Source organism: Phascolarctos cinereus, unplaced genomic scaffold (genome assembly GCF_003287225.1).
Source record: "Phascolarctos cinereus isolate Bilbo 61053 unplaced genomic scaffold, phaCin_HiC Scaffold_7;HRSCAF=346, whole genome shotgun sequence".
Taxonomy (NCBI): Eukaryota; Metazoa; Chordata; class Mammalia; order Diprotodontia; family Phascolarctidae; genus Phascolarctos; species Phascolarctos cinereus.
In genome coordinates, this window is record NW_027556180.1 from 121,301,746 (window position 1) to 121,373,834 (window position 72,089).

Sequence of the window (72,089 nt, forward strand, 5' to 3'; positions counted from 1 at the left end):
TCTGGAGGTGTAAATAGAGATGGTGGTTAAAGTAGGGGTGGTGATTTGACTTGCCCGGCACATTCTGTTTCCTGATTCTCTCTCAGGTTATTTTGGTGATTTAATTGATCTGAACTCCACATAAACACATTTAGTGTTGTTTTCATTTACATTGTCATATACTTTTTTGTATATTGGGTTCCTGGTCCTATTTATTTCCTCTGCATCAGTTCATACAAGTCTTTCCATGTTTCTCTGATATATTTACTATATTCTATATGTAGTAATATTCTATTATGTTTGGATACCACAGTTACTCAGCTATTCCTTCATCAATGTGAACTCATTTTTTCTAGCTTTTTTGTTGCCACAAATAGTAGTTGTGAATATTATGGGGTATATATAGGATATTTCTTTTTTTTTTTAATCTCTTAGGTATGTGTCATACTTTAAAAGGTATTTCCAAAACTAGAAATTCATGGCTTATCTCTGAAAAGAAGCAAAAATTGTTGCCAGCAGAAAACTAAATTTGAATTTCTGCTGTAGGCTGAAATTGAGAAACATCTTTTTCAACAAGAAATCTTTTTTAAAAAGAAACAAAATAAAGTTTAGGAATTATGACATCCATTACCTGATAATTAAAACACTCTCTAGCACTTTAAGTTATTCAAATGTCAAAGTGAATGCACCAATTTTTCCCTACTTTCATCTTTTGGGTCTCTCTTATTTTACTTTTTCTCAATTACATGTTAAAAAATTTGAACAAAAATTTTGAGTTCCAAACACTCTTCTCTTTCTCACTCCCCTCTCCCTCATTGAGAAGGTAAGCAACTTGATATAGATTATATATGTTCAGTAATACAAAACATACTTCCATATTAGTTATGTTGCAAAAGAAAACACAGAACAAGAAATAAAACCAAGAAAAAGAAAGTTTAAAAAATTCTTTGATCTTCATTCAGACTCCATCATTTTTTTCCTCTGGAGCTAGATAGCATTTTTCATCATAAGTCCCTCAGAATTGTCTTCGAATATTTTATTTCTGAGGATACTTAAATTGTTCATAGTTCATCATAGTACAATAGTGCTGCCATTGTGTACAATGGTCTCCTGGTTATGCTCATTTCAGTTTGCATCAGTTCATATAAATCTTCCCAGGTTTTTCTGAAAGCATCCTGTTTGTCACTCCTTATATCACAATAGTATTCCATCACAGTCATATAACATAGTTTGTTGAGAAATTCCCCAATTAGCAGGTATCTGCTCAATTTCTAACTCTTTGCCACCACAAAAAGAGTAGCTTTAAATATTTTGGTACAAATAAGTCATTTCCCCTTTTCTTTGATCTCTTGAGGATACATACCTAGTATCAGTATTTCTAGGTGAAAGGGTATGCATGGCTTCATAGCCCTTTGGGCATAACTCCAAATTATTCTCCAGAATGGTTGGACAAGTTCATAACTCCACCAAAAGAATATTATTGTCCTAATTTTTCCACATCCACTCCAACATTTTCATTTTCCATCATGTTAGTTAATGTGACAAGTATGAATTGTTTTAATTTGCCTTTCTCTAATCAATAGTGATTTAGGGCATTTTTATATGACCATATATAGCTTTGTTTTCTTCTAAAAACTGTCTATTCATATCCTTTGACCATTTATTAATTGGAGAATGACTTGTCTTCTTATAAATCTGACTCAGTCTTTATATATTTGAGAAACGAGGCCTTTATCAGAGAAACTTGTTATAAAACAACAACAACAACAACAATGTTCCCCCAGTTTTTTGCTTTCCTTGACTGCATTGGTTTTATTTGTGCAAAACTTTTTAAATTTAATGTAGTCAGCATTATTTATTTTACTTCTGAAAATACTCTGTATCTTGCTTGGTCATAAATTTATCCCTTATGTTTTCTCTTTCCTGTTTACCTTTTTATGACTTGCTTGAGTTTTGTATTTGAAAGTCAATTTTACTATTCAGTTTTGATCTTTTCATAAGGAAAGCTTAAAAGTCCTCCATTTCATTAAATATCAATTTTTTCTCTGGAGGATGATACTAAGATTTCCTGAGTAGGTTATTCTTGGTTGTAATCCTATTTCCTTTGCCTTATAGAATATCATATTACAAGCCCTCCAATCCTTTAGGATGGAAACTGCTAAATCTTGTGTAATCCTGATTGTGGCTCCGCGATATTTTAATTGTTTCTTTCTGGCTTTGACCCAGGAGCTTTGGAATTTTGCTATAATATTTCTGGGAGTTTTCATTTTGGGATCTCTTTCAGGAGGTGATTGATGGTTTCTTTCACTTCTATTTTACCTGTTGGCTCTAGGATATCAGCATAGTTTTCCTTGATAATTTCCTGAAATAAAACATCTAGGTTTTTGATCACGGTTTTCAGGTATTCCAATAATTCTTAAATTATCTCTCCTCAATCTATTTCCTATGTCTGTTGTTTTCCAATGAGATATTTTGTATTTTCTTCTATTTTTCATCCTTTTGATTTTGTTTTACTATTTCTTGATAACTCATTGAATCATTAGCTTCCACTTGCCCAATTCTATTTTTAAGGAATTATTTTCTTCAGTGATCTTTTGTACCTCTTTTTCCATTTCAGCCAGTTCTACTTTTTAAGGAGTTATTCCCTTCAATAGATTTTTGTTCCTCTTTTATCATTTGGCTAATTCTGCTTTTTAAAGTATTGTTTCTTTAGTATTTTTGTGCCTCTTTTTCCAAGTTGTTGACTCTCTTTTCATATTTTTCTTCCATCACTCTCATTTCTTTTCCTGATTTTTAATCTGTATCTCTTATTTGATTTTTAAAATCTGTGTTAAGCTTTTTCAGGAATTTTTGTTGGGTTTGTATTCAATTCACATTTTTTTCCTTTGAGGTTTTGCTTGTAGCTATTTTGACAACATTGTTTTCTTCTGAGTTTGTATTTTGAATTGTCCTGTTACCATAATAAGTTTTTATAGTCAAATTCTTTTTTGTTGTTGTTATTGTTGTTTGCTCATTTTTCCAGGCTATTTCTTTACTTTTAATTTTATGTTAAAGTTGGGGTCTGCTCCTGAGGTGGAGGGAGCACTGTCTCAAGCTTCAGAATTGTTTTCTTAATGTTTTCTTTTAATTTTTAGGCAATTTGGGTTAAGTGACTTGCCCAGGGTCACACAGCTAGTAAGTATCAAGTGTTTGGTCTGAGGCTAGATTTGAACTCAGGTTCTCCTGACTTCAGGGCCGGTGCTCTATTCACTATGCTACCTAGCTGCACCAAGCTTCAGACTTTTTGTGATGCTGTTTTCTGAAATTGTTATTGGGGGGAGGGGGGGGACAGTGTTAGTGTTTCCAAGGTGGTATGATGTAAGAAGATGTGTGATCACTGCTCTCCTGGCCGGTGTTCTGATACCTCAAGGAAAATATCTTGCATCTTTGTAGCCACAAGTGCCAATGTTTCTCTTGATCCTGGAATCGTGACTAGGTTCTATGCTGTTCTGCAGCCATAAGTGCTAGCGTTAACTTTCTGCCTTGGAACTGTAACCAGGACCGTTATTCCCTTTTGAGCAACACAGACACTCTTCTCTACCCTGGAACTGTAACCAGTGTCCCTGCTCCCCTATAGCTGCAAGTATTAGTGCTCCTCTTCCCCCAGGAACTGTGATTCAGAACTGTGTATGGGCAATGCAACAGAGTCCTGAATCCAGCACCAGCAAAGGGTCCCCTGAAATCTCTTTCTGACCAGTTTTATAAACTCATTATTGTCTGTGGGCTGAGAGCTCCCGAAGCTGCTGACACTGCTGATGCAGCCACCTCTAAAGCCTGCTTGCCATTTGCTTTCCAAAGTGCAGCCTGCATTGCACCTCAGACTTTACCAGCACCTCATAGATCTTTGCTGCTAATCTCCTAAGTTGTCTTGGACTAGAAAATTGCTTCACTGCAATCTTTTGTTGTTTCTATCACTCCAGAACTTAATTGGGGGCATTATTTTAATGTTCTTTGTAGGGGAATTTGGGGAAATTCAGGTGAGTTCCTGCCTCTACTCTGCCATCTTGGCTCCTGAATACAAGGCATGTTCCTTCTCTCTTTCTCAAGGTATTATAGTTGGAATTTTAACAGTCATGAGCAAATCACTTGAACTTCATTTTTTAGTATTTCAACCATCCTAGGAGTTCTTTTGAATATAATTGCTTGTATATCCTTAAACATTATAATGAAAATAATAACCTTCTAATCATTCCCATGATGAGAATATTTGCTTAATTCTAATTTTGGTTGCATTATTACAAAGGATATGACCAGAAACAATTGCAATCCAAAATTATAGAGTCACAAAATTTCAGAGTTGGAAGACTTCAGCAGCCAATCTATAGCAGAAAAAAATCCCCACTTCATCATACCAGAACACTGGTCATGTAGCGTCTCCAATGCTTAAGACCTTAAGAACTCGCTTCCCCATAATGATTCAACCTCATGTTAGCTCTAGTTAGAAATGTTCTCTGATGTGAAGCTTAAATTTTCTCCTTTGCAACTTCTACTGCAAATTTCATTGCTAGATCTGAACTCTAAGTCTAAAAAGACTAAATTTAATTCCTCTTCCAAAGGACTGTTCTTCAAATACTTGAAGATACCTGTCACCACCAACCCCCACCCAGTTTTCAATGTAGTTAAAGAAGGATGAGCTATCAGAAAAGTGGGACTTTATTATCTCAAAGGATCAACAATTTAAGGATAACAAGTATAATTATGGTATATGCCCCAGTTTCAGCCAAGATGGCTGTCAGAATGGAAAGATTATCTAACTCCCACATACCTACTCAAGCAAAACCCTGGTTTGCACCAGACCAAAAAACAATTAAATAGTCTAGTGAAAAACTACAATAAGTGATATTTCCCACCCTGGAAACTGTGCAAAATAAACCAAAAATTAATCGTGGCCTTCTTTCCAATAGGAAAGAAGACTATCAGCAAATAAGCGATACTGTAAACAGAGATAGAACGTGTGTAGCCTAGAAGACTTTCTGTCCCAAGGCAGCAGGAGTACAGAGCTCCCTTAAGAAAACTCCAGGATAGTCAGAAAAGGTCAGTAATTTGGAAGTCTCAAAGATTGGATAGCAATATAATGATGAGCTTGGTGCTAACCACCACAATGCAAAGCTCATACTCCAGTGTACAGGGACTAGATAACCCAGCCCAGCTTCTCTGAGATCGCTGATATGCTGTTTTCAGATACCAGGAGAGGGCCTTGAAGATCTAGTGCAGGGGTAGGAGAAACTGTGGCCTCAAGGTTCTCAAGTATGGACCTTTGACTGGATCCAAACTTCACAGAATCTAGTGCCTTCAGCCTCAAAAATCCAGTATGGGGGGGGCTAATTATGTGAGGTAGAGATCAACAGAAGACCCAAGAGGACCCAGAGCAATGCAACACGGAGCTGAGCACCTCCTCAACAAGTACAGCAAAAGGTAGAGGCTGGAGCTAGGATTAAGAAGGAGGATGATTCCACAGAGGAAATAGTATCAACCAAAACAAACTTCCTTATGCTGAAGGAGGAATTTCAAAAGAGGGAGAATAAATGAAATATTTAGAATTGAAGGGAGGTACTTTAAGTGCCTTTTAGACAATCGGAGAATGACTGAACAAATAGTACATCAATACAATGGGATATTATTATGCCATAAGAATTGATGGAAGAGAAGGGTTTTTTGGTATCTCTATTACTAAACACCTCCTCCACAAATCCTCCTCCAATTAACCAGGAGAAAGGAGAAAAAATTCTTGTAGCAACAACAGCAAAAAAAAGAAAAAAAGATAGACAAAACAAATCCATACTGTAACTATGTCCGTATGTCTCTGTGCCTTGTGTCCCTCACCTTTCTATCAGGAGGTGAGAAACATGATCCTACCTTGCACCTACCTTGCAGGGTTGTTGTGAGGATCAAATTAGGTATTTGTAAAGCACTTAGCATAGTACTTGGCACATAGTAGGTGCCATATAAATATTTGTTCCCTTCTCTGCGTCATCAGATATGTATGATCAAAGAGGAAAATGTGCTTCTCAACGGAAAGAGTTAACTAGTAGGTGACTGGTCCAGGGGCTCCAATCGTATCCTTGAGATGTCAGGAAAAAAGAAGAATGTCCCCAGCACTGAGTAGACATCTTAGAGGAGGATGTGGGTAGGAGTCACACAAGATAGGCATGTGTGGTCATGATCTGCGCCATTGAAGGAAACACCCACATTGATGAGATAACAGATCTTTTTAAGTATTTGAATTCTATCAATCATCTTATTACATATTTTAAAATGCATACTATGTACTAGGCAGTTGTTAGAATAATTAGTGAGTTAGCGAGGTCACTATGATGGGGGGGGTTGTAATTTTCTGATGAATTGTGACTTACCATGGGAACACCTAAAGAGTGTGTGTGTGTAAAAGTAGAAGACAAGCCAGAGCTAGCACTACTAATGCAGTTCACCACCTCATAAAGCAGACACAAGGAAACGGTACAACATAAAATCACTTTATACATCTGTCAAAAGAGAATTCAAATGATTACATCCTGCTTCATGGTACTTTGCACACTGAGGTTATTATTTTTTCCAAGCATTTTTGGAAATATAATTATCTTGCTTTGATAGCATGAGACCGTGTTCTACTTTAATGTCATATGAGGGAAAAAGTTTGGCACACCCAAGAATGGCTTAAATGAGTAATCTGGAACAAGGACATTTCTTTCATATAATGAAATGAATTGGACAAGGGTGAAAAGAACAAGGTACTAAACAATGAAAACATTATGGATCACGCGTGAATGCTGGCAGTGAATACTGGCTGCCAACACACGTGAAATTTAATAGCATTCCATTCTGCATTAGAGGGACATTTTCCATGAGAAAATTGTCAAGCTTATTAACATCATGGTCACAGCACAATAGATTAGTATAAATCCCTAAAACCATAAACCATTAGAATAATAGAAACAATAGTCCTTCCTTTTGCAATTCCTTAGTCTCTTCAAATTTCAGGGTTTTAGGACATTTTGTAATGGTGCCAATGTATATATTATGTTAAGAAACTATAAATGACAACAATAAGATGTGACCTCTTCTCCCTTCCTTCACGCCTAAACATATTAACAAGATGTTTTGTAACTGTTGGGCTTGGTTATAACATGGTGCTGAGATCACAAGTTCAATTCCCAAAAGTCCAATAACTTTTACTTGTTCCAGTATAAGACTGGAACCTATTGCAGTCAAAACAATTCATGCCCTTGGTCACAAGGGTGTTTCTGGCTGAAAGAATGTTGCTGGATTAGAACAAACCATCACCAGTCTAGGAAAATATCTTATGGCCATCTGTCCTTATTATAACAGTCTTCAACTTTTGAATCCAAAGGATTGCTAGCACTTAAAAATGAAAAAGAAAACTAGAAGCTAAGCTCCCAACTAGATCTAAATTCCTCAAGCTAGAGATTGAGTGTTCTATCACTTTTGTATCCCTTTGAGTAGTAAGCACTTTGAGATCAGCTAGTAAATCTCTGAACAAACCCAAGCCTTTCTGACTCCAAGTCCAGTGTTCTCTCAATTCCACTACACTGTCTCTCATAAACTTAATGCATAGCTGTTGATTGACTTACTGATTAATACATGACAGACTATTCGCTATTAATTTGTCTCATGCATACACAATATGTACATGAAACAGAGTATGTACACAATATAATAAAATGTTAAAAATTGGATGGTGAGCAGATTGATGTTCAAAGGAGTGATAGCTGGATGGGAATTACTTGTACCAAACAGTCAACATTTATAAAATCCATTATTACCAATCATCTGATTTTCATCTCATTGATTAGCTGAGTAAAATTTTGTTATATAGCTATGTAATAGTATAGTGGGGCTTGCTTATGTAGTTGTAAGTACATAATCTCTCTTGTTCCTAGGTAGGGCTGAGGGCAGACCACTTTGTTATCTTCTTTCCCAGCTACAGCTGTTTCAGGAAACAGTCACAGGAAATTAGAATTAGCACAGATGCCCCAGGAGGTGAAGGAATCAAGGACAATTAAGGAGAAAGTGGGGTGGTCTCACCAATCATCAAGAAGTACTGACATAAGCACATGTTGCCTGGGTGCTGGAAGGGTGAAAGAGGCAAACAAAATTGAGCTACCATAAATCTAGATGGATTTGGAGAAAGAAACCAAACTTGTAAAATGCAAGGGGATATGATGTGTTAAGGACCCAGAAGCCAGTGTGAGCCCCAGTAAACAGAACCTGAAATCCACAACATCTTTGTCCTAGCCTGTTGGAACCAAAACCAGTGAAAGAGCCCACCTCTGATAAGTCAATGGAATAAGAAGTCAGTCAGACAATGTGCTCACACCTTGGGGCCATTTAAGATGTCAGAAGTCAACTCTCCTGTTGGAATCACAAAGCCAGGTCTACATAGGTTTCTGGCCAGGTAGGGAGACTGCACAGTGCCAAAGGAAGTCTGCCTGGTGGAGAGGTGGCTGATTCCTGGAGGCCTGAGACCAGCACAATCACCAACATTTGGTTAGAGCCTGTCATGGATGCAGTAGGTTATGCATCAATCTCATTAGTCATTGCAAAAGGAGAAGACAAGCTAGTACTAGGAAATGTAGCAGATGGTAGGGTGTGGTCCCAACTACCTCATTCAGAATTATGAAAAGGCAAGATGTCAGAGGAGAAGGAACACGTCGTGGTCCCCTCCCCCAGCCCATTTATAAGAGGGGCCAGAGCATAACTCTGGCACAAAGTTCCAATTCAAGGATTAAGACTGGAGATATTAGTAAACAGAAGAAAATTCTGAATACAGTGAAGAAATATTGTGGGTTAAGAAAAGTCCAGGAGAATAAACCCACATAAATCATCAGCATTTCTATATATTACTAACAAAGCCCAACAGCAAGAGATAGAAAGAGGAATTCCATTTAAACTTACTGTAGATGTTATAAAATATTTAGGAGTCTACCTCCCGAAACAAACCCAGGAACTCTATGAACACAATTACAAAACACTTTTCACACAAATAAAATCAGATCTAAATAATTGGAAAAACATCAGTTGCTCATGGGAAGGCAGAGCTAATATAATAAAAATGACAATTCTACCTAAGCTAATTTACTTATTCAGTGCCATACCAATCAAACTACCAAAAAATTATTTTATAGAGTTAGAAAAAATAATAACAATATTCATTTGGAAAAACAAAAGGTCCAGAATATCAAAGGAACTAATGAAAAGAAATACAGGGGAAGGTGGCCTAGCAATCATCAAAGCTGCTTGGTATAGGCTAAGAAATAGGGAGGTGGATCAGTGGAATAGGTTAAATATGCAAGACACAGTAGTCAATGACTATAGTAATCTATTATTTGATAAACCCAAAGACCTCTGCTTCTGGGATAAGAACCCACTCTTTGAAAAAAGCTGGTGGGAAAACTGGAAGAGTATGGCAGAAACTAGGCATAGACCCAAATCTCACATCATATACCATAATAAAGTCAAAATGGGTTCATGACTTCAGTATAAAGGCTGATACCATAAGTAAACTGGGAGAACAAGGAATAGTTTACCTATCAGATCTATGGAGAACAGAAGAATTCATGACCAAACAGGAGATAGAAAACATTATGAAAAGCAAAATGGATAATTTTCATTACATTAAATAGAAAAGGTTTTGCACAAACAAAGCCAATGCAACTGAGATTAGAAGGAAGGTAGAAAATTGGGAAAGAATTTTTACAACCAGTGTTTCTGATAAAGGCCTCATTTCTAAAATACATAGAGAATTAAGACAAATTTATAAGAACACAAGCCATTCCCCAATTGATAAATGGTCAAAGGATATGAACAGACAGTTCTCAGATGAAGAAATTAAAGGCATCTATAGTCACATGAAAAAATGTTCTAAATCATTATTGATTAGAGAAATGCAAACCAAAACAACTCTGAGGTACCACATCACACCTTTCAGATTGGCCAACATGACAAACCAGGAAATGATAAATGTTGGAGAAGATGTGGGAAAATTGGAACACTAATACTTTGTTGGTAGAGTTGTGAAATGATCCAACCATTTTGGAGAACAATTTGGAACTATGCCCAAAGGGCTACAAAAATGTGCATACCCTTTGATCCAGAAATAGCACTTCTAGGGCTATATCCCAAAGAGACCAAACAAATTGGAAAAGGACCCACATGTACAAAAATATTCATAGCAGCTCTTTTTGTGGTGGCAAAGAATTGGAAATTGAGAGGATGCCCATCAATTGGGAAATGGCTGAGCAAGTTGTGGTATATGAATGTAATGGAATTCTATTGTGCTATAAGAAATGATGAACAGGCTGACTTCAGAAAAACCTGGAAAGACTTAGATGCTCTGTTGCTGAGTGAAGTGAGCAGAACCAAGAGGACTTTGTATACAATAACATCCACATTATGCAATGACTGATATTGTTAAATTGAACCCTTCTCAGCATTACAAGGATCTAAGACATCTCCAGAGGCCTCGGGATGGAAAATGCTGTCCACATCCAAAGAAAGAACTATGGAAGTTGAATCACTATCACTTATTTTTACCTTCAGTTGAGTTTTGTTTCATCTTTCTGATGGTTCCTCGTATTGGTTTTAATTTTTACTTACAACTTCACTAATGTGAAAATATGTTTTAATAGGAATGTAAATCTATAGCCTATATCAGATTGTGTGCTGTCTTGGGGAGGATGGGGGGGAGGAAAGGGGGAACAATTTTCAACTCAAAAGCATATGGAAGTGATTGTTGATAAATCAAAATAAATTAATAAAATTAAAAAAGATTTTTTAAAAAGTCCAAGAGAGAAACCCAGAAGAAGAGAGCAACTCTGAAAATAAATACAAAGAGAACCTAGAGTGGAAAAAAGAATTGCTTTGGCCACAAGGCCTCTAATAATGAACGGAAGAAATAAAGTAAGAGATCTTAAAAAATGAACTCAAACTTCTTAAGGAAAAAAAAAGAAAGCAGGATAAATAGCTTAGAATGGAAGATAGAAAACATTAGGCAAGTAACAGACTCTCTGAAGAACAAAATGGAACAAACAGAGCTTGGTGAAACAATCAATCAATAAACATTCATTAGGCACCTACTATATGCCAGGTACTGTGCTAAGCACTAGGGATACAAAAGAGGCAAAAGACAATTATTGTCTAAAGAGTTTACAATCTAATGGGAGATACAACAAGCAAACAAATATACAAAGCAAGCTATCTACAGGATAAGTGGAAGAGAATAAGGGGAAGGCACTAGAATTGAACAGGTTTGAGGAAGCTTCTAATAAAAGATAGTGTTTTAGTTGGACTTAAATGAAGCTAGGAAGCAGTCAGTTTGGAGGAGGGACAATATTCCAGACATGGGGGATAGCCAGAGAAAATGCCCAGAACAGAGACATGAGTATCTTATTTGGGGAATGGTATCATTGCATTGAAGAGTATGTGTTGGACAGTAAGGTATAAGAAGATTGGAAAGGTAGAAGTGGGCTAAGTTATGTATGGCTTTTTGCATTTGATCCTGGAGGCAATAGGAAGCCACTGGGGTTTACTGAATGGGGGCAAGGAGGCTGCTGACACCATCAACCTTGTGTTTCCAGAAAATCATTTTAGTGGCTAAATGGAAGATAGAACGGAGTGAAGCCAGACTTGAAGCAGGCAGACTCACCAGCAGGCTGTTGCAGCATACCAGGAGTGCGGTGATAAGGTCCTGCATTAGTGGTGGCAGTGTCAGAGGAGAAAAGAAGGGAGTAGCCAAGAGTTGTTGCAAAGCCCTTGGCAACCAACTGGGTTGGAAGATGGTAAGGAATTCAGGATGACTGACAGGTTGTGGTCTGAGATGCTGCAAAAATGGTGTTTTCCTCTACAGTAATAGGGAGGTTTAGGGGAAGAGATAATGAATTCCATTTTGTACATACTGAGTTTAAGATGTGTACTGGACATCCCCATTCAAGATGTCTGAAAGCAGTTGGAGGTATGAAACTGTAGGTCAGCAGAGAGTTTGGGACAGGATAAGAATCATTAGCACAAAGATGATAAATCCATGGAAGCTGAGGAGATCACCAAGTGAAGTAGTAAAGAGTGAGAAGAAAAGAGAGCCAAGGCAGGGCCTTGAGGGACTTGGTTAGAATGTGTAGTGAGATCTGGAGGAGAATCTGGCAAAGGAAACAGAGGAGTGGCTAGATAGGAGAAGAGCAATTGTCAGCGAGACGATACAAAATATCAGAACAAAGTCAAATGATTGAATTATTAGAAGGCGATGTAAGGTAACGGCTGTCTCAGTAACTCTATTGTCTAATGGGAGAGACGTGAAAACAACTATCTACAAACTGTTTACATATAACTGAAGATAATCAATAGAAGCGAAGTACCGAGCCCTATTTCGCTCTCTGACCTCCATCCTGTATGCCCCCATTCTCGGAAGCTAGAGTTCCAGCCTTAGAAAACCTGCCAAGAAGGACACCCACCCCAACCCTTTTCATCCAATCGGTTTCATGATTCTTATGAACTAATCAACCGCTTGTTTGGCTTCTGTATCTTCCCGCTTACGCAACCCCTGACAGATTCTGCCTTTATAAACCCGAGCTCTGCCCCTGAGCGGCGCTGCTTGATTTGGGCCTTCCCCTTGCAGCCACACACTTCAATAAATCTCCACATTAAATTTTCTGATTGGGTCTCTATCTCGCATCTGTTACAGCACAATAGAAGGAAGGCACTAGATTAAGAGTAATCAGAAAAGGTTTATCATAGAAGATGGAATTTTAGCTGGATTTTGAAAGAATTCAAGAAAGCAAGGAGGCAGTGGCAAAAAGGGATAGCATTCCATGTAAGGGCAAAAGCTCATGGAAATGCCCCGAATTTGGAAGTGGTGTGACTTGTGCAAAGAAAAACAAAGAAATACTACATTCATAAAGACTTTCCTGGGAATCACAAGCCTTTGGCTGGTGCCACCAACTTGCAAAGGCATTCTTTCTAGTATGGGGTCAGATGTGGACTGTGTCTCAATCTTTCAAGAATCAGTCTATCTAATTTTTGAGAGGTTCATTAGCAGAATACTTGTCTTTGGAAGATGAATGTTTTTGGCCAGGGAAACTCACTGATCCTGTCAAGTCACAGAGAGATAGCGAACAGGATCAGTGAAGGAGTACCTACACAGATGAAATCAAACATCTTTGAAGTAAGTCCATGTAGTAGAGAATTGAATGCACCATAGCAGCAAGGTACTAAATAGGTCCCTAATTGTTAGAAAGCATTAATGGCCTCTCTAAGGGTCTGCCTGACTTTGGCAGAGTGACTAAAGCCCAGGGGGAAACTCAGTTCAAGGAACCATCCTTGCAGTAAGTGTACTCCTTCCTAGATCAAGCAATTATTCAACATTTCATTTGCTACAAGCTGCTGTAATAGTCAAATGTAAGCAGTGGCTGGAAATTACATTCCTGTTCCAGTGCTTGCAATTGCCACTAAAAAAGCAGGTCACGTGTAAGGAGAGCTAATGCTGATAAGTAAAGCTGGGACAACAACTTTGAATACAAAGGACTCCAGGTAAACACACCATTCAATTAAAATATTCTGTCCCACACCCCCAACTCTGCAACACAGAATTCTATTAATCACTCAAAACATGAACACAAGTGATCAAGCTGAAGGAGAATCTAATCTCTAGAAACAAGTAAGAGAATTTCACCCCATCTGCTAAATCACTTTTATTATGTAGGAATTAAATGGAAATGAAGAGATTACAAGATTATTAATTTCATTTTATGCATTTCAATGCTCTTTATTCTTTAACTGTTGTTTTAACATTTATATATTACTACTGAGTCAGGCAAGTAAGACCTCTACAAATTCACATGGAGTAAATAAGGATGGTCTGGCACTTTTTGAGTCCACTGTAGATCATGATTTTATCAGGATATTCCATCAATTAAAATTTAAAAAAAAATTACAAAGATCGTGTAATACACAGAATATTGTGCAATGGAGAAAGCACAAAGAAAAAATAAGGTAAGAGCCCTTCCTTCAATGAATTTAAAATCTGGAAACAGATATTCTTATCTAAAGACTCTCTACCTTGTTACCCTGCTCTAGTCCTTGCTTTTTCTTATGTGACCATACCTTCTTAATGTATAATGCTTTTCCATAGCCCCTTCCACTGCCCATTCTCATACATGAACAATGTCTCTTCTAAAAAATCCCCACCGAGTGGCCTCAAGGGCTTTTGTGATATCCCTACCAGCTCTAAGATTTTCTAATTCCCTTTTCATTGCTACCGTCTGTTATTTTTAGTCAGGATTTATTCCTTTCCTACCAAAACAGAACACAATCTTCGAGGTTCTTCCCTGCCTTCCTATTTCGATAGAATATTCCAAGCCCTGAAGAAATTAGACCTTAAGGGTTTTTCCACTAGAACCAATGGGGATAAAGAAAATGGGTCAAAAAATCTTCCTCCTGGGCTGCCCATCCCTCTGTTCAGTTAGACATACACATGGAGGCTAACACTTGGTCTTTAAGCACACACAGGGCTCAATAAGATATATTTTTATTTTTGTTCACAGGAACTTTTGACTCTACATTGAGGAGCAGCAGAATAGAGACTCTGGTAGGGAGACAGGGAGCTGAGGTAAAGTTTGGGATGATTAGTCTGGGGATAACAGATCAGGAAGAGAGCCTTAACTTCAGTCATTTACTCTCCTTTATGCCTCCTCTTCTCTTCCCTAGTCTGTTACCTGCCCTAAGCCTCAGCCGTAACTCATATTGGAGTGACCTAGGACTAGGAATAGGACTAGACGGAGGAGCACCAAAGATCTGAAGCCATGAAGGACAAGAAAGAGAAGAAAGTGTGTGTGGGGGGAAATCCTGAGCCTTGATAGTGGCGAAAAAGGGCAATTTCTGAGTTTCTGTAGCCAGTTAGTTGAAGTGCTATAAATACGTAAATTAAATGTATGTAAATTGCAAGTGTTACACACATACACTCATACATACACATGCACACCTGAATGGATTCCAATTATTGAAACTGATTTGGTGAATAGTGATTTGGTTCCACTAGCTATATGATTAAATATGAAATAGATTATTTTAAATGGGTTTCCAATTGATGGGTGATTTGATGCAGCCTCAGGGAATTAATAATAATATTTATCTGATACTTCATGCCTTGAAAAAAACTTTCCCTATATTATCTTACTCTCATTTGATCCTCACAATACTCCTGTAAGGCAAATATTACAGGTATTGTTACCTCTCTTTTACAAATGAGGAAAATGAGGCTCAGAGAGGTTAAGTGACTTGCTCTAACTCACTTGACTAGTGAAGTGGTAGGATTCAAACCCAAGTAAACTTCTGACTCTAGATTTAGTGTGCTTTCTACTATGTCCTACTGCTTCTAATGGAAAGGAGGTCCAGTTTTATAAGTTTATTATGCCACCAACAAGCCCAGAAAGCTATTCAAGGAACAGGATGGAATAATGTAACTAGAAGGAAGGATTAAATTAGTGTAAAGATGTTGATCAGGGAAGTCAATTGGTTAATTTCATTAGCTCTCCAATCAGTTTGACAAGCCTACTTGAGGGGGGGCAATATATTTCCCTAGGAATATATTTCTTCTCTTATAGATTAGGCTCATACCCAATGGGATCTCTTTACTAAGGCCTCATCCTCTCCTGATCCTTTAAGGTGAATGTTGCCCCAGAGGGTTTTTTTCCCCCCTCAGTTCTTTTCCTTTTTTCTCTTTACACTTTATTTACTATCTCATGGTTTCTTTTTCTAATCTTTTAAAAATTTTTCATTATTTATTTTTAACATTCTTTTCTTTTAAAATTTTGAAGTCCAAATTTTCCCTTTCCCTCCCATGCGTACCCTACCCACTGAGGAGGCAAGTAAAATGATACCAATTATACATATGAAATCATACAAAACTTATTTCCATATTAGCCAAGTTTCGATAAAAGCAAGAAAAAATAACAGAAGTGAAAAATTATACTTCAATTTTCACTCAGAGTTCACCAGTTTTCTCCCTGAGGTGAATAGTATTTTTTCATCGAGTCCTTTAGAATTGTCTTGGATCATTATATTGATCAGAGTAGTTAAGTCTTTCACAGTTGATCATCATTATAATATTGTTGCTGTGCACAATCTCCCAGTTCTTCTCACTCCATTTTGCATCAGTTCATATGGGCCTTGCCATTTTTTCTGAAATCACCCCCCTTGTCATTTCTTATAACACAATAGTACTCCATCATAATCATATGCTACATCTTGTTCAGCCATTCCATTTTTGATGAGCATCCCCTCGATTTCCAATTCCTTACCACCACAAAAAGAGCTGCTATAAATAATTTTTGTACATATAGATCCTTTTCCTTTTCCTTTGATCTCTTTGACAAATGGACCTAGTAGTATTATTGCTGGGTCAAAGAGCATGCACACAACAAAACAAAACAAAGAGCATGCACAGTTTTACAGACTTTGTGAGCATAGTTCCAACTTGTTCTCCAGAATTATTGGACTAGTTCACAGCTCCACCAACAGTTTATTAGTGTGCTAATTTTCCTTCATCCTCTCCAATATTTGTCATTTCTGATAGACATGAGGTGGCACCTCAGTTGTTTAAATTTGCATTTCCCTAATCAATAGTGATTTAGAGCATTTTTTCACATGACTATAGATAGCTTTGACTTCTTCTAAAAAATGACTTTATATCCTTAGACCACTTATCAAATAGAGAATGGCCCTTACTTTTCATAAATTTGACTCAGTTTTCTATATATTTGAAAAATGAAGCCTTTATCAGAGAAATTTGCCCTTATTTTTTTTTGTATTACTTTATTGTTGGGGTCGCTAGGTGGTGCAGTGGACAGAGCACTGGCCCTGGAGTCAGGAGGACCTGTGTTCAAATCCGGCCTCAGACACTTGATACTTACTGTGTGACCTTGGGCAAGTCACTTAACCCCACTGCCTACCCCCCCAAAAAAAGAAAAAATATTACTTTATTGTCCTTGGGATCTTTTAAAAAATATATAGTTTCCCTGATTATCTCTTTTAATTAGGTCTACTTTTGCTTTTGCTTTGTCTGAGATCATGATTGCTACTCCTGCTTTTTTTTTTTAACTTCAGCTGAAGCATACTATATTCTGCTCCAGCCTTTATTTTAACTGCACTCATGTGTGTGTGTGTGTGTGTGTGTGTGTGTGTGTGTGTGTGTGTGTGTGTGTCTTTCTGTTTCACATCTGTCTCTTGTAAACAACATATTATTGGATTCTGTTCTAATCCATTCTGCTATCTACTCCTATTTTGTGGGTGAGTTCATCCCATTCACATTCACAGTTCTGATTACTAACCATGTATTACTCTCCGTCCCATTTTCTTCTGTTTATCCTTCTCTTTCTTTTAATCTGGAAAAAAAATCTCCCTCCTCAAAAATCTGTTTTGCTTCAGACCACTGCATTTCTTAATCCACCATCTCTTTTTTTATGCCCTCCCTCCCGCATCTCCTTTCTCTTTTTGCTCCCATTTCCCTATTGGATAAGATACATTTCTATACCCAATTGAGTACATATGTTTGTCTCTCTTTGACCCAATTCTTATATGAGTGATGTTCAATCATTGCCCAACCCTCATTTTCCCCTCCACTATCAAAATTATTCCTTGTGCACCTGTTTTATGTGAGAAAAATTCCCCTTCTACCTTTCTCTTCCCCATTTCTCCCAGTGCACCCCTCTTTCTCACCCCTTCATTTCTTTGAGATCATCCCAATATAATTGACTCATACCTGTGCCCTCTTTCCTTCTAAGTGCCATAATAATGATTAAGTTCTTAGTTACATTAATCATCTTCCCATATAGGAATGTAAATAGTTTATCTTTATTGAATCACTTATGATTACTCTTTCATGTTTACCTTTTTATACTCCTCTTGAGTATTGTGTTTGAATATCAAATTTTCTAATTCAGCTCTGGTATTTTCACCAGGGATACTTGAAAATCCTCTATTTCATTAAATGCTCATTTCTTCCCTGAAGGATTATACTCAGTTTTGCTGTGCAGTTAATCCTTGGTTGTGGAATATCATATTCCAAGTCCTCTACCCCTTTAATTTGGAAGCTCCTAAATCTTGTGTCATCCTAACCTTGGTTCCATGATATTGGAACTGTTTCTTTCTGCCTGCTTACAGTATTTTCTCCTTGACCTGGGAACTCTGGAATTTGTTCATAATATTCCTGGGAGTTTTTATTTTGGGATCTCTTTCAGGAAGTGATTGGTGGATTCTTTCGGTTTCTATTTTACCCTCTGCATCTAGGATATCAGCATTGTTTTCCTTGATAGTTTCTGAAAATATGATGTTTAGGCTCTTTTTAAAACATGGCTTTTAGGTAGTCCCGTAATTCTTAAATTATCTCTCCTCAATCTATTTTCCAGGTTGGTTGTTTTTCCAAAGAGATTTTTCACATTTTCTTCTATTTTTTTTCATTTTTGACTTAGGTTTATGGTTTCTTGGTGTCTCATAGATTTATTAGTTCCTATTTGCTTAATTCTAATTTTAAGGAATTATTTTCTTCAGTGAACTTTTGTATCTCTCCATTTGGCCAGTTCTGCTTTTGAAAAGTTCTTTTCTTCAGTGGATTTTTGTACCTCATTTACCATTTGGCCATCTTTTTTAAGGCGTCATTTCTTCAGTATTTTTGTACCTCTTTTACCAAGCAATTAATTCCCTTTTCCTAATTTTCTTGCATCACTCTCATTTCTTTCCCCATTTCCCCTTTACCATTCTTATCTCTTTCTATAACTCTTCCAGGAATTCTTTTTGTCTAATTGACTTCTTGAGTCAAATTCACATTTTTGAGGTTTTGCTTGTAGCTGTTTTCATATTACTTTCTTCCTCTGAGTTTATGTCTTGGTCTTCCCTGCTATTATAGTAGCTTTTTATGGTCAAGTTCTTTTTTTTTTTTTTGTACTTTACTCATTTTTCAGCATATTTCTTTACTTTAAACTTTATGTTAAAATTGGGTGTTGCTCACCTGCTATAGTAGGGAGGCACTGTACTAAGCTTCAGGCTTTTTGTGTTGCTTTACAACTAGTTCTGTGGGTCTATGAGTTTGCAGTGCTTCCAAGGTGCTGTGATCTGGAGAGAAGTGTGGTCACTGCTCTCCTAATCTGTGCTCTTGTCTTTCCCAAGCAAAATATCTCCTACAGCTGCAAGTGCTAGTGCTGCGCTTGGCCCTGGAACTGTGACCAGGTCCCCTGCTCTACTGCAACTACAAGTGCTAGGATTCTTTTTTGCTCTGAAACTATGTCCCAGAACTAGGTATAAGCAATAGAGTTGATTAGTGCCAGCTGCACTGCCTGTCAACAAAAGGTTTCCTGTAATCTCTTTCTGACTAGTTGTCCAACCCTCTTATTGTATCTAGGCTGAGAGCTCCTGAAGTTGCTGTGGCTGCTACTCTCCCAGACACTTCCAAGGCCAGCTGCTCATCCTGCTGTTGTGCTCTGGGCCAGCTCCCTCCTCAGTGTGATGAGACCTTTTCCACAGACCTTGTTAAATTGTCTCACTTCAACCTTTTGTTGGGTCTGCTGCTCCAAAATTTGAATAGAGGAATTATTTTTAAATTGTTTGGAGAGGAATGTTGGGAGAGTTCAAATGGGTTTCTCCCTGTGTTCTGCCATCTTGGAATCCCATCACTCCAAACCCATGGTTTCAATTACTATATATGAAATTTACCTATCCCAATTTATACTTTCAGCCTTTACTTATTTTCTGATATCCAGATGAGTGTACTCACCTGTCTATAGGATATTTCCACTAGATGTCCCATCTATCTCCCATTCGAGTTCAAAATCAAACATCTTTCCTCTTGAATCTCTTCACTTTTTTTTGCCTTTGGCACCACTGTTGATATAGTCTCCTATGTTCTCAATTTTATTGTTGTCTTTGACTCTCTTATTGGGCTCATTTCTCCTGATACAAGCAATATCCTCATCCTCTTTATTCTACATTTATTATATCTTGCCCTTCCCTTCTATTTGCATTTCTATAGTCTAGTCTAGGATACTCCCTCATTTCCATCCATTTGCTCTACTATAATAGCCTTCCTCTTTCATTCTTTCCACTCTCCAATCCATCCTTAATATTACTTCCAGAATAATATTTCTTATGTATAGATCCAGCCATCTATTAAAAATCAAACCAAACCAAATAACAACAAAAACTTCACTGGCTTCCTGTTCCCCAAAGTTCAAATTCCTTTGCTTGGAATTAAAAGTTATTCATAAACTGATGCTATTCTATGATTGAAATGTTATTCCACATAATTCCTGTTCCTGGAGTAGACATACCAGACAAACTGCAGCCTTCCATTCCTTGAATATGTTGTGTTCTTTTGTACATTTGTGTCTTTTTGTTCATTCTGACCACTGTGCCTAAAACACTCTCCTTCCTCACTTTACCTGTTGAATTTCCACCCAAACTTTAAACTGTAACTCAAATCACACATTCTCCTAGGCGCTTTTCTTGATCTCTGTAATATAAATCTTCTCCTTTAGTCCTCACTTGTTCTTTTATTCCTTTCTAATGTATATAGCACATACTTTTTTATGTATTATACTTAGTGTTTGTCTTTTATTTCTCTTGTGTTGTAAGTTCCTTGAAGGTAGAAACTATGTACAATCCAAACTTTTTATTTCCCCAGAATTCAGTCCAAATTTATTCAAAATATAACACCTTAAAATGTTTTGAATGTATGAGTGAATGATCAATGAAAATCATTGGGTCTTCTTTGGAAGGAATGGTCATGGGTAAGATAAGGCCTTTTACAAGCCAAACCCCACCTCAAGGGATAAGTTTAGAATACAAGTTCTAGAAGTGCTGAGCAAACTGCTAATCTTACTCAACTAAGTTTACCTTATTGTAGGAACCTGGAAGCTTGGACTAGCTACAGGGGTGATGATTAGGGGATGACTAAATCTGGGAGAAACTACAAATAAAAAGGAGGATCTGAGAAAGACCTAGACCTAACTCCCTTGCAAATGATGTGTTAAACCCTGTCTTGCCTGCAAGGTATAAGAATCTTTGCAACTTTCTGATTTTGTTATTTTTGTTATTTGTATATTTGTTATTTTGTCATGTTTGTTATTTTAGATCCCCATAGATATTCCTTTAGTCCCCTTTGAAGGATTCTGTGTTTGATGCCAAAGAAACAACCTTACTAAATTTGGAAAGGCTTCTTACCACAAGGTTGGCATATCACCACAAAGTAATACGATTTTTCATCCACAGTAATACCTGGAAACTATTTACACCAAACTTCCAACTTTTTTGATCATGTACCTTTATCTGTGAAAAAAATTTTGAGCACACACCCTGGGATAGAAACACTATCTACCAAGATTCTTCTCAACCTTCACAACACGGGTTAAGCTAATCTTCCACTGAAAGGTGATAAAGTTTTCCCTAAAACTTGATTGGACCATTAGCTTAAGGCTTAAGCTGTAACCTTGACAACCCTTTCCAGCTTTATGCTATATTGATGTGACTTCCTGATGAACTGAGGGCATAAAAGGACAATCCATGTGAAGTGCTCTATCCACTATGCACCTAGCTGCTCCTGGTCAGACGTATTTTCAAATGGATATGGGGCAAGGAGACAGAATCTATGTGTGATAAGTGCTGGAGTATTTTGTTGGATATCCTTTCTGTTCTAAGACTAGGCAATCTTCTTGTTAACTATTGAATCACCTATGACTGCTTAATTTAATTTAATTTTATTTTTTATTAGTTATTGATTCCCTGATGACCTCTCATTTGATTCCATCATTGAACCTGAACTGATAGGGTACAGCCTGAGTCAGGATTTCCCATAACACATTCCCAATTTGTATATTCACTTATTTATACATCATATAAATTTGTTATTAATATTAAATAAATGCAGGAATTGTAAAAGAATGAGATAAATACAAATTAGTATTAAGTCCTAGAATCATCAGGGAATCACTAGAGTTAGTTGAGTATGGAAATTAATGGGAACTTTAGGAGTTTTACTTTGTAGCTCTGTGGAAGATGGATTGGAACTGAGAAGGGGGAAGGGAGGGTGGGCTAGGTGAGAGGTGATCAGAGAATAGACTAGAAGTGTTAGTGTGATTATAGAGAGGAGGACATACAGGGGAGATGTAAAGGTAGAACTGATAAGATCTGGCAACTAACAGGGTAAGCTATATAGATATGGAATGATGGAGAGTGAAGAGTTAAAGATGACACTGAGATTTTGAGAACCTGAGGGACTAAAAGGATAGTGGTGCCCATATACAATAATAGGAAAATGAGGAGAGGATGGGTAGATTTGGATAAAATGGTAAAATATCTATATGCAAAGACAATATAATGATATATATGATCCAGATCATAACTCATCTATTCTTGCTGTTCTTATGTAATATACTCTGTCACACCCAAAATAAAGGAAGGGAAAGGAAGGCCCTTATTTGCTAGTCACTGCCCCCAAGTACAGAACCTGTCCTCCCAGAGGCACCTAATACAGCTATACCATGAGATGATTTAGGGAGCAAGTATTACAGACGTAGAATTTTTCCAATAACACCTACATGTCTTCTGTAGGTAGCAGTTAGTTTAGGTTAAAACTACTCTGAGTGACTGACCCTCAGTTCAGAAGGAGGGAGGTTGAAAGCTTCCATTACAAAGGTAGGATGATGAGTAAGGAAGTGTTAAGGGATGGGGTAGGTGTGATTCTGTTGGAGATAAGCACGTGATTGGTTATTGGCTATTGCAAGGGAAGGGGAAATGTGACCTGTAATTCTATCTATCTCTTGGTTATTTGCATGTAGTTATGGTTCAGGCTCCCCATACTATTATTCTCCAGGCTTCCTCTTCCCCCACCCCAATTTGGAGAATACAATACTATGTTATGGATGAGATACAATGTGTGTGGGTTGAAGAAGGATCTTCACTGCTGATATCACTAAGCTTTGAATGCATTGGAAATGGCAAGAAAATTCTTTACAAAATGTAATGTAATTATGATCTATTTATTCCAAGGTATCAGGGTAAGGGAGACTTTGGAATATTTGGAGCTTTCCAAGCTCCTCTGTGGGGGAGCTGGGTGAAGGAACCCAGGAAAACAGATGAGGTGATGGCAGCAAAAATCAAGATGGGTGGCCAGGAGCTAAAGTTTAGGACCAAAAGGGGAAAATAGTTCAATCAATTAACAGATATTTATTAAGTGCCAAAGAGGTGGCAAGTGCTGTGTTAGGTGATATTCAAAGACAAAAAAGAAAACAGAAAAGAAGAGAAAAGAAAAGAAAAGAAAAGAAAAAAAAGAAAGAAAAGAAAAGAAAAGAAAAGAAAAGAAAAGAAAAGAAAAGAAAAGAAAAGAAAAGAGCCTCAGCTCCTCAGGAGCTTATCAGGGGAAATAACTCATGCATATGCAAGTATATTTAGCATAAATATGAAGTAATGGAAGCAGTAGAGGAAGATTAGTGATGAGAGAAGAGCAGAAGAGACCTCCTATAGGATGCGGTGCTTGAGTTGATTGCTGGAGGAAATCAGGGATTCAAAATTCAGTGTAGCCAGAAAAAGGAGGAAGAAGCTGATAAGGACCAAGGACAGCAGAATTTCAATGCCATCATCTTCTGTCCCTGGCCTTCCATTTTGATCCCCCTCTCCCTGCCCCAACCCCTTGTTTACTCATTATTCTTCTTCCAGGCTCAAGTAAGAAAAGCAATACTGCTGCAACTGCCACATAGTTGCCATCTTCCCTTTGAGCTGCCTCTCCTGTCAGATTTTACCTCCAGCCCTTACCTCTGTAATAGGTTATCTTAGGACACAGGTCAAGTACTGTACCAACTGCTTAGGGGAGATGAACTTATAACTCAAATGAATTTCCAGGAATTTTGACACCTCAAATTAAAGCCATCATAAGGAAGGATTTTAATTGGTAATGATGCAGAATTGGTTTGGACTTAACATAGTGTGATTATATTACATAGCTGTCTACACAAACTCTGTATTCTATAAGTCAAAAGCCATTGTGGAATAGTACAGTATAATAGAAAAATTCTGAATCATCCAGGATGCCTAAGTTTGACTTCCAGTTTTAGTAACAATTATGTATTTCATTATGCAAATGACTTCATTTCTCTGGGGGTCAGCTTCCTCATCGGTAAAATGAAAGAATTTAATTAACCAAAGAATTCCTTCATTGAATGATAGAATGGGCCAGGGAGATAGTATGGTATAATAAATAAATAGACCACCAGACTTGGAGTAAGTATGCCTGGGTTCAAATTCCAACTACAATAATTGCTAGCTGTAGCTCTGTGAGCTCTGTGAGCTCCAATTTCCTCATTTCTTTAAAATGGGGATAATAAAAATAGGACCAGTAATCTAATCAGGTTTTTGTGAATTTCAAAAACTTTGAGCTTTGAAAATTTAAGGTCATATACCTAGTAAGCAGCAAAACAGGGAGCAAAATTCAAGTCTCCTGGCTGGTTCAGATATTTTCCCACTATTGCATACTGTCTTACAGTGGTTCCTGATTTATAGAATGAATGGTTGGTATAGTCAGCTATGTAATTCAATCAAAATGTGAACAGTCTAACACTACATTAAAATCCTCCCTATGTAAATGTGAATTACAATCGGATGCCCTCTAAGGCTCCTTTCAAATAAGATTCTATAATTAAATACATGAAAATGTTTTTTTCTATTCTAAAAGGTGCTTGGAAAACCATAAAAGGCTATGCAAATATAAGTATTATAACTTTTTTGCTTTTTTATATATTCAGCTTTTCTTTTATAACTGTTCCAAAACAAAGGACTCATATAGCCTAGACATTTAAAATATCTGTCTACTCCAGTTTTTTCTCTGGTTTGATATAGAAGTAGCTAATCTAATTGTACTATCTTTGGTGTCTGATTGCAATATTGTACTTTTGTAGTGTGAGTATGACTATAAAATATAATCTTGTGACCTTGTTAATTCTTTTATCAGCTAGCCTATTTAAAAACGAAAGCAAACACCTAGAATAAATAGAAGTAGGAGAACAAAAACAAAATAAAATTCTCTATAGTCAAGGCATCACAAAATATCCTGGGATTGACATCTTATCTGAACATAATGAATACAGGGATCAGAAGGCTCAGCCCTTAGGAAAATAAATGCTTCCACCACCTCATTATTGACCAGTGTTTCTCAAAAAATTTCTTTCTGTAATATGTGGCTTGATTTCTAAAAATGTTTATAGTGCACTATTGGGAATGAGGAGGAAATAAGTCAAACTAAAATTTGATTGTCCAGAACTGAATCTTTTACCTTTAAGCTATTGTACTTATTTTTGAGATACTTGATTATAATTACACTGACAAAACTTAAATTGAATTTTCATTTCTCAAAAATGAGATGATGTATATAAAGTATTTCACTATATAAATGTGTCATTATTCATGTAATACCAAACAGTTGGTCAACAAATCAGTTTGGTAGAAAAATGTATCAAATTTTACTGAACTACTCATTATTTGGGATAAATTAGCCAGTTACTTGACTTGTCCCCTTCTCTTTTTTTAAATAGGCATATTACATATCAACTACAACTTTCATTAAAATCTAAAATGTAGTGATTTGGGCAGCACCATCTAAATTATTACTTCTCTAAATAATTAAATCACTATCCATCTACTGATTTTAATTATTCAAATAAAACTTTTAAAGTATGAAAATGTGCAATGTTTATTGATTATTTTCCATGAGATTTCCTTACCACTAATTTATAGACATAGGCAAGAAGACAAAATTGTTTTAAGTTTGGTTTGCTTTTGAGCATAATGTATCACCCATGTGCATTTTTTTCTTTCTGAATGTTTCTACATTCAAAATCAAGCAAATAGTGAAAGTAATTAATCATAATTTAAGGCAAAACTCAATATCTTTACAACCTCACATATCTACTATTTACAGGAATCTTCACCAGCTATTATGGACAATGAAAAATGTAGGAGTCATGGTTCTTCCTCTTAAAGATTAAACACTCTAGTTCAGTGGACAAGACTTATATACATGAAAAAACTAGAGAATATGTTTAAGGAAAAGATATCTTCAGTTGTATAATACAAACAACATATAATGTTCAAAAATAGAAAAAAAATTACTGACTGGGTCAAGAATAAATTCATTCTTTTGGTGTAGACCTGTGATTTTACTGATTTGGAGAACTTCTGGTGAAGAAAATCCCTCCTCTCATGTAAATTGGAGACTCCTATTCTTACAGAGTTGCTTGGAGATCCTGAGAAGTTAAGCCACTTGCCCAGGGTCATATACATACAGTATGTATATGCTTGCTACTACCACCAGCTCTTTATATATTATCCCACACCACCTATCAAGTCTTCATTGGTTCAAGGAACCCAAATTGAGCCTTTAATGATAGATGAGAATTCTTTTACTGATTTTTTTTTCATTGTCTCTATCACGTTGCCACAACAGATGTTCCAAACCTTTTTTTTTCTCCTCTAAAGACCTCACCTCAATTCTTTAGCTTCTTATTCTCAGGTGATAATCTGACTTCAGACTTCACTAAGGGAAAGATCACCTGCTTTGATGCTTTCAGTTCTCAATGTCTCATCCTTAAAACCTTCCAGCATGATCAGAACAGCCTATTTTCCAGCCTCTGAGAAAGAACAAATACCAACTCCTTGCTAAAATTAATCTTTCATTCTGTACTTTTGATATCATCCCATGTTGTCTCTTCCAGTATCTTTCCCTTGATTAGAATAGCCAAGTCACTCACAGTTGATCATGGTACAAAATTATTGTTACTGTGTGAAATATTCTCCTGGTTCTGCTCACCTCATATTACATCAGATGGTATGTCTTCCCAGTTTTTTCCTGAAAATGTCCACTCATCATTTCTTATAGCATAATAGTATTCTTTCACAATCATACAACACACTTGTTCCGCCATTCTCCAATGGTGGGCATCCCCACAATTTCCAATTCTTTGCCACCACAAAAAGCTGCTATAAATATCTTTGTATATATGAGTCTTTTCCTTTTTCTTCAATTTTTTGGAATACAGACCTAGTAGTGGTATTGCTGGATCAAAGGGTAAGCACAGTTCTAAAGCTCTTTGGACATAGTTCCAAATTGATCTCCAGAATGATTGGACCAGTTCACAACTCCATCAATAGTGCATCAGTGTCTCAGTTTTCCCACATCAGCTCCAACATTTGTCATTTTCCTTTCTTGTCATGTTAGCCAATCTGATAGGTGTGAGGTGGTACTTCAGAGTTGTTCTAATTTGCATTTCTTTAATCAATAGTGATTTACAACATTTTTTCATATGACTACAGATAACTTTGAATTCATCTGAAACTGCCTGTTCGTAGCCATTGACCATTTATTAATTGGAGAATGACCTTTACATTTATAAATTGGACTCAGTTCTCTATATATTTGAGAAATGATATAATGCTATAATTATTTTTACCAGTTTTTCTCCTTTTAATGTTAGCTGCATTGGTTTTGTTTGTACAAAAAACCTTTTAATATAACAAAAATTATCCATTTTACTTCCTGTGGTCCTCTCTATCTTTTTTAGTCAAAATTCTTCCCTTATCCATAGATCTGACAAGTAAAGTTTTCCTTGCTCCTTTAATTTGCTTATTAGATTACTCTTTATGACTACATCAAGTACCCATTTTGTCCTCATATTGGTATACGGTGCGAGACATTGGTCCATACTAAGTTTACGCCAAACTGCTTTCCAGTTTTCCGGTAGATTTTGCCAAATAGTGAATCCTTGTCCTAAAAGTTTGGATCTTTGGGTTTATCAAATAGTACATTACAGTGGTCATTTGCTTCTGTGTATTGTGTACCTAATGTATTCCATAGATTAGCCACTATATTTCTTACCCAATACTAGATCCTTTTCATGATCACTGTTTTGTAATGCAGTTTGAAATTTGGTGCTGTTGCGCTGCGTTTACATTTTTTTTTATTGACTTCTTTGATAATTCTTGTTCTTTCGGATGAATTTTGTTATTTTTTCCAAGCTCTATAAAATATTTTTGGTAGATTGATTGGTAGGGCATCGAATAAGTAAATCAACAAAGAGAGGGGGCAGCTAGATGGCACAGTGCATAGAGTACCAGCCCAGGATTCAGGAAGACCCGAGTTCAAATCTGCCCTTAGACAATTGACACTTACTAGCTGTATGACCCTGGGCAAATCACTTCACCCTATTGCCGCACAACAACAAAAACAACAACAACAACAACAACAACAACAACAAACAAACAAAAAACTTAAGGTACAATTGTCATTTTTCTTATATTGGCTTAGCCTACCCATGAGCAATTAATATTTCTCCAGTTGTTTAGATCTGTATTTGTGTGAAAAGCATTTTGCATTTGTATACACATAGTTCCTAAATTGGTCTTGGCAGGAAGACTCCCAAATATTTTATGTTGCCTGCATATTTTAAATGGAATTTCTCTTTCTAGTTCTTCCTACTGGACTTTGTTGGTAATATATAAAAATACTGATGATTTATTTTGGTTTATTTTATATCCTGCAACTTTGCTGAAGTTGTTAATTCTTTCAAACTAATTTTTTAGTTCATTCTCCAGGATTCTCTAAGTATAGCAGCATATATCTACAAAGAGTGATAGTTTTGTTTTCTCATTGCCTATTCTACGTTCTTCAAGTTATTTTTCTCTTATTGCTGCAGCTAGCATTTCTAGTACAAGTGAATGGAATAACAGTGGTAATAATGGACACCCTTGTTTCACTCATGATTTTATTGGTTAGGCTTCTAATGTTTTCTGATGGTTTTAGATAGTTGCTACTTATCATTTTTTAGGAAACATCCCTTGATTCCCGTTCTTTCTATTGTTTTTATAAGGAATGAATGTTTTATTTTGTCAAAAAATTTTTCTTCTCTACTGATATGATTTCTGTTGTTTTTGTTATTTTGATGGTCAATTATGCTGATAGTTTTCCTAATATTGAACCAGCCCTCTATGCCTTGTATAAATTCCACCTGTTCATGTCATATCATCTTTGTGATACAATGCTATGATATACTTGCTAGTATTTTATTTAATTTTTTGCATAAAATTATTAGGGAAATTGGTCTATAATTTTTTTTCCTGTATTTGCTTTGCCTGGTTTGGATATTAGCATTACATTTGTGTCACAGAAGGAATTTGGTTGGACTCTTTTGCCTATTTTTCTAAATAGTTTATATAGTATTGGAATTAACTATTCTTTAAATATTTGGTAGAACTCACTTGTGAATACATCTGGTCCTGGGTGGTTGTTGTTTTTTTCCCTAGGGTGCTCTGTTTCATAGGCTGCAGTAGCCAAAGACTTCATCACTAAGTGGTCAGCCCTCTGCTAATGAACCTTCCCATGTTTATCTAGGCTGGAGTAGGCTCAGTCTATTGCCAGATCTTTGCTTAAAGCCTATATTTGTGATGAAGGCTACAGCATGCTAGGCAGATCTCCTATGGTGAATTTATGAAAGGACATGCATAAAAGTTACATAGGTTTTCCAGAGAAAGGAGACCTTTACCCACTCTGCCCTCCTGTGTGCCCTTGTTTCTGTCTACCTTCCATCCATGCTCAGGTACTGTGTGTTTCCCTTACTCCTTCTTTCCTTCTTCTCTGTTCTGGTCAGGCCCACATGCTCCTCTTTCTGCTCTCCCTAGCCCCCATGTGTCTTTGAGCCCTGTGCTGGGCCCCCTTCCTCCCACAGTGCCCTTCCTTCCTCCCTTCTTTCATGCCCTTCCCCTCAAAAAATTCACTTTACATAACAGGCCAATTCACATTATGCAATAATCACTTTACATAGAAGTCTGCTGAATGATTCACTTACATAAAGTGAGAGCTATCTGTACCACATCTGTTTGGAGAACAGATCATTTGAGCTGGAATGTAGAACCCCTATAGTGGAGTAAAATAAAATAAATACACAAATGCAGCTTGCAGTCAGATAGAGCTAGAACTTCAAATGCTGGCCTGAAAAGTCAGTATTTTATCCTAGAAGCAATAGAGAGTGAAGATTTTTGAGCATAAATGTGTCATAATCAGATCCATGCAATAAGAAGATGATTTTGATAGGTATGGGGAGAATGGATTAGAGAGGAGAAAGACTAGAAGGAGGAAGACCAGGTGCGAAACTTGTTCTTAATCTGGACAAAAGGTAGTGAGGGCCTGAACTCAGGTGATGGCGGTGTGACTGAAGAGGAGGTGGATAAAGGAGTTCAGAAGGGAGACTTGGCAATGGATTGGTTAAGAGAGAGAGAGAAAGACAGGAGAGTCAAGGGTGAAGCTGAGATTATGAAACCAAGTGATTAGAAATATGGTAGTGTAGTCAACTTCCTCTAAATAATCCACATAATGGCTTAGTTGTTTTTTTTTTTTAAATTCATTTAACTACATAGACTTACTTGTTGTCTCTGTGCAGCCAAACAGCTAGATGGAGATGAGGAATCAATGGTTTTGGCTGTGTTAGCAATCCATCTGGATCGCCATATGGTTGCTTCAGCTGTGGTGCATCTGGGTAGATGGAACAGAGTGGAGATGTAGTAAACCGAATGTCTTTGTTCTGCCATGTTTCATTCTGACTGTTTACCCACCATAGATTCAGCTCAGCCTCAAAAATTGCATCTTCCGCTCCTATAAATGATTATATTTTGTTCATATGTACCTTATGGAGGTAGCAAATGGATCAAAAAGTTTTATGAAGTCTTTTGAACTCTGGCAAAATATCACTATACCTTCATTAACCTAATCATTCCTGGCCTTTTCTGTAAGTCTTCTAGCACATGGTAACTTAAACCTAATAAGACAATTAGCTTTCACCTAGAGAGGCAATGTCAGGTTGTTGGTGTCATAGTCAGACGATCTAAGTGCAAGTTCTGGCTATGGTGCATGCTGGCTGTTATGAGCCTGAACAAATCACTTAACCTTTCTGTGATTCAATTTCCTCTTCCTTAAAGTGAGGATAACATTTAATTACCTACCTTCAAAGGTTATTTTAAGGAAAATGTTGGGTTTTTTTAATCTTAAATTAGGGATATATGTAAAGTGCTTTGTAAACCTCAAAGACTTATGCAAATGTCATCTCTTATTATTACTGAAAGGGCTTCATTTCTTTATGTTGGTCCAGGCCTGTTCTTTAATCAGTATGAGGAACCCCGTACCCTGATGCAGGCTGGCTGCTTATCTGTAATTTATTTGGTTAGAGATTTGTCAGAGTACTGAGAATTTAAGTGGCTTGCCTAGAATGACACCACTAGTTATATGTCAGAGGATGGATTCAAACCTGCATCCTCCTGATTTCATGGCTAGCCCTCCATCCACTTCTCCACACTGACTCTCCTAGAAACACAACCTATTGTTAGTGTTATTGAATTTCTCATCTTTTCTTCTCTTAAAAATTTTTTTGAACTTGCAAAACTGACCAAATATCTTCTCTTTGCCCACAAATTCCACATGGAACAATAGTCCAAGAGAGATGAGTCTATAGGTGCTAAGGTTATCCATTTTGTCCTCAGTCTCTGAAAGGCCATTCCCAAAAGCTATGTTCTAAACACAAGTCTGCTCCTGCCTGTCTATCCAGGGACAAGTAGAAGTTAGTGAAACAGGAAGCAACACCAATCTCTAGACACTGTATTTATCTCCAGTGCTTCCACATGTTTGTACTATATCCAGGAACACAAAGAGACAGACTCTGTAAAATGCTGAGCTTAGGAGATCTGACCCAGATGCTTCCCAGACAGCATTTACACTTCCCCCCCTTTTTCTTCCTTTTAACAAAATAATTCAAATTAAACAGATTCATTATATGCACCAAAGTATTACCATGTGAGCTCTTGAACACTTTACTTAAGATCTAGGAGGGCAGCCAACTGTTGGAGTCACTTAAGGAATACCAGATGTGGTGTTCCAAATCTCATTCCAATGGAATTCAGGCCATGGTGAGGGGTTTGGAGACGCTGCTGGTTGCTGCAGACTTGTCTTCATCCCTGCACTGTGGTTCAGAGACAGGGATTCCTTCTGTATTTTCACATCACTCAACACCACTGAGCGACTCGAAAAGATGAGCTGGAGCCATTCATTAATGTTTCCTGCTCAAAAAAAATCACTATACTGAAGACAAGCTTAGTAGGTCATCCTTGTGAAAATATGTTTAATAGGAATGTAAATGTAAAGCCTGTATCAGATTGTGTGCCGTCTTGGGGAGGGTGGGGGTGAGGAAGAGGGAGAAAAAATTTCAACTCAAAAGCATATGGAAGTGATTGTTGATAAATCAAAATATATTAATAAAATTTAAAAAAAGAAAAAAAGAAAAAATAGGTCATCCTTTTTGTTTTATTTATCCAGTTTTTGAGAGTGGGTCTCCTCATCTCATTCAGATGGAGGTACAGCAGGGCTTAGTCTGATACCAATTGTCAAGGAACCTTTAAACTGCTCAGTTTTTTTAATATTGGCCTGTTTACCTCTCATTGCTCCCCAGGATTTATCATATTAATGCTGGACATAGTGGGGACACTGGATATGCTTTAGCCCTACTTCACCTGAGAACTCCCAAATTCAAGTGTTCCATTAGGCTCAGCTTCCCTAGCAGTAAGGACTAAATGTGTGTGACACCAAGCCTGACCTTCAGTGGGTCATCAATCTTTATTGTGCCTTTAGTAGACACAGTTCTACTGTGGGTTGGAATGGGTTGGAAAATTCTACATTTTTAAAGGCAATTAATCTAATATAGAATATCTTGAAAATAAAGGAGAGTGCTGGCAGAATATTCTTTTATTTCCAGGCAGTGTACCAGTGATTTGAGCCAATGTAGACAGTGGGCTGTAAAGATACAGAATAGTTCCAGAAAATTGGGGTGGACATTACATTCAAGAAAAGGAGATCAGTTCCTTCAGAGTATTACATAACTCCCACATGTTCCTTGGCATAAGAGTACAGATTTGTCAGTCAACTGGTTAATTGGGCCAATGTAGACAGTCACACTGGATAGTTCAATCCAAGAAATCCATGGGGGATTTCATTGCCTGATGCAAATAATAAGATGATCACCATCTACTTACTCGATGTTTCAGAACATTTTTGATTTAATTCATATGGAGACTCCTTCCACTGACAGAGATACAACATAATATAATAGCTAGAGTATCAGCCTTAGATACAGGAAGACCTGGGTTCAGATCCCACTTTTGACATTTAATGAACGTGTGACCTTATGCAAGTATCTGTTAATCTCATTTAGCCCCAGTTTCTTTATTTATAAAATGAAGGAATTGGACTAGATGGTCTCCAAGTTCTCTTCTAGCTCTAAATCTATGCTCCTATACTATGAATAACAAATCCTCTGTATCTTAGTTTCTGGTTTATTGAGTTTTGAGGGCACCTCTTTCTCAGCAAATGACAAGTATTATTATAATTATTGTCATTATTATTATTTCCATATTGAGAGGCAGCATGGCACAGTGACTAGAGAAACTGGCCTTAGAGTCAGAAAGACCTGGATTCAAATTCCATCTCTGACACATACTGGCTTTGTGATCCTGAGCATATCGCTTAATCCCTCAGTGCCTTGACTCTCAAAAAGTTTAGACTATAGAGGTGTCAATGTGCTTTATGAGAGGAAATTGTTCACTGGAAGCTCCCTATACTTATAAAAATCACAGGTCTGGTCCAAAAAAAATCCCTCCCCCCATTTTTGTAAAGTAGCATAATCTAGTCGGCTCCAAGCCACTCTTTCTGACTTGAGAGAGTGCAATAATGTATTCTTCCAAGCTGGAGAATCAGAGGACAACTCCTGAGCCATTCAGACTGATGCCTGGATGGTGCAGAGGCAACATCATTGCTCCTTACTCATGTTGATGAAGAATATAGAGCCCTGGGGAGAAGGAAGAGAGAAAAGAGCCTGGGCTCACAGGTGCAGATTATATCAGTTTGATTCTTCCCCCTCCCACAATGTTCTCTGACCCTTTATTGCACCTCAAACCACATTGCACAGCAAGGCTTCAGACCCATGAGAACCGCAGCTGCATGTTAACAATGTACTTGGAAGTAGTGGGGATAGCCATTCATTCCCCTTGGGCTTCAGATAGCACTTTTCTTTTCCCTATGGATTGAATTGAGCTTGACAATAATCTTCTCTCCAGTGGTTTGCCAGGAAGATTATTTGGAAGTAAATGGCTAAATCTGTCCCATTTTCCACATCCCTTTCAGCCATATACCCAGAAGCTAGGCAGGCAGGGAGGATGGCTCCCTGCATTAAGCAGAGTGGGGATTCATTCCCTAGTGGCTTTCACTGATGAAAATTACTTCTCTCACACACAGCATAACCATTTCGCAACTCATTAATGTGACAAACCCGTTCAGGAACTCATCAAACATTATGACAATATGTAAAACAGTCCTGGAGTAATTGTGCAAGTTACAAAGAGCTTTGAAGGGAACTCAGGTTGGGGGCACTACAAGGAGATAGGTGGGATTTGCAAGGGGTGATGATGGGGAAAGGCTTAACAGAGGGCAAGATAAAGAGGAGACTGAAAGAAAGGAAAAGTAAAATTAGCAAGAAAAAGGACAACATACTATAAAGAACTAGGGATGCTTGAAAGAGAGATTCTTTATTCCTTCCCCCATTGATAACTATTTCAATACAATTGGTTCCCTCTGCAGCCTGATGCATTTTATTTTATGTATGAAGAACATTTTGCTGAGGTGTCCATAAGTCTCACCAGATTGCAAAAGGTGAGGTGTGTGACACACACACAAAAACCCTGCCTTAGAATTATCATAATTACACGTTAATAGAACACTCAACAAAGTATTTTCCTTATAACACCAAAACTCATGTAGATCAATATTTTTATTCCTCTTTTACAGAGGAAAAAAATTGAATAGAACTCATGAGTATAAAATGAATTGCCCATGGCCATAGTAATAGTAAAGATAGGAGATGAGATTCAAACCCAGGGCCTCTTGACCCTAGGTCCAGCATTTTCTCACCTGGCTAAACAGTCTCTTCAAAGAGCTAGAAGAATCTTAGGATCATAGATTTAGAACTAAGAAGAAAGCATTGAGGTTATCCAGTCCTCCACCAACTCCATGATTTATAGTTGAAGTAATTCGGATCCACAGTTTAAGTACCTTCTCCAGAATCACATAAGCTAGTAAGTGGCAGAGTTAGGATTTGAATCAGGACTTCCAGACCCAAATCCAGCCATCTTTCCACTGCATCTTGATGATAGGAAGCATTCATCGGAATCAGACATTCTTAACTTAGGGTCTATAAATTTATTTTGTTGTTATTTTAACATTTTGACAACTGTTTCGATACAAGTGGAATCTGTAATCTGGTCTACTTTGTTTTATGCATCTAAAACTCTTGTTCCAAGAAGGAAAAAGTCAATAGGTGAAGACCAGACTACCAAAGAAGTCTATGACTCCAAAAGGGTCAATAACCTCTGCTTTAGGTAATTTTATTAATTTGTGAGGAAAGTAAGCCCTAGAGAGGTGAAGTGGTTTTGAATCTAGATTTTTGACTCCAGATCCAGTTTTTCATCCATATATTACATTATGTTTTCCTTTTGATTTAGTTTCAGGTTCCTTATCTGAAAATGATCGTGATACTACATCTATGCTACCTGCTACATAGGGTTATTCGAAGGATCAAATGATGGTGATCCAATGGGAAAACATTGTCAAGTATAACTTACATACATAAAAACATGAAAAAAACCTTAATTTCGTCAGTCTTTGGAAATCTCTAAAAAGTAGACCCTACTTATGACATAGAAGATAACTCCCAGGAAGTTGCTTCAGGCTGATATGACTTGACCAGGGTCATAGGACTAGTGTCAGAGGTAAGATTTTAACCCATATCCTTTTGATGCCAATTTCAGAATTCTAGCCCCTCTATCACTCTCTCACTTGTAAATATTTATTGTTGACAGAACTGACAGTGACAACTTGGGGTTCCTAACTTTCTAATTGTGTTCATTCTCACCCTCTTCCTCCCTGTACCACCCTCATTTGAACATCTAAGTCATGAAGAAAAGAAGCTCTAAAGAAAATGAGTACTGTGTGTGTGTGCATGTGTGTTTGATTTACAAAATAAGCCTGGTTGAAGGGCCATAATTGTACTTACGTGTTTGGGGATATGGCTCCACCTAGGAATTCTCAAACACACACAGGGTGAAAGACAGAGCCCCTACAAAATTTAGGAATGAAAATTATTTCCCAGAGGAATAAGTGGCTGTGGTCATATTAACTGGGCACCTAATATTCCTTTTAAAGGGTATCTTAGAAGTGGTCATTTCAACCACAAATAAAATTTCCCACCCCACCATCTAGCTAGTTATGGGCAGTTAGGATAGTGTCTGGCACCCAGCATTTAAAAAACACATGCTGACTGACTGATGTGCTTGGGAGGGTTTAGTGTAAACTTATTGCATATGGTTCTGGCTAGGGAACAGAAAGATGTAAGGTAGTGAAGATATAGAGGGTTGAGTAGTGGTAGATCAACACCATAATTTGCTTATTAAAAAAAATCTCAAACACTAAATTTACCCCATTTCCTTAGGACCCACCTAGCACCAGATGGTGACCCAAAAATGGTTGCTGACTCTGGGCAGGAAGCACTAAATTAGAAAGAGGTAGAATTGTTCTCTGTTTTGCTCATGGGATGTCTTAGACTGTTGAGGTGTGCCTTTGACTTTCCTATGAGAAACCACGAGGGAATAAAGTGCATGTAAAACAACATCTGGAAGACGTTTAAGAAAGTGAAACTTTTTGCTTTCTCATATGAACCCCATTTTATGATGTCTTGGCAAAAGTCATATTCTCCTTGACAGGTTGGCTATGGAACTGGTAAGAGAGAAAACTCCTTAGAGAACCATTTCATCCCTGATAAGACACCTTTGTGATTCTGGGTGTTCTGGGAGTTGGGAAATCCTATCCTTGTCAAAACTGGGGAATAAAGTAAGCAAATATAGTGTGTTGGAAGTGATAACTGAGCTGGGATCAAAAATAATTTCTCCCCCCTACACTTTCTCACCACACTTCTTGACTTCTAGGATACTCCTAAAATCTACTCAGAAAGAACCTAGAGAGGCCTCAAGGATTTCATTGAAAGCAAGCAACTGAAATCCTTTTGATGTCTCTCCCTTTTCATGACCTTTTTCATTATCCCATGGTTAAAGAATGAAGGCAACCAGGTGAGATTATACTAAAGCTGCACCTAGTAATTTTAGGATCTTGGGGAAAATTCTGCTGAGTTCTGAGAAGGTATGTGGACATGGGAAGAAGACAGAAGAGGGTACATAGTTGAGTCAGACTGAAAACAAAGATCAAGAGAGTTGGGGAAACTGAGGATCTAAGCAAACCAGAGGATTAAAGAGAGGTTGAGGTAGAGGATATTGTAAACTAGGTACTGAACGTGTTAGAAAGAAGGGAGAGTGAGCCTGAGGTTGGAGTTGGGGAGGACAATAGCAGCAAAAATTTGGAAGGGATTGAATGAACTTTAACAGAGAAGAGGCAGTTTTAATGTAATGGTAGCAGAGGGAGGGTCTGAAAATGGCAGCAGGAAGCAAAAAAGTATGTCAGCACTTCCTCCTGGCCTTTGATATAAGGGTATGTGAAAGAAGAAACAACAAGCTTTGGAGAGGGTCTCAGGGGATGTCTTTAGGGGAAAGGTAGCTTTCAGAAAGCACCAGACGATGTACAGAAGGGAAGAAGAAATTTATAATGGAGAGGAATTTGTTAGAAATGGAGGAGGGTTCTGGAGGGCACAGTAGAAAAAGAGGGCGAGGGCTATATTTGACTTTGCAGAGGATATGGGTTAGCATCTCACATCTCTGCCTTGTCTAATGATATTTTATGCCACCTCCTTTATTTGATCTGCATAGATCTTGAATGTCCTGAAGTATTCCCAGGTAGGGAGGTAGGTCATAGGAAAGAGGTATGACTGGTATAGGATCTTTTGGGAGGAGGGGTTGTAGCAGCCCATGGGCTGGATACTTGACAAGGGAATTTGATCATGAGGTAGCTAGTGCTTGGCATAGATAGGAGGAGGAATCACTTTTACCCCCCTCACCATGTAGATCTTATCATCTGAGGGCAAAGACCTATCTATATTATATGGCCAATGACTACAGTCCTTCCTTAAATAGCTCATGGTTAAATCAAGAGTTTATATTGGTGGTATGGGAGTGTTTTATGTTTTAGTCCATGAAAGATGTCAAGCTTGTGGTATATAATTATGGCTATCTGATCATATCTTTCTCAATATTTCATAAGTATTAAATTTTTGCAATCTTAAATGATATATTGCAGCTTCTACCGTTTCCTCACTAATTCTGCATTGATCAGTAAGTCTTTCTCTTTAAGGATGACCTTTCTGTGATTTCTTTTGCCAAGAACTTTGTCTTGCAGCACTATCACAAATTCATATGTTTCTGTAAACCAATTCTGGAACACTAAATGATAAAGTGATTTATGCCCTTAGAAGCATCTAGACCCTGCTCACAACCCCAAACTCCCAAACCAAAACCATTCTAATGCCACTGCTATTCCATCTTTCTTTTTTTTTGTATTTTTTTTTCCTTTTTAGGCAATTGGGGTCAAGTGACTATCCCACAGTCACATAGCTAGTAAGTGTCAAGTGTTTGGTCTGAGGCCAGATTTAAACTCAGGTCCTTCTGACTTCAGGGACGGTGCTCTATCCATTGCGCCACCTAGCTGCCCCTACTGCTATTCTTTCACACCACTTCTTTGACTTTTTTTAAGTAAATTTTTGTTGATGTCTTTGGTGTTTTACATCATCATGGTTTCTTCCAGCATCCCTCCACCTTCCCCTTCACAAGAACCATTCTGTTTATCAAACAGTATGTTTTAAAACAAGTAAATAGAAGACAAAGTAGAAAAAATTAGCAGAATTGATCAGTATATTGAAAAAAATCTGAAAACAGGTCTAATGGGTGGCTTCTTTTGAGCCATGCTTGTTCTTTATACTTCTGCAACATTCACTATTGATATGTGTGTTTCTTTTCATTTACTTTATTGATATTGTGTATATTATCTTCCTGGCTTTGCATAAGTTCGTGTAGACCTTTCTATGCTTTTTTGTATTCACACATGCATCATTTCTTGTATCACAGTAATATTCCATTATACTCATGTACTATAATTTGTTTAGCCATTTCCTAATCAAAGGGCATCTACTCTCCCCCCAATTCTTTACTACTACAAAAAAGTGCTACTATGAATATTTTGTTATGCATGAAAACTTTCTTCATATCAATGGCTTCCTTGGGTTTTAAATTGAGTAATGGAATTTCTGGGTTAAATGCTATGGATATTTTATCTCTTGATTTGCATAATCTCCAATTGCTATCCAAAGTGGTGATACCAGTTCAGAGCTCCACCAACAATGTATTGATGTGCCTATCTTCCCATAACCCCTCCAATGTTGACTGTTGCCATTTTTGTCATTTTGTAGGATGTAAGGTCAAACTTCAGGCTCTTTCTCTATTAATGATTTAGATGTTATGTGATTAGTACTTTGGGATTTCTTGTGGTTATTAAGAGTTGGCAATTTTTTTAAAAACTGTTCATATCCATTGACCACTTTGCTATTAATGAGTGTGTGTGTACATTCGTTAATTGCTTATATGCTTTGGATATCCAGCTCTTATTAGAGAAACGGATGCAAACATATCCCCCCATTTGACTACTTCCTTATCATTAATTTAGCCATTATTAATTTCTTAATATTAATTTTGCCAGCATAGACATTTTTCATTTTCATGTAATCAAAGTTATCTATTTTATCTTTTGTAATTACCTCCAGTGCTAGTTGGGCATAGAATGCATTTCCTATGCATGACTATGAAGGGAATATATATATTGCTTCTATTCTGATTTTTATGGTATGATATTTAATATTAAGGTCATTTTCCCATTTAGAATGTGTTGTGAAATATGGTGTGATCCTAAGTCCAATTTCTGCCACATTTCTTTAAGGTTTTCCAGTAGTTTTTGTCAGTTAGGGGGTCCTTTCCTAACTAATTTATTTTCCACTTTATCAAGCACTGTTTTTGCTAACACTCATTGTGTAGTCTGTTCCATTGAGCTATCCCTATACCAAGACGAGATGGTTTTGATAACTGCTGCTTTATAACATATTTTGAGTAGTGGAAGAGTTATTTTCCACTTGTTCTTACATCATTTTCTTTGATGTTATAGATTTTCTTTTCTGTTTTTCCAAAAACATTTTGTCAGTACTTTATCAAGTTCTCTAAGGTGTCACTCTGATAATTTGATAGGAATAGCATTAAATGTGCAAATTAACTTTGATAGTATTGTCATTTTGCTAATATTGATATGGTCTAGCCATGAACACATAATATTCCTTCAGCTTTTTACGTTCTTCTTTATTTCTTTAAGGAGTACTTTGTAGTTTAATCTATTCAAATCTCTTACATGCTTTGGTAGATGTATCCTTAGAAACTTTATGCATGATTTTGCAATTAATGAGAATGGGAAAATCCTGTTCTATATTTATCTCTTGGGAAATGTCATTAGAATACAGAAAAGCAGTTGGTTTGAGGGCTTATTCCATAGCCCGCGACTTTGCTGAAGCTACTGTCTTGCTGATTCCCTATGATTCTTCTCCCCATCCCCAAAGTATACCATCATCTCATTCACAAATAGGAATAGATTTATCTCCTCTTTACCTATGTTTATGGCTTTATTTCTCTTGTGTTGTGTTACTATCACTAACCTTTCCAGAACTATATCAAATAATAGTGAGGAAAGTTAGCATCTTTGCATTATTCTCTTGTTTGTTGGAAAAGGTTTTAGTATATTGCATTTTGCATCTGATGCTTACTTCTGGTTTTAGATAGATGCTTTTCCTGCTATTTTAAAAAAGGTCCCTCTGTGCATAAACTTTGTAGGCTTTATAGCATAAATGAGTGCTGCATTTTTCCAAATATTTTTCTGCATCTGTTGAAATAATCATGTAGTTTGGGGTATTTTTGCTTTAATATAATTATTTTTATTGTTTTTTTTCTTATATTGCAGTTCTGGTATGAATGCATTTTGGTCATAATGAATAATTACTTGGATGAATTGCTGTAGTTTGACAGGATTTTGTTTAAAATTTTTTTGAATTGGTTTTAATGATAGAGTTTTCTTTCAGTCTTTTGTCCTTTCCTAGGTTAGGTACTAGAACTATGTTTGTCTCATAAGAGGATTCTGATATGGTATATTTTGTGTGATGTGGGTATTAATTATTCTTTAAAACTTTGATAGAATTCAGCTCTGAATATATCAAAACTAGAGTTTTTGCCCCTTTGGTAGTTCCTGTATAGTTAGATCTATTTTCTTTTCTGAGATTGGGTTAAGATCTCTATCTGGTTTTCTGATAGTTTGGATATTTTATATTTTTGAAAGTATCTCTCTAATTCTTTTGTGTTCTCAGTTTTGTTAGCATAAAATTATGCATAATGGATTCTGATTTTTTTTTCTTCTGGTTTTGTTGTGATTTCACCTTGCACATTTACTGTTTTATTGATTTAATTTTCTTCCTTTTTTTTTATTAGATTGGCTGAAAGTATGTGAATTTGATTAGTCCTTTCAAAGAATCAGCTTTTAGTTTTATCATTTCATTGGTTTTTTTCTATAATGTGTTTTTGACCTGTTATTTGGGATTTCAGTGTTAAGTATCCATTCGGATCTGTGTCTTTTGTTTGCAATCCTTGAATTCATTGTTATTTTTATTGCATTATAGTCTATAAAAGAAATATTTACTATTTCTGACTTTTTATATTTGCTTACAATGTCTCTGTGCCATAATGCATGGCCAATTTTTATAAGCTGCTGGTGGTGCTGAGAAATGTATATTCTTTGAAGTCCCTTTTTGAAGATGGCATGAGCTTATTTAGCTCTAATTTCTTCATTGGCTTATTCACTTCTCTATTTTCCACTTTGTTTATCTCTGTTATGCTCATCCAAAACTGAAATTTTCTGTCATTTTTGTGTTACTATATGTGTATTCTAGTAGTTCAGTTAATGTTTCCTGTATGAATTCGGATGTTAGACATTTGGAGTATATCAGTTTAATATTAATATTCATTTGTTTATTGTTCATTTTATCATGACATAGTTTCCTTGTTTAGCCCTAATTATGTTTTGAATGTTTGTCTTTGCTTTTTAAAAAAATTCACTTAAGGCATAGCAAATTGTTTATAGTGCCTCATTTTTATCCTATATATAGCTTTATTTTTTATTTTTTTATTTGTAAGCAACAGAGTGAGGTTCTTATCCATTCTGTCACTTTTTGTTTTATTGGATTGTTTAATCCATTCATATTTTAAGTTATGAGTTTAGGTTTATGTTTTTCCTCTGTCTCTACTATTTTCCCCTTTGATAAATACAGCACTGTATCTCTTCAATTATTTTAACTTAATCTGCCACCCTACCCCCACTATTTCTTTTGCTGGTTTTTGCAGTTTTACTCATTAGTTCTTTTTAATTTCTTACTTTTATCTGGTTATTTAATGATTCCCCTCTGATTTGTTTTGGTCAATAATTTTTTTAAAATTCATTTTCTGTACCTTTTTCTAAAAATAAAATTCTCTTACTCTTTTCATTAGTTATCTCCTCTTTCATTCATGGCTCTGATATTTATTTAGTACTTCTCTGTTCTCTCTATTCATCGTGGAATTAAAACTTTTGAGGTACCTATTTATGGTTTTCTTCTAAACAGTTTCTGTCATTGCCTTGTAGAGCTGGCCCCCAATTCCTACAGGTTTTGGAGAGCATACCTATCCTATGATAGGATTCTTATGTGCCAAATTATGCACTTCATTATTGACCTCTTATTTCCTTTTAGTCACTTTTTCCCATTTGCCCCCAAAATCTCTTCACTACACCCATGCCCACCTAATATTATGAGTGTCAGTTGACCCTAGGAGTTTTGATTCCCCTTTTGCTAAGGTTTAAGTACCAAATTCCTGCAGATAACACTCATTGTAAGATTCCCCATCTCTTATTATAGACTATCTCTTCTCCTATTGGAGCACTCGTCAGTGGTTCCTTTTTCCACCATTAAATAGGGGTTCCCTCTTTCTCAATACCCCTCCCTTTGCTTACTTGTCCATTCTCCTATAGCCTCTCTCTACAGGAATTATTTTCCTTTCACTGTTTGCCTTTGACTGGATTAGGGTATATTCTACATTCCCCTCTATAGTCTTCTTCCTCTTTTTATGTTCCCTCCCATTTTGTAATGTAGTTCCCCCTCCAGAAAAACAAAACAAAATAAAACAAAAACCCGGAACACAAAAAACCATTGATTTATCTGTATTGTAAGGCTTAGGCCTTTTTTCTGCACTATCACTTCTATTTGATTTCTGCTTTCACCCTTTTCTCCTTATGTATATTTAGAAAGAAGTCTCACAATGGTCTCAGGATTTTGTTGTTGCTATTGCCCCCAAGTAACTGAGGCTATAGAACCAGCCCCAGACAGATGTTGGGTTCTTTCTTTCAAACTTAATGGAGTTCCAGATAGCTCTCTCCCCTCTCTCCCCATAGGTTTCCTGCCCAGTTCTGTTTCTTTCTGCAGAGAACCCTGCCATGTAACTATAACAACCTGAGCAAATTTCTGCGCTTTGGAAGTTGTATCTCTATGGTTGCATTCTGTTGTAAGCCCAAGGGTTTGGCTTATGTAGTCTTTCTGTTGGGATCATGGTGAAGGAGAAGATGCTGAGTGAGCATTCATTTAAAGGTTGGAGAATATTGGCCTTCTCTATTGTTAGTTCATTGAGCTTTTACCTAGACCATGGATACAGATGAAATTGCTTTTATCTCTGGCGCATGATTTCCATTTTGTTGGTCACATCACCTCCTTGGCTTTAATAGATAACCCATAAGCTTTCAAATTACATTGCTTTTTCTTCTCAGAAGAGTCCAAGAACAGTTTGACACTGGCAACAACAAGGGATGCCTTTTCTCATTAAGAGGTTTTAATTTGGGACCACACACATACACACACACAGACCTAGTCAATCCTGACTGAGCCTTGCTTCTGAAGAGAGAGATCCAATTCTTTCTTGTTTTCTCTGGATCTTTATTCCACCACCATTGATCCCTAGGGAAAACTACTTAAAGAAAACTTAGGTTTGTTTCATAAATTAAAAAAAAAACCTTAGGTTTGTCCAAAAATAAAAAAAAAAGAATAAAAAGGTATTTAACCAACATTGTAAATCAGGTATAGGGTAGCTATTTATTTTCTGTGTAAAAGAAATTCTCAAAGCACAAATGACTCCTAAATGTGCATTGACAAAGATTTGAAACAGTAACACCTAACTCTCTATTATACTATCTCAGAAGGTTGATATGTGAAACATTAAAACTTATAACATGTTCACTTTTGACTTAGCTCTATAACAACTTTCTCATATCTTCTGGCAAACATAGACTGCAGGATGTAGGAACATCCAACCTCGAGGTTGTTTCCAAGTTTGGAAATGTCCATCTTAGGATTCAGTCAACTGTGCTTAGCTAAAGGAACTCACAGAGTAGACTTAGGCAGGGGGGATCAGCTCCCTTCATGCATTCTACCCCCATTACAGTAAAATCGTGCTTGCTCAGGGGAAACATGTTCGTTTTTCTTATTAAAGAGCCAAGAGCTAAAAAAAAAAGGGGGGGCGGGAGGTCCAGGGGAAATATTAGAAGATCTTAGAAAATGGAAAAATCTTTTGATTTCTAGTCTAAAATTCTTTCTACTATAGCAGACCTTAATGGATTTGCAAATTCAATATAACAGGAAATCTATATAGCCAACTTATTTCCTTATCTTTATCTTACTCTTCAAAACTCAGGAGGGAAAGGTCTTAGAAAAGGGAAGAATGTGGTAGTGTTTGTTCTTCATTTTCTTGACTCATGTAAGATCTGGATTTAAGTGAGGCAGAGTTGCACAAAGTCATCAGCTTCACTCTCTTCCAGAGTCTTTGGAATCCAATGGCAAAATAAAAGTCGGGATGACTGGTGATGGCCCAGGTTCCAGTGGATATCTTTTGTGTCTGGCCAAGCTCTAAGTGCTCCGCAGTGCCTGCTTCAGGCACCTTCTTCCCTAGTGGAACAAATTGTTCTCATACACCCATTCTGTCAGGGGAAATCTTCACACGCTTGGTGTTGATGTCCCTCTAAGTCACCAACATGTTTGAGTCCCATTGGTTACCCTGCATCTGGTTTAGCCCACCTGCCAAGAAGGTTTACCAAATGTGGCCAGTGCCCATGTTAAAGCTTCTTGGAGACACAGGTGAGAATTGACTGCTAGCTAGACATCTAAGATGGAAGAGCAGCCCTGAGAATGGCTTGGCAAACCCTCACACCAGAGGTGTTAGTCCTTCTTGAACACCCCATAACTTCCCAGTTTTTTAATAGATAGATAGAGCCCTTTTTTTTAGTGCTTACTATGTGTCAAGCAGTATGCTAAGCTTTGGAGATACAAAAACACAAAAGGAAAGGAAACAGTGGGCTTGGGATTTCTGATGATATAATGCTTCTGGGCCTAGACTTACTCATCATTGAGTCAGCTTCAAGGTGGAATCAGAAGACCTAGGTCAAGACCTGTTTCAACCACTTACCAGCTGTGTGACCCTGGGCAATTTCCTGGCCTTACTGTTATTATCTAAAAAATGAAAAGATTGGGTTAGATGATATTTAAAGTTTATTTTACCTCTTAAAATAGCTATGCTAAGAAATAAAGCTTAGTTTAGTTAATGGTTTCTTTTTTTAATATAAATTTATTTATTTTTAGTTTTCAACATTAACTTCCACAAGTTTTTGAGTTTCAAATTTTCACCCCACCTCATCCCTACCCCCACCCCAAGATGGCATGCATTCTGAATATCCCTTCCCCTAGTCTGTCCTCTCTTCAATCTCTCCCCCCTTCTCTTATCCCCTTCCCCTTCTATTTTCCTGTAGGGCAGGACAGACTTCTGTACCCCATTTCCTGTATTTCTTATTTCCCAGTAGCATGTGAAAACATTTTTTTAAACATATGTTTTTAAAACCTTAGGTTTCAAATTTTCTCTCTTCCTCCCTCCCCACCCACCCTTATTGAAAAGGCAAGCAACTCAATATAGGTTGTAGTTCATGGTTTCTTAATGTGGGGGGGATCTGTGAACATGTTTTAAAATATATTTTGACAATTGCATTTCAAGATACTTGATTTCCTTTGTAATCCTATATATTTATGCATTTGAAACATTATTCTGACAAGGAAAAGAGTTAAGAACCCCTCATCAAAATATTCTTTGTCCCCTAATTTCCTCTGCCTCCCAGTGGAAGGGAAGGGAGTAGTGACCACTTAAGAGTTTTCCAGACTATTCCCTGAATTCTTTGCAGAAGTATGGAATTTTGTAATATTCCCCTTACAGTGTTTTCCCCCTATTCTCTTCTACATCTAATCTAATACCTTTAAATACCAGCTCTGTATCTCCCCTTTTTACCTTTCTTCTGAGTTCCACATTTTTATCTCCAACAGACTACAGGATCTCAAACACTATATGTCTAAAACCAAACTCTTTGTCACTTCCCCTAGACTTGCTGCTCTTTATTTAAACACTGGAGAGTGAATGAGAATACTTTTGCCATTATTGAGGAGAAAACACATAGCTCACTTAAAAGTTTAATTAGCATTAATAACATTTTATCCATCACTTTAGGTCTAGACATTTTCAATTTCTGAATCAGTCCCTGAAATTAGAGACATATTAAAAAGCCAGTTTTCCCTACTGGTCAGTGGCTTCTGAAGTCTTTCTCTTCCTTGTAATGTATCCTCTGCCTGCCTGTCTCTCCCTCAAGATCCTCTGGAACCAATGCCGTCCCTTACACAAATATATAACATCAGGCCATGCTTAGCATTCTCTCTGACACTCTGAATGCTTTTGTTTGAGATCCAGGTTACATAAGTATATATACAAAATAAATGAAAATTAGTTGGGAAAAGGCACTAATAACTGAAGACATCAGGAAATACTTGGTATATAAGATGGTCTTCAAATCGAGCTCTGAAACTAAGAAATCTGAGAGGCAAAGATGAGGGACAGAGCCAGGAAATGATGCACTGTGTTCACAAAGGGGACTAATGTATAATAAACCTGTAATGTTAGGTTGGAGTCATGTTATGAAGAATGTTAAATGGCAAAAAATAGGAGTTTGTTTGATAGTTGATGCAAAAGTGAGAGGAGATGTTAACATAACAGGAAGAGTTGACGCAGCTAGGTACAGCAGCTATCATATTAACTTTGGAGTCAGAAAGACCCGAGTTCAAATGTGGCTTCAGACACTTACTAGCTGTGTGAACTGGGCAAGTCACTTACCTTCTGTCTGCCTCAGTTTCCCCAACTGTAAAACGTGGATAATAACAGCACCAATGCCTCCTATGCCCCTGACTCTGTATCTATTCTAACATCCCTCTTTTGTTCCCCTGCAGAGACTTTTCACAATTTCTTAATGTACCTTAAACTCCACCCCTGGGGCCTGATCCTGAAATAAGTCCTCTCTTCTTAGATTTGAAATAAATACAATTCCCAGATATTTTAATGACTTGGGCTTACTCAGAAGCAGTCAGTTCAGCCCTACCAGAAGTCAAAAACAAAGGTTTGGGAATAGCTTCTGTGGGGAATGAGATGGAGAATCCTTGCTTCTGTGAAGGTCTAATTGAGACTAGAAACAAAGTTCTAGTGGACCAAGCTAGCATGGTTGTGTGACTTCTTCTAGATATGTTCAGGAACATGAGAATAGGTGTAGAAGAGGCAGGTGATGAGAATTACAGAGGGTTGGGTTTGGGCAAGATATGAGCAGCAACTGGACAAGGAAATAAGGATTCAGGAGTAAAGGACATAGTAGACTTTAACTGATTAAATATAGGGTAGAGATCGTCAAGGGAGGAAAGTAAAGCCAGAGCAGAGGTGATGGCCCAAGTGGAAGGGACTGGAGGTCAAGCTGAGGATAGAGAGTAGGTTTAGAAGGAGTGAAGCAAAAGGAGAGATGTAAGATAAGAGATGATGCCTAGATAAAGAAAACAGCCAAAAGTCTACCTAAGAGTCCAGAACTGCTCAGAGTTGAGTCTTGAATGAATCCTTCCTCTTTCCATTAAAATGTCAAAAAAGTCTATCAGAATCTCTGGGGTCAGAGAGGTTCAAAGGGGTGGGGGATTTAGGATCCTGGAACTCACCTAACTCATTGGAAGCATTGTAGACGTTTGGGAATCACCATGTTAAAGTGGACCTATAGGAGGCAGCCATCGTTTAGAAGAGATACCAAAGGCCAGCATAATTCTCATTCTAGAGCCTCTGCTTTGTCCTGGGAACTTGCAGGGCATGGAGGGTATGGGCTGTGATGCTCTGTCATAGAACCAGATACTTCCACATAAAGGCCTAGGGCTAACTAGTATTTATTTCACCAGAGGGCAGCTGAGGCCTTCTAGTCTGAGCTAGAGCACAGATTACTGAGCTCTTCAATCATTTTAAGGACCCCCTTCCAGTTCATACATTCCACCCCCCACCAAAAAAAAAAAAAGATTTGTTTGGTTTCTCAAGATTCCCTGTGTCAGAGAACTGACCATATATAAAGACATCTTTAAATCTTTTTCTCTGCTGCTGACCTAGAATACATTTTATGAGCATAAAGGGCACGTATTTATTATTGATACTTCAATCTTTTTATGTTCCTATATAACATGCTAGATGTGCAAAAACTGAACTTTCTTCCTTTGACTCCTACAGATCTGGATAATTTACCCTATGGATGCTTTTTAAGATAAGAAGAAAAGCTTTCTTTTAGTAAGGCCTAGGGATCTCTTGAAGGACACATGATTTATCAGCATAATATGAGTGAGGGAATAAGGGAGAGGAAAAAAATGGCCTTGTCTAAGGAGATAAACTACATCTTGCCCAGACATAAGTTCCTTTCCTAACTCTGAAACTTATAAAGTGCAAGATAATATACTCCCTGAATTGCAGTTTCCTAATCTGTAAAATGGGGATAATAATATTAGGATAATACCTGATACCTAATTCACAGGGTTGTTTTGATAAATAGACTTTGTAAATCTTAAGGGGTATATTCATATGATATTACCATTATTACTGGTCCTCCTGAAGAATGAAGGATGGACAATCATTGTTATTATAATCATATCACAACTACTATTTTTCCTTTCTTTCCACAATTAAAAAATTACTCCACTTTCCTGAACGAGTAGATGCAATCAAGTGATGTTGGGAGTTCTGAAGTGTAATGCCCTGGAGTTTATTTCAGGAAATAGTTGAGGAAGGAAATGGAAATCTGAAGCAAAAGCATAATCTTGTGCCTTTATCCAGTGTGAAATACTTGATTTTTTTCTAGCTATTACTAGAAAGTATTCAAGGAGGCATTTTCATCTGTCTTTGGCTTCAAAGCTGTAGGGGTGGGAGGAAACCTAACAACTCTAGTTAAATGGTCATTCATGCTAAGTTGAATTTGTAGTACTCTCCATTCTTGTTTCTTGTATAATGTTTCTATAGGTTTGATTTTTTTTCTTCACATCTTTGACTCAGACCTACCACAGAGAAAGGTTTAGACAGGTGAATTGCCAGGTGACATCCAAGGAAAAAACATGAAGATACTCAGGTATTAGTCTCACCACAATCACTCTTTCAACCTTGAACAATATACTTTTCCACCATGGGCCTCAGTTTCCTTTCCCACAAAGTTAGGGGTTGGACTACATGACCCTTAAGGTCCGTTCAAATGTAACATCTTCTAAAATTTTCTTAGCAAAATAAAATGATTTTCTCTTTAAGTAACCCCATACTCATCATACAGAATAATAACCCACTTTGCAAATATTGTGTTATTTTATCCTCATCACAACTATTGGCTGCTATTATTATTCCCATTTTGCAGATAAGATAACAAAGGCAAATATGTGACTTATCCAGGGTCACATAGCCAGGTAAATGTCTGAGGCTGGATTTGAACTCGTCTTCCTGACTCCAGGTTTAGTACTTATCCAATAGGCTATCAAACTAGCTGCCTCTGTGGAAATGCGAGGATAACAGGAAAAAAAATATTGTTAAATTTCCAGTCTGTGTTATTGTCATGTTAAGATTAGGGTGCAATCTTTACCAATATAGTGGTATCTCTATCAGCATCTGTACCAGCATAGCACTTCTTAAAGTTTCTATTGGCCATTTCAGAGGATAACATAAAACTCACATAATGACACCTTATTATAATACCATGGAGGATGATGCCTTCCTGTCTCATAGAGCAGGTGAGTAGTAGTTTTTATTCACCTATTTGACTTGAACTTATAAAATACACACACAATTATGTAGGTGGAAGCAATGTAGTACAGTGGGAAGAACACTGCCTTAGACACTTCCTGTGTGACCATGGGCCTTAGTTTCTTATCTATGAAATGAGGGAATTGAATGAGGTGGCTTGCGAGGTCCCTTTTAGCTCTAGTCTAGATCTATGACCCTATGATCTTAGCTTTCCTTCCTGTTTCTATGGAATAACAATAGCACGTTCAGCTCTGTTCATTTAATATATACTAATCAGTCAGTCCCAGCAATGGAAGAAAGCATGAACTAAAATTAAAGTTTAAAGTTAGTGTAAGTAGAAAGATGGGGAGAGACATGGAAGTAGAAATAGCAAGATGAGGCAACACATGTGATAGATCACGAGGAATCAAGGATAAAATAAGAGTTATGAACTGGGGAGACTGAAAGAATGGGAACGCTTTGGATACATTGAGTTTAAGATGTCTCTGTGACTTCTAGTTTGAAATTTCTAACTGGAGATTTGTAACTGGAACTCAAAAAGAGACTAAGAATGGATATAAAAATAAAATTTCTTCAGCAAACAGATTATAATTAAATCCACGAGACAAGAAAGAGTCTAGAGACAGAGAAAAGACTCAAGACAAAGCCTTGGGGAACACACTCATTTAGGGGACATGATATAGATCATGAGCTAGCAAAGGAAACTAAGACAGAACATCCAGATAGTAGGAAGGGAACAAAAATAGTGCTGCAAAACACTGGGGAAATATTAATTGCTCATGGGTTTGCTGAGTCAGTATAATAGAAATGGCAATATTACTTGAATTTTACTTATTCAGCGCCATGCCAAGTAAACAACCAAAGTTACTCAGGAAAAAAAAAATACCAGAATTGATCTGGAGGAACAAAAAGTCAAGAATATCAAAGGAATTAATGAAAAAAGTAGGAAAAAAGGGGGCCTAGAAGTACCAGATCTCAAACTATACTGAAAAGCTGTAGTCATCAAAATAATTTGGTACTGCAGTTAGGACCCAATTAAATAACATAAACATGTAATCACTAGCAAAAATTCTATTCATTATAATTACCTGTGTTGGTCTTATCTCCCTTCTAGATGGCAAACTCCATAAGGATAATCAATGGTTCTTGTATAAACCTTTTTTCCTCTCCCAGGACCTAGCAGAGTATTCTGTATACTACTGTATACAGAACTTAAAATTGTTCTTTGAATGAATTAAACTTCTCTATTTCTCTAATACTTGAATGTTCTCCTCAGAGGTCTTCCTGCCACTACTCTAGTTAATTGAATCTTCCATCCATCTTCCAGATTTTTACCTGAGCAAACTCCCTCCATTGCCCTAAAATGAAATCATTTCTTTACTCAAGAAATGTCATTGGCTCCCCATTTAAATTACTGACTTGGCATTCAGTGCCCTCACCTTACATGTCTGGTTAATCCCATACTATCCCCTTCTACAGTCTTGCCAAATTGAACTCTTTATTTTTTTTGTTTTGTTCTTGTCTCGCTCTGTCCTGTCTCTTTATGTCTGCTTAAATCATCACCCACATATGTTATAAACTCTTTCTCTTATCTTTCTATATTGAACTGCAACTCCAACCACATTCTCCATGAAGCTTTTTTTGACCTGTCTTAACATTCCCCAGTTAAAATGATCTTTCACTTTTCAACTTTCTTACAGCACTTTGCCCAATTCCCCTTTATCCCAGTCACCTACCTAATATCATCCTATTTGTGTGCATATCATACACTTCCCATTATCCTATTAAATTGTAGGCTTCTTGAAGACAAGGACTGTCTTATTTTTTCTTTGCATCCACAGTGCTTAGTAACATGTCTGGTATACAGTAGGTATTTGATAAATGTTTACTGAACTATTTTGAATAGATGTTTTGTATAATGCAAAGATGATAAAGTGGAGTCAATATCCTCTAATCTAGAGCTTATGTTCTAGAACAGGGAAACAAATGGTCACCAGTGTGGTGAGAGATGGGCAGAAACTAAACCTGCTTGGTCCACAAATGGTGGGTAAACAAACATTTAAGACAAAACAAAAAATAAAATGAAAGCCAGGAGAGATTACACTTGGAAATGTTTGATATCCTTTCTGAATGGCTTTGAAGGCAAGTGTGGAGCTGTAAAGCACTGACAAAAAAGTGCCCAGTTCATCTGTGACAGTATGAAAAGCTTTCAGCACTCCTTGTACTATCAATCAATGAAAATGTCAGCTACCACAAGGCCATCTTTAAAAGCAGCAATAATTCAACAGAAATCAATCATTTGAGGATGGCAGAGTTATACTAAGTCCAAATATGGCTATATACACTTGTCAGACTATCTCGGGACAAAATAATAAGAGGCAAAACGGTAAAGTCAATGAAAGTTATATGGGTCTAGAGTCAAAGAATGAAGGAATCTATGAAGCATATAGATCAGAGATCTAAAGCTGGTAGGGACCTTAGAGATCATCTAGTCCAAACCCCTCATTTTATAGATAGGGAACTTGAGGCCCAGATAGATTAAGCAATTTACCAGTGCCACACACTCACACAGTACATGGAAAAGTAGGGATTTGAACCTTATATGATGATATCTCTACTTGTATGTAATAAATTAAAGAAATGGATTTGCCTTTTAATGGGAAGTCTACATTTCAACTTAAATATTGAAAAAGAAAATGATTCTTAATTAAGATCATCCTCTGCCTCCCCCAAAAGTTCTACTCCAATCAATGTCTCTGAGATGGCCCTGGGGACTCAAAGGCTATGCCCAAAGAGTGCTACTTCTGAAAGGTCTTAAAAGATCAAAATAGAGAGATTATGTTATTATTATCTAAAGATCTAATTTTGGGAAAATATTTCATCAGGGTCTTGGCCATAAGATGATGACATTTTCTGCCACAGTAGCTCATGTGCATCATCAACTATGGCACTAGGGAGTCACTTCTCTGTAACAATAGGAGGAGCATCTGTACAGATGAAGTTCCAGATTGAAGTACTAAATTAAATACATTTTCCTTTTTAAAAAGTTCTCTAATATTTTTTTCCAATTCAAATATCAAATAAGATAAATATTTCCATATACAAAGTAGAATAGAAAAAGAGGATTATAAATGAAACTAAAAATCTCTTATAAAACTTTCTTTTCCTCTTAAGTATTTAATGAATTCAGCATATGAGTTTTGAAGCTGCCTTGCTTGCTTTCCATTTTTTCCCCTGGGTTTGAGGAGGGTCTGGTGGGGGCGGGGCAGATGACTTCCTTCTGTTTTCTTGTGTGCATTAAAATATTGCTGCAATGATCCTCTTTCTTTCTTTTTTTCATCTTTCTGCTGGCCATTCTTTCATTCCAACCCATTCCCTACCCCACCATAATTTTTTTCCTAAAGATGATGAATCTATTTTGTATATGCTTAATTATAACAAAGGCATACTCCTTTAGGAAAGTGAAAACAAAAGAGGAAGAAAGAGAGGGAAAAAAGGAAGGAAGACACTTAAAATGAACATGATAGTTATCTTCAAGTATTTTAATATTTCTCATCATGAAGAGGGATTAGACTTTCTCTGCTTAGCCCCAAAGAGTGAAATCAAAAGCATCTGGTAAAAGTTGCAAAGGGAAATGTAGATTTCATATCACTTCCGGGCAAGTGTGGTTGCTCAGTTATTTTCCTTTGTGATCCCATTTGGAGTTTTCTTGGCAAAGATAATGGAATGATTTGATATTCCTTCTCTGGTTCATTTTACAGATGAGAAAATTGAGGCAAACAAAGTTAAGTGACTTGCCTTGGATCATACAGCTTGTAAGTGTTGGAGGCCAGATTTGAACTCAGGAAGATGAGTCTAGGAAGATGAGAAGACTACTCCAAAACCAGTACTTCATCCACTGTATCCACCTAGCTGCCCTCTTAACAAGTAGAGCTATACAAAAATAGAATGGGCTGCCTCAAGGAGTTTGCAGGTTCCCCCTCACTGGAGGTATTCAAACAAATGCTAGATTGCCAGTTGAAACTTAAGGTATATTTGGAATTCCTTTGGGTATTGCTTGGTTGATGGTCACTGAAATACCTTCTAATTCAAAACATTATGTGATTGGGCAGCTAAGTGCCACAGAGGATATAACACTGGGTCTTAAGTCAAGAATGCAAAAGCTTAGCACATAGTCGGCTTTATTTAAAATCTTGATTATCCTCATCATCATTATTTAAACACAATCTAGACTTGAAAGATTTATGTCATTATATAGGTATAGTTCCAATAGCATGAGAATTACAGCTTCTACTTCCAGACTTTTAATGTACTCCAGGGAAAGTTTTTAGAGGTGAATTAAGTGAACTTTGTTTCATGATCTCATGGTCTTGATAAAAGGACTCAGATATTAAATGATACTAGATATTAAACTGATATGCTTCATGTGGCACAGCATAGGAAAAAGTAACAGTTGCCAAAAAACCTAGATATTAAAGCAGTGGGTAGGACCCTCCAATATGGAACAAGAGCCAGCAACTTTTGGGTAGTACCCTGGGACAGTGAGTATAGGTAAAGAAAGATGAGAGCCTGAACAAGGCAGTAGGCCATGAGAGTGGAGATGAGAAGTGCAAGAGAGAATCTCAAGCACTTGGCAACTGATTGGATACACAATTTGAAGGAAAGGTTAGGTCAAAGATGAAAGATGTAATTCTGGGTAGGGAGGAAGGGAGAAATTAAATGAAGGAAAATGAACTATCAGGGCAAAGGTTATTCCTTAAAAATTAGGAATTGGCCTGACATTCACAATGATATTCAGCAGAAAACTAAAAATTATGTAATTATAGCCCTGGGGAATGTTGAGTTTGAAGTTATTGAATGGGGAGTCATTTACATAAAGACGATAACCAAGGGAAAGAATATATAGATAAAAGAAAGCCTAAGACAGACTCTTAGGGTTTTCCCCTATTTAAGGGGTTAGAGAAATATAAAAAGCCAGGAAAGGACAAAGAGAAGGAATGTCCAGATATAGGAAAATAACACATAATTCAAAGCCACAGAAGCCAAGAATCAAAAAGAATCAAAAGGGAGAGAATAGTCCTTGCTACAAATGCCTCAGAAAAGAAAAAGCGGACAGACAAAAACCCATTGGATTCAGCAATACTGAGTTCATTAGTGACCTTTCAGTGAATAGTTTTAGTAGAATGGTAGAAAGAAGCTAGATTCCAAGATTTGGAGGTGAGACATCAATGCAGTGAGCCTTTCTAGTCTCTGGAAGAGAAAAGTAAAATGGTCAGTTTAGAAGCAGAGGGACCTCAAGAATCAATGAGTATAACACATCATTTTATAGGTAGGGAAACTGAGGTCCAGAAACATGAAATGCCTTGTAGTAGCCAGTACATGTCAGAGTAGAGATTTGAATGCAGGTCCTCTGACTCTAATTCTTGGATCTTCAGCACTCTTAATCCTATACTATACTATCTTTAAAACTAGAATGGCTTGAGGGTATGGCAATATCAGAGAAAAATTAATTTTATTTATTTAAGCTATTACTTTTCTTTTATGCTAGAGAAGTATCAGTGTGTTTATGATTTGAAGAGGAGGGAGATAATGGAAAAGAAAATATTGAAAATCCATAATTGAAAAGTGATGGAGATTGATCAAGGTCCCTGAAAAGACAAGAAAGGATAATATCAAAAGTACAGGCTGAGGGGTTAATTTTAGCAAGAGACTTGAGGGTGGTATTTGTCTTTCCTCAAATAGTAGAATACACGTGGTAAGTGAGGATCCTCAAAAGTCTTAAGGGGGAGAGATAGAGCATTGACAGAGTCAAAATAGATGACTATAACCTCAGTTAAATAGGACATAAGGTTCTCACCTAAGACTGAAAAAATAAGGGAATTTGGTGAGGGCTTAAAGAGAGAAAGAAAGGTTCTGGGAGTGCGATAGAGACTTAATGAGAAATCAGTTATAAAATTACTATGCATCAGATGTATCCAAAACCCTGGATTCGTATTACAATCATGCTAACAGAACAAACAAAAATAGTAATTAATAACACAGATAAACTAGGAAATTGTAGGATGTTTAAATGAACCATAGGCAATGAACAGTATCAATATTAAATTGATATGTTCCAAAATGGTATAGTATCTACATTCATAAAAGAAAAGGTACCTGAAATGCAGCGAGATATAGATGGTAACAAAGTAATAGTAGGAGATCTTAATGTTGTCTCAGAGTTAGGCAAAACAAACTGAAAGATAAACAAAATGGAAAATATAAAATTCAATGTTTTCCTAGAAAATTTAGAACTAAAAGATATTGCATCTTCTGATTAAGAACACTTAAAATGTACATATTTCTCAATAGCAATGGCACTTTTACAATGATTGATTATGCATTAGATCACAGAGGTATTGCAAATAAATATAGAAGGTAGAAACATTAAACAAACACTTTGCAGACTATAATGAAATAAAAGCATTAATCATTTAATTTAAATATTTAAATAATTTTAAAAATAATCGATTGAGGGAGCAAAAGCAAAGGACCTGAACTAATTAATAAGATAGAACAAAATACAGAAATGATCAATAATTATATAACAACATGACAAAATTTTTGAAATGAAGCCAAGGCAGTCTTTGGGGGGGCAGGGAGAGGAATGTAGCGAAATATAAATTAACCAAATTAAAAAAAGATAATAAAGAAAGCAGGCATTTAAAAAACTGAAGAAGCCAAACAACAAAGAAACCCAAAATAATCAGAAAACATGAAATCTTAAAAATAAGAGGATATATAAACTGAAAACAAAACCAAAAAACTATACAACTGATTTAAAAAAAAAACCCTTAAAAGTGGTACTTCGAAAGGACAGGAAACAACAAACCTTTAGTTAATTTTTTAAAAAGAGGACGCCAGAAAACAAAATCAACAGAATAAAAAATGATCATGAAATCATAACAAAATGAGAGGAAAAAAATTTCAGAACTTACCAAGAACCGTCATGTGCAAACAAAAACAGAGAATTATATTTAAAAACATAAAATACCCACAAAACACAAAATAGAGATCTCAAATAATCTAACCTTTTATAAAGAAATAAAGTACCTCTAAAGAACTACCACGGAGAAAAACTAAAAACCTTCAATGTTGTGATAGATTTACAGGAGAATTACACCAAACTTTTAAAGAACAATTAATACTCTTATGTCACTAATTATTCTCAAAATTTAGAAAGTGCCTCACTATTTTTATGAGATAAATTCAGTCATATCTAAACAACGAAAGGATAAAGCAAATAAAGAACTATAGAAGAGTTTCATTGAAGAAAATAGATTTAAAAATTTTAAATAAAATCATGGCAAAATTATGTCAGCATCTTATCCAAGTAATAATTCATTATGACCAAACTGAATCTATATAGGGATGGTTCAACATTAGAAAAACAATCAACATAATTAATAATGTTAAAAACAAAAACATTTAAAATCTCATAATTAACTCAACTGATGAAGAAAACACCTTTGACAAAGTTTAACACTAATTTGTGCTAAAAAATAAAATCCTACAAAGTATAATAGTATAAACATAGAAGAATTTTCATTTAATATGACAAATTCTATCAAAAATGAAAAGAAAGCATTATATTACAACAGAGGTTATACTAGAAAACTGGAAAACAGATTTACCAATAAATATAGGATTAAAGCAAGGATTCACCTTTTCTCCACTAGTATTTTTATATTCTAAAAATGCTAGCAATTGCAAAAAGAAAAACAGAATAAAAGACATAAATATAGATAAAACTGCTATACTAATCAAGCTACTGAATGGAAACATTACAGAGCTAGATAAAATAACTATTAATTTAGCAAAACAAATAATCTAGAATATCAAAGGAAAAATAAAAGTGATAATGAAAGAAGAAAAGCACTTTTCTTACCTCAAAATATCATATGAAACAATAGTCATCAAAATCACTTGCCACTGATTAAAAAGAATAAAAAGTAAATCAGCAGATCAGACTAGACAAGGGAGAATCAGAAATAAATGAATTCAATAACCCCATATTTGATAAACATCAAAACATATGCTACTTAGGTGAAAAAAAGAAACTCTAATAAAGTCCTATTAGGAAAACTGGAAAGCAGTTTGGCAGAAACTAGACTTAGACTCATATCTTACACCATATTCCATAATAAATTCAAAATGGATACACGACCTGAATATCAACATCAAACCATAAAAAAAAAAATTAGAACAGAAGCAAATAATAAACCTTTCACAGCTGTGGGTTACGGGATGAATCCTTAACCAAACAAATATAGATGCAATTACAAAAGATCACACAGATAATTTTGATTATATGAAATTGAAAAGCTTTTGAATGAACAAAAATAGCACATCCAGGACAAAAACGGAAGCGGTCAACTGGAAATTTTTTTTTAATCAAATATCTCTGATGAGAATTTGGTAACTAAGATATACAGACAATGAAAAAATATATGAGAACAAAAGTTGTTCTCCAATATATGGGTGGTCAAAGCATTTGAACGAAAATTCTTCAAAAGAACTGCAAGCTGGGGCAGCTAGGAGACACAGTGGATATTGCACTGGCCCTGGATTCAGGAGGACCTGAGTTCAAATCCGGCCTCAGAGACATAACACTTAACTAGCTGTGTGACCCTGGGCAAGTCACTTAACCCCATTGCCTAGCCAAAAAAAAAAAAAAGAATTGTAAGCTAATAAAAACCATGTAAAAGTAACATGTAATCACTAATAATAAGAGAAGCACAAATCAAAATAATCCTAAAGCTTTACTCCATATCCAGCCAGTTCTCAAAGATGACAAAAAAACAGGAAAAGTCAATGTTGGAGAAACAATTGGAAGGCAGGCACATTAATTCTTTATTGGCAGATCTGGGAATTGGTACAACTATCCTTGAAGGCAATATGCGATTCAAATAAAGTGATTAAAATATTCAGAGCCTTTGATTCAGAAGTTTCAGAGTTGGTATACCTTTAAGAGGTAACTTTTTTAAAATAGCCCTATATATACAAAATTAGGTATAGTACCACTTCCTGTGATAAGAAAGAAAAAATAAACCCTGGAAACGAAGTAGGTACTTATTGACAAGGAAAGGGCTAAATATGTTGTGATACATGAATTAATTAATTCTGTGCTGTAAGAAAACAGCGAGGGAACATGATAAATATAAAGAAGGAAAGACTTATATGAAATTATGCAAAATGAAGGTAACAGATCCAAGAAAATTATATACATAATGATTATGATAGTGTAAAGAGAAAGAACAATCACCATAAAACAATCATAACTTTTGAACGTTGGGAAATTATAAAGAATGAGACTGGTCCCAGGGAGGATATATAAGAAGAAACCCTCCTCTCCTTTTCCCCCACCATGTCCTCTTGCAGAGGTCAAGTTCAGGAGTTGAAATACTGCATGTACTATTCAGATATTTTAAAAAAAAGTATTAGTAATATTTTCCGTTTTTTTTTTCTCTTCTTAAAAAAAACCTTTGTAATAAAGGTTGGTTCTCTGTGAGTGGGATATGGGATACAAAGTAAAATCTAGGTGATGTAAAAAAAAAATCACTTATTTTTCAAAGCCACTTCTTTCCATCACAAAAAAAGGATTTAAAAATAATCATCAGGATTAAATATGTTTAAAATAAAAGCAGCCTTTAACAAATGATTGATGCAATTAATATAGTATACATTTAGGAATTTTTAAAGCACAGAGGCATAGCTCATGATCACAGGAAAATAGCTACAGTTTCCTGTGAAAACAAAGGATGAAATAAAGATGTGTGACAACTCATGATATGGAAACCTGAGTCCTTTTTCTCCTGATTCTGGTACATGTCACAGTACAGTAAAGAGCTGACCAAGTGCCACCCAATTGTGCCAGGACTGCAGACTAGCTTAAGTCATCCCCAATCATCAATCGCTATCCCTTTTTATACTCAGAAATAAAGAAATGAAGCTGGGCCTTTTACAAATACACCTGTCTCAGACAAGAACACTCTAAGCATCTCTGAATACAGTTATAAGTAAACTAGAATGCACCCCGGAGTGAGTACAAGGCATTCTGGGTATTTCTCTCTAGATCTCTATCTTCTCTCTCTGGAGAAAGAGCCCTTGTTTAACCAGACTGCCTCAATACTTAGTTTTCTGAGACGACCGAATAAAATGTCAGTTGTTCAGTTAAGTAATGAAATAGTGCCCAAGTAGGCTCTGAAAATGATAAAGCACTGTATAAGTAACAATGATGATGGCTTATTTGCAGGAACCAGTACTATGCTCAACGAGTGCCTTAACTCTGTAATCACTGAGGTAATTAAACAGGGTAGTATACCAGCCTGAAAAGAAGTGCTTAGACAATATAACTCTTGTTTTAAGCAAGAGTGAACTTTTACTACTGACAGTATAAAGAGAGTCAATTTTTTAAAAAAAAGTTTGCTAGTGCTATTGTTAGGCAAAAACTGACATATTTTCGTTTGAGATTGGCACTTCTCAAGACAGAGTGATCGTTGCTGTTCCTTTTGGTAAGTCTGTGACATATCACGAGGATTACATCTGATATGTGAAGCAAATTCATAGGCAAATACTGAGAAAAGGGGCTCCAGCCTGCTGCACATATGCTCGTATCAAATGACTTTTTTAAAAAATGAAATTGTGTAGGATGTTTAATTGATGAAGATTCATACATTAAAAGACAAAAGAGTTTTCATCATGAAAATTTAAGTTGAGGTATGGTACAATGTGTTTGAATTCTATGTCAATTAGAAGATATATGCTATTTTTACATGAACATTTTAAAGCATTTTGTAAAATTTATTATGACTACTTCAACCGGCTAGCAGTGTTGGAGGTGCTGACAGAACAGAAAGAGGTTGCCTTTGGCCCGGTGAAGGACACCAGAGTTTTCTTCCCTCCATGAACTGGCTCAGGCTGGCCATCATGGCTGGAATGCAATGCCTCTTCACCTCTGCTCTACAGACACTGTAGTTGGCTTTCAAAGCTCAGCTCCAGTAAGGCCTCCTACAGTAAGCCCATCTTGATCTCCCTAATTGCTAAAATTCTTCCCCAACCCAGGAATTAATTTGTATCTTTTATATTTATTGTTGTTTATTTCTGACTCTTCATGATCCCATTTGGGATTTTCCTGGCAAAGATACTGGTTTCCTTCACTAGTATCTTTTATATATCTGTATCTATCCATAGATGTAATGTACATGCATAAAAATAAGGATATAATATGAAGTTATGTACATACATATATGTGTAGGTTTGTATGTAAGAATTATGTATAATTGATATATATATTTATAAATCATCTATATCTCTATAGAGATAGAAGATACATGAATTCCTGTTTATACACATATACCTATATGTATTTAACACAGTTTATATAAATGTGTTATGTGTATATATACTATATGTATCATCTAACATATAAATATATATGATTATATATTAGAGAGTATGTATATAATTATATTGTATATAAATATAATTTATGTGTATATAATTCACACCGTTGTTTTGCTGCTGTTCAGTTTTTTGTCGTGTCCAACTCTTTGTGACCCCATGTGGACATTTCTTGGCAAAGATATTGGAATGGTTTGGCATTTCCTTCTCTAGCTCATTTTACAGATGAGAAAACTGTGGCAAACAGGATTTAATGACTTGCCCAGGGTCACACAGTTAGTGAGTATCTGAGGCTGGATGTGAACTCAGAGTTTTCCTTACTCCAGGCCCAGCACCCTCTCCACTGTGCCACCCTGTTTGCCTCAGTTTCTCATCTGTAAAATAAGCTAGAGAAGGAAATGGCAAACCACTCAAGTATCTTTGCCATGAAAACTTCATATGGGGTCACAAAGAGTGCGATGAGTGAACATTACGTACACATATATTCGTATATTTTTAATCTTCTAAGTACAAGTTATTTCCTTGGACAGAATGTAAGGTCTTTGAGGAGCAGTTTGTTTTTGATTGTATCCCCAGTGCCTAGCACTTAGAAAGGACTTAACAAATGCTTGAGAAATGAATGAAGGAGCCTTTACTGTCCATAGAATAAAGCCAAGGAACTTGAGTGAGTATTGCCCAAGAAGTGGATGCCTGAAGCTTGTCATTGTTGGAATGGCAGGGAGTCATAGTCACCATGGTAGGAAGAGGAGAAACAGAGCCAAACCACTACCTTACATATATGTATACATACAGCATCACTCCCTACCTCTACAACTGCCATATGCTAGGAAATGCTAGGATGGGATAACAATTTAACAGCTTGCCCCCAGAGGTTTCGTTCTAAAGCCCTGACTCTCTAAGCCTTTTTTTCATGTCTTGAACCCCTTTGGCAGACTGCTGCAGTCTATGGACCGCTTCTCAGAATGTTTGTAAATGCCTAAATAAATTACTATGGTTAAAAAGGAAACCAATTAAATTGATACTCAATTATCAATTTTTAAAATATAGATTTCTACTCTAATCTCTACCTACTCATTAAAGCTCCATCACTATGAATTTCCTCTGAGACAGCACTATAAATATAACTCATCCTCTTCTAATGAGGCTATCTGACTTGTTTGTATAGAGAACTCAGACTTACCTGTGTTCTTTCTCTTCCTCTGTATTCAGAGGAATTCACTAAGGAGAATTTTTATATGCCTTTTGAACAAAATAGCACTTCATTTGTAGATAGCCTCAAAAATGGAAAAAAGAGTTGGAACCCTAGAAGATTACTCAGTAACATGAGAGGACAGCAAGATAACTAGGACATCTCACTTATATGCTGTCAAAATATCATTATGTGTCATTTGGAAATCATCTCTCTATCATAGCAAAGCAGAAATATACAAATGGAATACCTTAATTTTAGTATAAATCTTGAGTAAGTAGATGATGTCCAAACCTCCAAAAAGAAAAAAAAATCTGTGCTGTAAAATAAATTCCTCCACTTTTTTTCTTTGCTAAGATCTGAACAGAAAACATCTGGAGGGGTGTAAAAGGAAAAGATGACTAAGGACCGCCCACCTCAATGTTGTTGAATTCAGCTTGAATGTGAAAAGGCCTAGAGGAGACTGATCTAAGAGTATAGCAAGTTCTATCCAGCTGTTGCAACAGTCTGCCAAGAAACTCTGTGTGACATTTAGGACAGAATGGAAATATAACACTGAGATACACTGTGCATTCAAGACTAAACATACTGATTAATTACCTGATACTATTTATTAGTAAAAAATCTTAGATCTTTGCAGCAAGATGAGGTTTTGGAATTTACCTCCTGGTAGGATGAGATTGAGGAAGAACTATCGATTTTTTTTCATCCATTTTAGTAGATTTTGATGGACTTTGGTCCACATAACACAGTCTCTTAGGTGAGCTTGAAAAAACCAGAAGTTAATTTCTTTCTGGCTCTCCCTAGCAGAGCCAGAAGGCATTGCTAACTCTAGGATGCCTATTTCCTTTCAGTCTGTGATATCTAAGTGTTTGTATAATATGTGAAAATGAATAATTTTTTTATTGTTGGAAATATATGCTTTTAGAGGAAAAGCAACTCTTAGCATAGATCTTAGTGGAAAATGTGGATGTACCTATATTCCATTGAAAACAATCTCCCTGCTTCCTCTCCCTCTCAGATTTCATTAGTAGTACCATCTACCAATGAAGATCAGTTCTGAGAATTTAGCAACTTGCCAGGCTCACATAGCCAGTGTGTGTCAAGGGTAGGACTTGATCCAAAGTCCTCCTAACTCTGTAGCCGGCTTTATGTTCATTATCCTAGGCTTCCTCTGTCATGTATAAAATCAGCCATAACCTATGTAGTTCTGTAGAACACCAGAAAATAAAAACAAAGATAGTTAATGGTTACCATAAACTATATCTAGATAACTACTAAAAATTTATATAGAACATAGTATGTGAGTCATTAAGCACTTATTAATTGCCTGCTATGGTCCAGGTACAAAGAAAGAGGTAAGGGACAGCTAGGTAGCACAGTGGATAGAGCACTGGCCCTGAAATCAGGAGGTCCTCAGTTCAAATCTGACCCCAGCCACATAACACTTACTAACTGTGTGATCTGAGCAAGTCACTTAACCCCAATTGCCTTGCACAAAAAAAAAGAAAGAAAGAAAGAAAGGAGGAAAAACCATCTTTGCTCTCAAGGGGTCACAGTTTAATTGGGGAAATAACATATAAACCATCATGTTCATCAAATAAGATATATGCAGGATAAATTTGGATTATTCCCTTAAGAGAAGACACTGAGATTAAGAAGGACTGAGAAAAGCTTCTTAAGAAGGTAGGACTTCAGTTAAAACTTGAAGGAAGCCAGGAAAGCTATAAGATAGATAAGGAGGGAGAGGATTCCAGGCATGAACAGGCAGTGAAAGTACAGATTCCAGAGTCATAGTGTCTTGTTTGAGAAACAGCAAGGATGCCAGTGTCACTAAATGATAGAATACCTAGGGTTGTGAAAGGCTGTGAATGACAAGAAGATTTTATATTTGATGCTGGAGATGAGAGGGGCCAGTGGAATTCACAAAATGCGGGTGATGACAGTCAGATCTGTGCTTTAGGAAAATTAGCTTGACAGTTGAATGGAAGATGGGTTAGAGTGGGGAAAGACTTGAAGCAGGGAAACCAACCAGTATTTTGGTCTATTTATCAGTGCAATTGCAATGCTATGTAATCAATTCATTTGATAACAATGAGAATGATTGCTTAGATATGTAATATGTTAAACTGATCATGACAGATATACTCATTCTTTAGGAAAAATTAAAACCCTTTAGCATTTTGGGAAATTTGTCTAATTTTACTGGTGGGCAAAAATTTTAGTTTTTCTGAGAAAAGCAATTCTTTTCTTCTTTTTAACTAAAAGCTTATATTAACATCAATCTGCCAAAACCAGTACTTATTTTATTTTGCATTGGCCTAATTATTCATGTCCCTGTATCAAAGTTAAACAAGGTCTGCAGAAGATGAGCAAATAAATACTTATTGGGTAAATGTTTGTCTAAAAGCAAATGAATTAGCATTAAGCCAGTACAGACCAGCGTTCTGCCTTGAGATTTGTATAATCATTGTTTGGTATACGATTGTGCCTTTATCCAGAGAGTGAGTTTCAGCAGGCCAAGTTCACTGTCAATTTAGCAAAGAAAATAAAATCTGTGGACAATAATGAAAAATAAAACAGCAGAAGTCACCTGTAAGAAACAAAACAGTCTGTGTCTTGAGGCTGGTTACATATCCAGTTTTGTACTTCATCTTTTCTGATTTCTAACTATCAATTAGGCAAAGTATACCCACTGCAGCATTGAATCTAAAGGAAACTAGGAGATGTGCATCCCTACAGGATCAATGCCCATTTTCACTCCACATTTACCAAAGTCTTTTTTGCCGACCTCATAACTTGGAATGGTTCACTATAGATATTCAGCATGTTTAAGAAGCTGTTGCCTTCTGTCTGGAGCCATAAAGCAAGAAAGCTTTTTAATGTCTTTCATAACTTGGTCCTTTCCTACCTTTCTAATATTCTTACAACCTTAAGTGACTCCACATACATTGTGACAGTAATTCTTACTATTCCTCCCATGTGATACTTCATCTTCTCACTCTGAGAGCTCTCCCTTCCTCCTCTGACTCCTAGTTTACCTGGATTCCTTCTAGTCTCAAGCAAATTCTTCCCTTCTGTAAGAAGCCTTTTCTCAGTCCTCCTTAATCTTAGTGCCCTCTTTCGGGGAAAGACTCCAATTTATCCTGTATATATCTTATTTGTACCTAGTTGTTTACCTGTTATCTCACCCATTAGAATGTGAGATCCCTGAGAACAGGGACTGTTTTTTTTTTTTTTACTTCCTTTGTATCCCTAGCATTTAGCACAGTACCTGGTACATAATAGGCATTTAGTGAATGTTATTTGTCTGACTTATTGGTCTTTACTCAGGAACCAAGAATTGTTCAGTGATGTACTCTTCTTGGTTCAGAGGGGAAAAGTAAAATGAACATGTCTTAAGTACCCTCAGCAAAAGGAAAGAAGAAATTACCAACATGAGGAAAATCCATAGTTTCAGAATGGGAGAGTAATAGAGAAAGAAGGGAGGAAATTTTAAACCAAAACAGTTAACTAGTTGACATAGCTGGCTACATGAATACAAAGAAGAGAAATGAGCATGATGTTAAAGAAAAGAACAAAAACAAGAATGAAAGTTGGAATGGGTTTACAAAACAAAAACAAGTATGATTGGTTAAAGAGGCTCAACAAGGGGCTGCTAGGTGGTGCAGTGGATGGAGCACCAGCCCTGGAGTCAGGAGGACTTGAGTTCAAATTCGACCTTAGACACTTGACACTTAGTACCTGTATGATCCTGGGCAACAAACTTACCCCATTGCTTAGCCAAAAAAAAAAAAAAGAAAAGAAAAAGAAAGTTCAACAAGTAAAAGTTGAAAAAAATATTTAGAATTGTTTAGCCTATGGAAGAAAAATTTCAAAACACCTTCATTGCTAACCTGAAACATGCAGAAATATATCCTAATAACCAATGGTGGCCAGCTCTTTATCTCTACTAAGAATGAAACAAATGGCAAAATTCCATGAACTTGAGTACCCTGCTATTTTGTTTGGCACCCTTCAGTTTTTCAATGTCCTTCTTAAAATGTGGTTTCTATAATTAGAATATGATATCTAAAATTCCAGATGTCATCTTACCAGGGAAGAGAATTATAGACCTTGACACTCTGCTTTAATGCATTCTAATATTGCATTGACCCACTTGTTGACCATTTCATACTATTAAACCATAATTGGTTTATAATTCAACCTCATATATTTTTAGACAAATTCTGATCCATACTTTCTATAACTTTTTGAATTCTAAATATGTCATCTAATGCATTGCCCATCCTCCTACCTTTGTGTCATCTCTAAACTGGATAAACATGACATTTACTTTGACAGAACTGTTAAACAACATAAAGGGAAATGCAAATCCCCAGGGCAGTCTATTGGAGACCATTTTCTAGTTAATACTTAGCCATTATTAATTATTCTTTGGGTTCAGTCATTTAAAACATTCTTAGTATATTTATGGTCTAGTCATATCTCATGGCTTAGTCCAAGGAATAACATAAGAAATTTTGTCGAAAGCTGTGCTCAAATTTAGATAAAAATAAAAGTACAGCCATGGATACTAATATGTAGCCTACGGATGCCTGAATGTCCCCAAGTCCTTTTCAGGAGGTCTGTGAGTTTAAAATTGTTATATAAAACTCAACACAATGATATTACTTGCCTATTAAAATATTCCTCCTTTTTCTAACCACCTATGTGAAGCTATATTTTCTTCGTATATTTCAACCAAAACAGAATATCACAACAAATTGAATGCAGAAGAAGATATGAAAATCCAACTGTCTAGCCAAACATTAAAGAAATTTGCAAAACTATATAAAAACAGTATTACTCTTTTCACTAATTTTGTTTTGCTTTGGAAAATAACATTTTAATGATAATATGTTATTTACATTAATATGTAATGTATTTATTATCCGAAATTAATATTTTAAAACTTTATCAGTTTTAACTTCTAATATGGTAAATACTTATTGATATAACTCACATGAAAGCTTTCTCAGGTCCTTAGTATGTTTTAAGATTGTAAATGTGTTCTGAAAACAAAAAAGTTTTAAGAATTACTGATTTATAGAATTTGTTTCAACTACCACTGATTTAATAACCAGGTAAAAAATGTAAAGTTTAATCTGGAACAAGCTCTTCTTTATGAAACCATACTGCCTCTTTTTGACCAATGCTTCCTTTTCTAAACATTCACCAACCATCCATTTAAAATATTTTGTAGCCACTTCCAGGAGCCAAGATGGTGGAGTGAAAAGGTAGCCACTGTCACTCTCCCCTATCAACCTCTGAAACCCCAGAAAATATCACCCCAGAAAAATACCCTGGAACAGCTGAACTAGAAGAAAGATGGGGAGCAGCAGTGCAGCAGCCCAGCAAACGGGTCTCCAAGTGCCTCAGCAAAAATTAAGGGAGGCAGAACTACAAGGGGCCCCAGGCTTATAAGTACCCTGTGGCATTCATCTGAAAGGAGCTGAAGAAAGAAATCTAAAGTCTTCCTAAAGCCCCAGCCTTACTGGTTCCAGCCTAACACCAGATGAGCTGTCGGAGCCCTGCATCCTCCAATTATCAACCAGGAAGAAATCCTGAAGCCCAGGTGGTAGAGCAGGCAAACACCAACACCTGGACCTCTGAGTGCCTCAGTGAGGACAGGGGAACCAGTGGAGGCCAGCTCAGAAAACCACCAGGTGTCTCAGTACTCTACCACAAAGCAATCTCCCAGTGCATTAGCAGAAACAAGAAAGGCAGCACTGCAAGGGGCCCCAGGCAGATAAACACCCTGCACCACCCATCTAAAAGGAGCTGAAGAAAGGTAAAGGAAAAGAAAAGCAGGCAACCTAGAATTGCCTGAAAGTTCCAGCCTTGCTGACTCCAGCCCAACACAAGGTAAACTGCCAGAACCCTACAGCCTCTAATTACCAACATAAGAGGCACCAGCACACAAAGCCAGTGACCAAGACCTAGGCTCCCAACACAAGAAGCTTGGGTCAGTGCTCTCTCTTCCCAAGCAGGAGAGCTCAATCTCTTTAAAGGCCAGAGAATAAAGAAACACCATGAGTAGAAAGAAACATACCATAGATTCATATTATGAGAAGAGTGAAGATCAAGACAATAATTCTGAAGAGGACAACTTTATCAACAAAACCACATCTGCAACATCAAAAGGAAATATGAGCTGGTTTGAAGCCCAAAAAGCCTTCTTAGAAGAACTCAAGAGGGATTTTAAAAGTCAAATGAGAGAGACAGAATCCTTAAAAAATGCAATTGGCCAACTGAAGAAGGAAGTACAAAAACTAACAGAAGAAAACAATCTGTTAAAAACTAGAATTGGACAAGTGGAAACTAATGTCTCTATGAGAGAGCAAGAATCAGTCAAACAGAAACAAAAAAAATGAAAAAATTGATGAAAATGTAAAATACCTCAGCGATAAAACAACCGACCTGGAAAATCGACTCAGGAGAGACAATTTAAAAATTATTGGACTACCTGAAAATCATGATGAAAAAAAGAGCCTGGACAGTATCTTTCAGGAAATCATAAAGGAAAACTGCCCTGAAGTCCTAGAACCAGAAGGAAAATAACCATAGAAAGAATCCACCTCACCACCTGAAAGAGATCCCAAATTGACAACAAGAATATAATAGCAAAATTCCAAAATTACCAGATGAAAGAGAAGGTGCTGCAAGCAGCCAGAAAGAAACAATTTAAATATCATGGAACCACAGTCAGGATTACACAGGACCTTGCAGCTTCTACATTAAAAGACCACAGGGCATGGAACATGATATTCCATAAAGCAAAGGAGCTTGGATTGCAGCCAAGGATCAACTACTCAGCAAAAATGAGCATGATTTTTCAAGGGAGGAGATGGATATTCAATGAAATAGGAGACTTCCAAACTTCCTGATAAAAAGACCAGAGCTCAACAAAAAATTTGATCTTCAAGTACAGACTCAAGAAGACATAAAAAGGTAAATGGGACAGAAGATACAATATGTTGTTAATAAGGGGGACTGTTTACCCTACAAGGGAATGACACTTGCAACTCTTGAGAACTGTATTGTTATTCACCATGTTAAAGGAGTATACATAAAGAGGGTGGATATTAGTTGACTTTGATGTAATGATAAAAAAAAATCTAATCAAGTGGGTTAAATGGATCCAATTAAGTGGATCAATCTGATCTTAGAAAATGTACTGAGAAAGGAGGAGGCAGACAAGGGTAAATTACATTACAGGAAAAGACACAAAATCCTATTACAGCAGAGGGAAAGAAGGGGGGGAGCATTGTTTGAACCTTACTCTCATCAGATTTGGCTCAAGAAGGGCATAACATAATCAGTTAGGTATAGAAATCTAACTTGCCCTATAGGCAGTAGGAGGGAAAAGGGGAAAGAAAAGGAGGGAAAGAAAAGGGAGGGAAAGAAGGGAGAAGCAGCAGTAAGACTAAAGGGGAAGAAAAGGGAAAGGGATAATAAAAGGGGAAGGGACTGAAGGAGGCAGTGGTCAAAAGCAAAACACTAGTGAAGGGGAGAAGGAAAAAGGAGAAAGAAAAGCATAAATAGGGGGAAAAGGATGGAGAAAAAGACACAGATAGTAATCATAACTGTGAATGTGAATGGATGAACTCTCCCATAAAAAGAAATGGATTGCAGAATGGATTAAAAACCATAATCCTACAATATGTTGTTTACAGGAAACACATTTGAAAAAGAGTGACACATACAGGGTAAAGGTAAAAGGCTGGAGCAGAATATATTATGTGTCAGCTGAAGTAAAAAAAGCAGGGGTAGCAATCCTGATCTCAGACAAAGCAAAAGCAAAAATAGATCTAATCAAAAGAGATAAGGAAGGAAACTACATCCTGCTAAAAGGCACCATAGACAATGAAGTAATATCATTACTAAATATATATGCACCAAATGGTATAGCATCCAATTCTTACAGGAGAAGTTCAGGGAGTTACAGGAAGAAATAGACAGCAAAACTATACTAGTGGGGGACCTGAACCTCCCCCTCTCGCACTAGATAAGTCTAACCACAAAATAAACAAGAAAGTTAAGGAGGTGAATAGAACATTAGAAAAGTTAGGTATGATAGACCTCTGGAGAAAACTGAATGGGGATAGAAAGGAATATACTTTTTTCTCGCAGTACATGGCACATACACAAAAATTGACCATGTACTAGGGCATAAAAACCTCACAATCCAATGCAGAAAGGCAGAAATATTAAATGCATCCTTTTCAGATCATGATGCAATAAAAATTATATGTAATAAAGGGCCATGGAAAGATAGACTAAAAAATAATTGGAAACTAAATAATCTAATCCTAAAAAATGATTGGGTCAAACAACAAATCATAGAAACAATCAATAATTTCATTCAAGAGAATGACAATAATGAGACAACATACCAAAACCTATGGGATGCAGGAAAGCAGTTCTTAGGGGAAGTTTTATATCTCTAAATGCTTACATAAATAAAATAGAAAAAGAGGAGATTAATGAATTGGGCATACAACTAAAAAAACTAGAAAAAGAACAAATTAAAAATCCTCAACTAAACACCAAATTAGAAATATTGAAAACCAAAGGAAAAATTAATAAAATTGAAATTAAGAAAACTATTGAACTAATAAATAAAACTAAGAGCTGGTTTTATGAAAAAACCAATAAAATAGATAACCTTTGGTTAATTTAATTAAAAAAAGAAAGAAGAAAACCAAATTACTAGTATCAAGAATGAAAAGGGAAGCTACCACCAAGGAAGAGGAAATTAAAACAATAATTAGGAATTATTTTGCCCAACTATATGCCAACAAATTTGACAATCTTAGTGAAATGGATACATATTTACAAAAATATAAATTGCCCAGATTAACAAAGAGGAAGTAAAATACTTAAATAACCCCATCTCAGAAAAAGAAATTGAACAAGCCATTGATGAACTCCCTAGGAAAAAATCTCCAGGGCCAGATGGATTTACATGCAATTCTATCAAACATTTAAAGAACAATTAATTCCAATACTATATAGACTATTT